At 39.0% G+C, this 72,089-nt stretch overlaps 2 pseudogenes; one reads left to right on the forward strand and one right to left on the reverse strand.

Moving 5' to 3' along the window:
* The first annotated feature begins 1,484 nt into the window (after window positions 1-1,484).
* Window positions 1,485-1,653, forward strand: LOC127488238 (U2 spliceosomal RNA; annotated as a pseudogene).
* A 14,596-nt stretch (window positions 1,654-16,249) lies between these two features.
* On the reverse strand, window positions 16,250-48,992 carry LOC149127938 (N-alpha-acetyltransferase 50 pseudogene; annotated as a pseudogene).
* Window positions 48,993-72,089: the final 23,097 nt, after the last annotated feature.

Here is a 72,089-nt window from a genome sequence, read left to right on the forward strand (position 1 = left end):
ACCAGCACACTGGGTTCTAGTCCTGGTCGGGGCGCCGGATTCTGTCCCAGTTGCCCCTCTTCCAGGCCAGCTCTCTGCTATGGCCCAGGAGTGCAGTGGAGGATGGCCCAAGTGCTTGGGCCCTGCACCCCATGGGAGACCAGGAGAAGCACCTGGCTCCTGCCTTCGGATCAGCGTGGTGCGCCAGCCGTGGCAGCCATTGGAGGGTGAACCAACAGCAAAAGAAGACCTTTCTCTCTGTCTCTCTCTCTCTCACTGTCCACTCTGCCTGTCAAAAAAAATAATCATCTGTAGTTTTCTTTATTGTTGTTTCTTTGGTTTTTGTCTTTAATGTAAGTCCAACCTCATAGAGTAAGTTTAGAGTGGTTCACTCCCTATCTTCAGTAGTTTAAGATGAATTGGTGCAAGTTCGTCCTTAAAATTTGGTAGAATTCAACAGCAAAGCCACGAATTTCTGAGCTTCTCTTTGTAAGAAGACTCTATTGCTGACTCAATCCCAACCTTGCTTATTGGTCTACTCAGATTTACAATGTCTTCATACATCAATCTTGGTGTATATTTCATAGAGAACTGATAGAGTAGAGCTAATCTAAGTAAAAATGGTGGGGAGTTAGAGAAATTGATTGCTTGCTTTGATCAATTCACATTGTTTTTATGCATTGAAATATTTGGTTGTGTCCCATAAAGGTGTATAATTCAATACAAATTTTGATTAAAAAGATTTTTTTTTGTGATTTTTATGAGAAGCAATGAACATGCCAGGGTGAGTAGGGTATGGAGGCTTAGGATAGGCTTCTTTGAATAAGTTCCATGTAAGTCTAGAGTGTAGAGGCTAGATATCCCTGGTGTTCTTTCACCTAGATTTGTAGTGATTTAGCAGAGGAATGGTGGACTAAAACATGAAAGCCCCATACAGAAGGTAGTTTGTGCTGTGGGCTCTGAATTGTTGAGTTTGCCTAGAAAGCTGCACTCACAGGCTAGTCCTTTGCCATCTCAATGAATCAACTAATCCTGAAAACAGATCTTTCCTGGGCAGCAAGGTCTCAGATATTAACTTATGGCTTCAGTTCATCCATTTCATGTAAGGTGTCATCATTGCAGAAATGCATTCATCATATTACTTTATATTATTCATTTCCCCATCTGTAGGAATGTTATCTCTTTCACTTTCCAATATTGTTAAATTATGTCAATTATGTCTTTTCCTCATCAGTTTCACTGTGCTGTGATCTATTTATTGATCTTCTTAAGAGCAGATTTTCATATCATTAGTTTTCTACACCATTTTTCTGTTTTATATTTCATTAGTTTGCACAATGATACATAAGATTTCCTTTCTCCTAATTATATTGTGCTTGTTTTCCTCATTATAGTTTAAGATCGAAGAACATATTTTCAATTTTAAAACATTGATATTTTTCAAGGTAATTGAATTAAAAATTTGATCTTGAATGAAAAAAATCTTTCAGTGAAAGTTAATCATCATCGCTTCTCAGCCTTTTGGCTAAAATCAAGTGTAGTATCTGTTATTATCAGAAAGTTAATCAACAACATGCCCAGTTTAATTTTACATCACAGAAATTTACATCACAAAATTAAGTCTTGATGTTTTTGGTAGCTTTCATGTTGGGAATGGTTAACAGCCAATTATACCATTCTTATAATCCAATTCTGGCAATAATTTTTGTTCTGTTTCTAATTTTGGGTGATTATTTTTATTATTCTTGATGTATGAGAGATATAATTTGGCACAGCCACCTAATGTACAAGTTTCACTTAGAGAACTAAGTATACATTTTTAAAAATACCATTCTCCTGTTTGACTATGAAAAGTATCAATATGTTATATATTATGGAATATACTTGTGCTTCAGGAAAAATAATGTGTCTTATAGTAAAATTGAGTAAATTTGTTCTTGGCTCAAAGATTACATGTCACTCTGGATGAGTGTGTAGATATTCCCAATTTCTGTTTGTATTTTGACTTCATTCCCTTCATCCCCAGTGCCATATCGTCAGGTACTCTACATCTTGGTCTTCCAGAATGGCACCTGACTTCAATCAAAGGAATCAACTTGCTATATTTTAAGTACAACTATGAAGAGAAACAATTTGAGAAGGATGTACATTTGTATTTACAAAATTTGATTGGTATCTTTCATAATTCTATTCAGTGGTATGTTTTATCTTTGACCTATGCCTCTACAGTTTAGTGGAGTGTCTGTCCCTTTGGTGAATACCCAAAGGTGTGTGCTGGGTATGGCCAGGCAGCTCTGGTGAATGCTCAAGGGTGGGGCAAGAATCCAGGGTAAACCCAAATTGGGCCTGGTAAATCTCTATCGTCAGTAGGTAGAAGGGTATGATCATGCCTGTTGTCATAATTGCAACCTCACTGCCTCTCTTCCAAGTTTATCAATGCCCAGGATTAGCCCACAGTGGACACAAACCTCACATATGCTGGTGCATGAACTGCAAAAAGGATCTGTGAAATCCTCAGAGTGAGCATGGAACCCTCTGTAGTGACCTATCCCAGGAAGTCAGGGAGTTTTGAACCTCTGTTTGCAGATACAATGATTTCCCAAAGCCCCAACTAGGCCCTATGATCTATTTGCAGTCACTGGTTTCCCAAAGTCATGGGGTGCACAGGACCCCCCCTCTGCCCCACAAGCCTTCTCTGTCCATGGAAAGAACAGAGTCATTTTGAGAGTCAGCTGCTTGTGAGTGCTCTGCCCTGGCAGTTTGCATTTGGTCCAGGTTAACTGTTGCCCATGCTGTTACTTTGTTTTACTTTGCTAAGTACATAACAAATATAAAGGGCAAACCAGTCCTACTTAAGATGTTAAAGAGGTTGTTGGTGTATGATAAAACTAAATGAATACATTGAATATGCTTTGTGTTAAAATTCATAGGAGGCTGGCACCGCAGCTCAATAGGCTAATACTATAATGCCTGCAGCACCAGCACCCCGGGTTCTAGTCCCAGCCAGGGCACTGGATTCTGTCCCGGTTGCCCTTCTTCCAGGCAAGCTCTCTGCTGTGGCCAGGGAGTACAGTGGAGGATGGCCCAAGTGCTTGGGCCCTGCACCCGCATGGGAGACAAGAAGAAGCATCTGGCTCCTGGCTTTGGATCAGTGAGGTGTGCCAGTTGCACCACGCCGGCTGCAGCGGCCATTGTGGGGTGAACCAATGGAAAAGGAAGACATTTCTCTGTCTCTCTCTCTCACTGCCCACTCTGCCTGTCAAAAAAAAATTCATAGGAAACCAGTGCCTGAGCTTAGGTAAAGCTAAAAACTTGCCATGGGATTCCAAATCCCATTAAGTTGGCAGGTACTAATGCCACCTACTAGTTAAAGTGATCAATTTAAGTTCATAACTGATCATAAAGATAGGACTAACTGTCAAAAGAATCACATAAATAAGACCAGTGTCTGCTAATAATAATTGATAGAGTTAAAAAGGAGGGAATGATCCAACATGGGAAGCAAGATACACAGCAGAATCATAGAAAAGCAGATGCCCTAAACAGAATTCTGGCCTCAGAATCAGTCCTTAAGACATTCGGATCCAGCTAAACAGCCCATGAGAGTATTTCAGGCATGGAAAGCCAAGACACTGTGGCAAAAAATGACCTAAATGAAAGATCTGAAGGAGGTACCTTTCTCTGAAGGGAGGATAAAAATCCCATTTTGATTATGGCCTTGTCTAAATAAGGTTGGAGTTTGTGAACTCAAGAGGCTTCCATAGCCTTGGCAGCTCATGACAAGAGCCTTGGGTGATTACTGATGTCATAAATGAGAGTGTCAATTGTTAAATCAAAAACAGGAGTCACTGTGCACTTGCCTCCCCATGTAATATCTGTCCTCAATGTGTTGTAATATGAGGATTAATGGTAAAACTAGTCTGTAAACAGTACTTTATACTCTGTGTGTCTGTATGGGTGCAAACTGTTGAAATCTTTACTTAGTATATACTAAGTTGATCTTTTGTATATAAAGAGAATTAAAATGAAAATTAATGACGAATGGGATGGGAGAGGGAATAGGAGATGGGATGGTTTGCAGGTGGGAGAGTGGTTATGGGGGGAAGAACTACTATAATCTAAAAGTTGTACTTTTGAAATTTATATTTATTACATAAAAGTTTTCTATTAAAAAAAAGAAAAATTCCTAGAAAAGACTGTTTTTACAATGACCTATGGAAGTGAAAGTTTTATAATTCCCTCTAAACATTACAGGTGCACATACTTGTCCACTGGATTGGAAGAGGTGGGAAGGGAAAGGGCTCTAGATCAGAATGTTCTTATTGATAAGACACTATCAAATTAGAACCTGTTACATGTATGAGTTTTTTTGGGGGCTACCATGTGGATAGTTGGAAACTGAAGTCCTAACAGGAAGCACCTGGTCTCCCAGTGTTGAAAAGTATCACCTGTTTAAGTAGTTTTGTTATTTCATAGGAGTGGCTATATTTTGGGAATGACATTAAACTTGATGTCTTGGAGAGCATGCTGACATCACTTGTGGTGGACAGCAGCATCAGTGGTGGCCATGAGGAAGTGTACATAGAAGGGTTACCTTCCTGTTAGATTATTCAGAATGTTTACCCATTTTTATATAGATATATTTAAGTTAATATTGCTATGTATTAAAGATAAATAAGTCCCATGCCAGATGCTCCATTTCCAATCCAGCTCTCTGCTATGGCCTAGAAAAGCAGTAGAAGGTGGCCCAAATCCTTGGGCCCCTGCACCCACGTGGGATACATGGAGAAAGCTCCTGGCTTCTAGCTTCAGACCAGCCCAGCTCTGGCTGTTACAGCCATTGTGGAGTGAACCAGCAGATGGAAGACCTCTGTCTCTCCCTCTCTCTGCCTCTCTGTAACTCTGCCTTTCAAATAATATTTAAAGATAAATAATTCCTAATGCCAAAAATATGTTAAAAGTAGAGGTAGTAAGATAATCCCTATATAAATATCTTGTTTGATAGTTTTTGGGAGTGACCCTAGCTAGCTAGCCCTCTTGGAGGGAGATGTCACAGTCCTGGGCTTAGTCCCTGGAATGATGGAAGGGGAGGGTGAAAGGAGGGGCTCATTATTTGTATCTCTTTATCTAGAAGATGGTTTTAGATTAGACCAATAAGTATATATATGTGTGTGTGTGTGTGTGTGTGTGTGTGTGTGTGTTTTGGTAAATACCTTGTTCATTGTGGATAAAGTTCATTCTTTGGAACTTCTACACTTTATGGATGTCCTGGGGTGGCAGCATATAATAAAAAGTAGAGCTGGCGAGTAAGCCAATTTGCCCATATCTTTTTGTTATAATTGATAGAAAACATGCATCTTGGACCTGGAATCATTAAACCACCTCTGAGTAGTGTAGTGTGTATCAGGACTTCCTTACTGGACCAGCAGCAGAGGGGCAAAGGAAGTACAAAGGAGAGGTGTTCTATTTACCTTCTAAGATAGCCATTGGTGGATATGCACTTCTTTTGGCTGTGTTATAGGAGTACATTAAGAAAGTGAATGCAAACTTGCTTTCTTGCTAATATTTCAATAATACCAATCTGATCATGAATTCTCTTAAAAACAGAATACTTAGTATGTACCATTGCTATGTGTGTCACTGTAAACTGGGCAGTAAGGGAATGTAGTGTCTTAATTGTAACTCACCAAAACTTGTATTTAGAGGCCTGTTGCTATTTTGTATTAGAAATTTTTGTTTCTAAGAAAATCAGATCAATTTTTTTTCCTGACAGATTGAGCTGATGTGTATTCTTGGATATTAAAATACTCACACAGCTTTGTGATTTTTAATTGGTAAATATTCAGAGTGTGGAAAAGCATGATCCATACATTCCATATGATCTCAATTATATAAAAGTGGATGTGTGTGCACACACAGGACCCAGAAGGACATGATGAATTCAACTGCTTATTATTGTGCATGACTTTGTCCTTTGTTTCTTGTGTTTTTAAGCACTTATTAGTGTGGGGAGCAACTGAGACTAGACTAAGTTACTGGAATTAAGACTTATTCTATGCATCTGCTCCCCCACAATATGGCACTGAGAGGGAGCAAACAACCTCTACGCAGCTGCCTCATCAGTTTGATAAGCTGCAGGAGCTGATCCTGCTCCTGATTGGAGGAGAGTGTCATGCTCATCGTGTGGGCAGCAGAGTTGGGATTGGTGGAAGAGGACTATAAAGGAGGAGAGAAACAACATGCACCAGGAACATCTGAGGAACATCTGAGCAGCCGCTGAGAGAGCCGGCCGGCGGTGTGCCGCTCCTCCGCGGGAGCGGGGAAAGCGGCGGGGGGTGCCGCCCCTCCGCGGAGGCGGGGGTGCCGGCAGCTAACCCGGGATGGCGTCGTTCCTCCGCTAGTGAGGGAACGAGCGGCAGCAAACCCGGGAAGAGCAGGACAAAGAGAACAGCGCAGCGTCCAGTGTCCTTCCTCTGCGAATGGGGGAGCAACAATTAGCTTTGAGAAAATAAAGGCTATTTTAATCCCCCAAAAGAGGAACCAAAATTTCAAGGATAACGATTTTTATAAATGTCTTTTTATTTATTTTTCCTAGAGAACTTTCTATACTTATATGTCTTTGGTTTAAAATATAGTGTCCTTTTACATGCACTGAGAAAAGCCCATCTGGGTTACCCACAAATAGAAGGGAGCCAAAATCTGTAGTATTCGAGCCATCATACGATGCTTTCCAAGTCAAATTAGCAAAAAAGTTTATCAAAATCAGAGTACCAAGACTTGAACCAGGCACTTCCATGTAGGATATGGGCATTTCTATGTAGGATATGTTGGCTTTAATCCTTGGTGCCACAATGTCTACCCCTTCATATTGTAAAATTGAAAAATAGAGAGTACTCAAGGTTTTTTTTTATTTTCAAGATGTTTTTGAATATTCAGATTCTAATGAAATTCTATATGGATTATAGTTTTGCTTTTTCTTACTTTCAAAATTTAGTTGGAATTTTGACAGCCACTTACATTGTACATTAAGTTAGGCAATATTGCTATTTTAACAACTATAATATTTCCCAATACATAGATGTGGAGTATCTTTCCATTTATGGATTATTGTTTAATTTCTTTCAACCTAGTTTTATAGTTTTGAGTGAACAAATCCTTCATCTCATTGGTTAAAATAATTTCCAGGTATCTTATAATTTTGGTATCACTTGAAATGGAATTATTTTATTCATTTTATTTTAAGGTTACACATTATTGTATAGAATTTGTCATGTTTATTTTTCATACTGAAGTTTTCTTAATGAATTTCTGAGATCTAACAGTCTTGTTATCAATGAACTGGGTTTTCCACATATAAAACCATGCCATCTGTAAAGACACTGATTTTTTTTTCTATATCAACATTTTTGTTTTACTTGCCCTGGCCATAATAGTGCAGTGTCAAAGACAAACAGGAAAAACAAATATCCTTTTATTGATTTTAATCTTGTGGGTAGCACTTCAGTATTTGCCATCAAGTATGATGTTAACTCCCTTAAGGCATTTGGATCTGGCTAAAAAGCCCAGGAGAGTTTCTCAGGCATGGAAAGCCAAGAGACTGTGGCAAAAAATGACCTAAATGAATGATCTCTGTGAGTGAAGTCCCAGTGGAAAGAACTGGCCATCTAAGAAGGAGGTACATTTCTCTGAAGGGAGGAGAGAACTTCCACTTTGATTATGGACTTTTCTAAATAAGGTCGGAGTTTGTGAATTCAAGAGGCTTCCATAGCCTTGGCAGCTCATGAGAAGAGCCTCGGGTGATTACTGACATCATAAATAAGAGTGTCAATTATTAAATCAACAACAGGAGTCACTGTGCACTTACTCCTCATGTAGGATCTCTGTCCTTAATGTGTTATACTATGAGAATTAATGGTAAAACTAGTATTCAAACAGTACTTTATGTGTCTGTGTGGGTGCAAACTGTTGAAATCTTAGTATATACTAAGTTTATCTTCTGTATATAAAGAAAATTAAAAATGAATTTTAATGAAGAGTGGGATGGGAGAGGGAGTAGGAGATGGGATGTTTTGCAGGTGGGAGGGTGGTTATGGGGGGAAGAACCACTATAATCCAAAAGTTGTACTTTGGAAATTTTTGCTTAAAAGTTTTTTAAAAAATAAAAATAAATAAAAAGCAAAAGAAAATAAAATAGCTCAACACCACTTGAAATTAACTAAGGCTGAAATTTGATGTTTACCTTATTTTAAAATGTTGTCTTAATTTGGAGACTTCTAAAGGGTTATTTCAAAATGTAAATCAAGGAAGGTTAAAAAGGAAAGAGTGTTCTTGGTAAGGAAGTTTAAGAAGGAAAGATTTTTTTTAATAAAAAAAGGAGGTGGTTTGTAAGAATTATTTATCCTGATGGCTAGTTTACTCTAGACTGTAATGGAAATGATAGGATATTTGGGTGTGTGGAAGTCACAGAAGGTTATGAAAGAAATTTTTGAACATACAAGCTATTAATCTATTTTTCTTTGACCTAGAATTAGAAATTGATTGTCTGTTAAAACAATGAGTTATTTGCAGTGCATGTATGTTAGTAAATATTCTGATAGTGTTAAAAATTTGTTTAAAATAATATCTCTTTTTAATAGTTTTATTTAATTGGTGACTCAGTTGTTTTTTAAACTGACTCCAGTAAGATATATTTTCTTCCCTCATTCTGACTCTGCTAAAATTGTTCCAGGTTATGGGATAATTCCGTGTGCTAACTAATTTAAGTTTTATTTAATTAATTCTTGGGATGACCAAAGACAGATTTTGTGTTCTGTTGAAGTTATCTATTGTATTCTCTTAATTTCTCTGAGTTTTTATTAAGAGCTGTGGGTTGTTTAAATATGTGCTTATTTAAAAGCATTTGAGTAATCATTTTGTATCAATGATCAAATTTGTTCCATATTATGTCATGATGTAAAGGGATCCTATTTCAACCAGGTATTTTGAGTCTTAGCTAATATGGCTGTTTGGATCATATTAAAGGTACTGTCAAGATGTGAAGCAGTGCTAAATTTTGTTATGATAATGTAGAATGATACTGATGCAAATGTCCAAAATTCTAATGAGCTTGTGTTGTTATCAGACATGATGATTATCTTAATGAAAAAGGCCCAGAGACCTAACAGTGTTAAATGCTTGATAAAATCTTACAGGAGCTTTCTAAAATACTGTGTGGAATAAGCAAGTGCCTATTCTTGTTGGTTAATGAGTTTATAATTTTAAACATGGCTATTTAAATCTTTGTCATCCAGAGTTTTATATTCTTCAAACCTTAAAAATCAAATTTACTGCTCATGAAGTTAAATCCTTCTTGGTTCTGTATTTAAATGTGCCCTTTTAGGTTCCAAAGGACCTCTTTTTCCCTGACATCTATTGTGTTCAATACTCCAGGACAGTTCTGTAAGCAGATAGAGCCAATAATATTCTACAGGTTCCAACTTATATTATGGTTAACTCAGATCACTAAGAGCAGAAAGTAATTCTAATTGGTAGATGGTAATAAGAAAACAGCTAAAAATCTTAGGAAACTGTTACTGAAGCCACTTTATTGTTCTATCATGTATGTTATATTACATGTATACACATGCTGTTTGCATGGGAAATTTATTAAGAGTTCTGTTTAATTGGCTTGTAGATAAAATATCACTCATAAATTCAAACTGCTAAGTTAATCAAAGATATCTTTTTGGTTCATGTGACCTAAACTTCTGTACCAGATATTATAAATTTGTTAATATGTTTGCACATGGGTTTGCTGGTCAAACAAGTTACACTTGTGTTAGATATTTAAGCAATGTTTCCAAATACGTCCACTATTGTCTTGAAATTTATAGAAGGCATTTGATCTTCAGGTAAATGTTTTCATAAGTTGTTACTAAACAGTTAAAATTGTTTGCTAGTTTTCATTTGATATTCTTATTGTCAGTAAGCAATATGGAAAGCCTAACTTGTTCCCTCATTTCTCTATTCTCTTAAAAATAGGAAGCTAATTCTATTCTGAAGAACTGTTTATAACGTACAATTTGATCTTTAGACATTATAAAAGGGATGGCTAACATTTTTCTGTAATAAAAGCATAGCCAAAATGAGAGCTTAAATTATGATTCTACAGTTAGATTTACTTTGCCATGGGCACAGTATGCAGGCAAAACCTCCCTTTTATAAAACCAAACAAAAAGAGAGAGCTTTACTAATGACTTAAAATTTAATAAATAAGGTGGTCATCATTTTTTTACATAGCTTTCCTCTTGGGAAAGCTCAAAGACGAACCACTATCAGAACATGCCTGTGACTACAAATTTCTAATTTAGGCCACCAAAGATTAGGGTCAGAACAACCCCTTGACTTGCATTCTCTTAAAGATTTATTCTGGTCTGTATTAACAAAAACCATGAGGAAGAGGAATCTGGGTTGCAGTAAGCAATACAAAGATAGGCGGCAAACCAATTAATGGCTGCTTTACACAGTGATCTGCCATCAAAGAGACCCAACTGGAAAGTCCACTGCATTGTTTTTCAATGTGGAAAGCCAGGGCTTCAGTAGAAGTCAGCTTATGACGAGCCCTGGCAACTATGCCAGCCAAGAGTTGGGTCACTAGAATGGACCTGCCCTGGAGTCGAAGGGTTCCAGGTCAGAGCCACAGGCCTTGTTCACTTTAAGCTGAAAAGCCAAGCCCTTCACTCGCCCCAGCTTCCAAAGTAACCACTACTGTTGAGGGGGTGGCCAACTAGGGTCAAAAACATTGCAGGCAGAACTGCATATTAACTAATAAAGGTTTTCCTTTTAAAAATGCCACCTACCTTCTCTTCAAGCCAGCTCTCCTCCTAGGCCACCTAGGTAATGGAAGTCAACAGGGTGCCTCCCTTATGATGTACCACATGTAAAGAGATATAGATAGGTCTCAGACTAATAATTGACAAGGCCTTAAGCCCACCTGATTATTTTCAAGCCCTTTCTGTCAGTTTGTATTTGCCTCTCCATGAAAAAAATTTGCTCATGGCTTAGACACTTTTCTTAGGGCCTCTAATAATGATTCTGTCCTTGGTTTTAGATCTTGTGATTTTAGATCCTGTGAGTTTAAATTGCTTGTTAGGTTTGTTTTCTATGGACTTAAAAAAGTAAAATTCTAGGTGGCCATGCACATGAAACCTCTTATGGAAGCAGTTTTTGCAAGCTGTCACCTCCTGCTACAACCCTGTCTTGACTGCCCTTCCCAAAGATGCCCTTTTTCAGCATGAAGCAGCCAGAGTGATCATTGCCCAGTTCCCCCTAACAGATGTTAGGGCTTCAATCTCCAGGAGGAAGAATGTGAGGCATCAGATGGGTTACTAGAAGCCAGGGGATCACAATGGAATTTGGGGTGTAAAATATTTGTTTTCTTCCCCAAAACTTTATCTTTAGCAAGAACAGGCTACCCTCCTTCCTTTGGAATCTCTAAATTTACCATGGAATAGCAAGGGAGCTCCTCCTGAGCTCCCACCCTTAGCAGGTCAGACAGGATGGAGAATTGTAAATGAGACCTTTTGATGTTTTTTTTTTGTCCACATCTGGTAACTGAATGACACTATAATCATCAAGGTTTTTTTTTCCTTCAAACTTGTACTTAAAAGTCCCCTTTGGGTTTTCCTCTCTGGGAAGCCCACTCCACTCTGGCTGGAGGTCCTTAATTCTAATAAATATTTTTAAATCTCAAAAAAATCTTTTCCACAATAATGCAAACATCAACACAATGAGGAAACAACCAACAGAAGGGAGAAAATATTTTGAAAGTGATGGAAAGGGAATATTTGCACATCACTGATAGGAATGTAAATTAGTACAGATGTAACAAAAATTATATGATTAAAATAAAAATTACAGATGTATAAAATTGTATGATTAAAATTAAATTGATTAAAATAGGACTATAATATTATTCAGCAGTTCCGATGAACACATAATCATGTATCTAAAGGATATGAAATGTGTGTGTGAAAGAAACATGTGCTTTCCTCATTTTCATTTCAGCCTTATACAAAAGTTCTAAGTGTGGAATTGATCTATCAGCAGATAAGTGGATAAAGCAACCTGACATATATAAATACACACACACACACAAAATGGAATATTGTTTAGTCTTAGCATTGAAGGAAATCCTATTAATTCTGACATGGATGAACTTGGAGCACATTCTGTTACAAGAAATACACCAAGTACAAGAAGAGAAATACCTTTGTTCTCACTCATGTGTACATTGTCCAATGTCAATCCTGCAGAAATAGATTTTGGTGGTTACCAACACTGGGAGAAGGGGAAGTCAGGAGATATTGATCACAAGGATCAAGATTGGGCAAGGCCAATGAGTTCAAGTGAACTATAAGACATCAGGAGAAACACAGTTTTGAGAACAGTAACATGTTGTTGAAAAGTGCTGAGACAGTAGGCTGTAAGTGTTGTCAGTATAGGAAATGATAAAGATGTGATGTAAATCACATGGCAAATAATTGGACTGAACCAGTCTACAAGTGTACAAATATCAAATCATTCTTCTGTAACCATAAATCCATATAAAGTTAGCCATTTTGAAATGAAAATATACATTAAGAAAAGTTTATTGACAGGGCTGGCATTGTGGCAGAGAAGGTTTATGTTCTGGCCTGAAGTGCAGCATCCCATATGTGTGCTCATTTAAGACCCGGCTGCTCCACTTCTGATCCAGCTCTCTGCTATGGCCTGAGAAAGCAGTACAAGATGGCCCAAATCCATGCACCCCTGCACCCACATGGGAGACCTGGAAGAAACTCCTGGCTTCAGATTGGCACAGCTCCAGTCATTGCAGCCATCTGGGGAGTGAACCAGCGGATGGAAGACTTCTCTCTTTCTCTCTCTCTGACTCTCCTCTGTCTATGTAACTTTTTCAAATAAATAAATAAATAAATCAAAAAATGTTTATTGAGACTGTTTTATCATAAAGAAGAAGGAGAAACTAGATATGACAACAAGAAATAAGTTATTGGAAAATAATATATTTCCTTTCAGTTGCTATATAATATCCATTAATGAGAGCTTGGTGGTTCCAGAATTCTGTATGGGGAAAGCTTCTGGCTGATGGATTGGTAGATATGGGGAATGAGCTTCTACCTCTCTGTGCAATGTAGCCCACTTGCTTATAAATCATGAAGCCCATTTTTCTAGCAGGATGTTGCTACCCTATTAGACACAGCAATGACGACATTTTCTGCGCTACACCTAGGGTCATCTGTGACTGATGTGACCATTCATCTTCTTGCTGAACCATCACGTGGAATGATGCATTACTGGGTGTTTTGCTTATTCCAATATCAATTCTTTCTAACTCTGCCAAATCCCTCAAACCCATCTATTGGCAAAACAGTATTTGGCCCTTTGTTCACATAGTGTAACATAGATGCTCTCCTAGGATACAGTGAATCCCAAGGGCTTGTTAGACCATGATGAAATCATAAAAGCCAGAGGGTTTGAGCAGTCAAAAACATGTTTTTCCTAAGGGTTTTCCCCATAATGAAGAGTTACAGGTGCAGAGCCTCAGACAGGTGATCTTGAATTAATGGGGGAGTTGAAAGGAAACAATAAATACATCAAGCCAGAGCAGTTCTGATCAGAGGGACATTAAGAGCAAGGTCACAGCCATGTATCTTTCTTATAAATGTCTCCATTCTGCTTCTAGCTGCTGTTCCCTTGTCTACATCATGAGACTGATACACATTTTGTATATGTTGAGGGCATATAGCAATGCTGAGAATTAGCTATGCCCTACAAAGAGATTAATTCTCTCTGCTCCATGATGAATTTTTGTAACTGGTCCATCCCTATGTTCTCCTCATTTCAGCTGAAACTCCAGGCTTTGGGTATGGCTTGGGAAGACATTGACATGTCATTGTCTCTGATTTTCCTCTTTCTACTCCTATACCCTTTACACACTTCACAGGCCATCACTGATAGAAGCTGCCGCACATACCTGAAGCCAAGTGTCTACAGAAATGGAGACCTTGTGCTGGGTGTGTTTTTCCCCCTTTACTACATGGAAGTGGAAAGAGACATGACCCGGTTATCTTTTTTATTGAAGCCTGACTATAAAGTGGCTGCATCTTGGTAAATTCAAGGGTGTGTGTAAGTGTAAAGTGTGGTTATGCCTTCACGTGCATCTATGATTGTACCTGTGTATTTTCAATCCCTCTTGAGAATTCTGAAAAGTGTGGAAAGAGTAGAGAAATGTAGATGATGCAGGTGAATGAAGGTCATCCACCTTCTTTCTCCATACATGACTTTTTTATTTTCTATTTGTTCTCCAATCCTTTAGAGGCAGATGAGAGTAATCAGTATTTTTGTGCTTGTGCATTGACAAGATATCTCTGATCAAACATTGTGTTCTTATAATGAGTGAGAGTGTTGGAACCACAGGATCCCTACTGCTAGCACTCATGGAAGGGGTACATAGGAACCCTGAAACACAGAGAACCTTAGTTGAGCTCGATGTTAGGAACAAGGGGCTCACTCTGTTGTCTCTGCTGACACAGCCATTGTTCTAATGTGCCTGATACAGAAGCCATGGATGTCTGAGATTTCCCACCCTAAAACACCCTGTCCCGCCACTGATCAATAATTGGGTCTTACTGAAGCCATTTGAGTCCTTGATCCTGAAAATAAGAAGAAAGGGAATCATCTTCCAAAAGTAGTTGCTGGCTGTCTCTGGGTTCCTACTGATTTATTTCTCCAAGAACAACAGAGAAACTGCATTCATTCTGAGCTTCACACCTGTGTAGAATGTGCTGTTGGTAACTGGGTTACTGCAATTATGCTTGATGAGTGGGTTAGCAGCAGACAATCTGTCTCTGCATACCTTATTTGTTACAACAGTAGAGTGTGATTCTCAAATGTTCAATAAAACTACCTGCTCATGTGTCTGGGAGACTGGGGGGCAATATACCATCTGTTTAAATATGTTGGTATTTTCTTGTCAGTTTCTTTTGGAATTTGACACTTGTCACCACCAGGTTGCCTTACACTGGAAGGAACTGATAGTGTGGATTTTAATTTTTGAGGAATAATTGCAGTCTTGTAGTCATTCCTAACCTGTGCCTTCACATTACCTGGCACGTCTTGCTATATCATTTTAAGTTTTCTCAGCCCTTTTTATTTTCTCTATTAACCAAAATATAAAATAGAACATTTTATGTAAAACATGCATTTTAATTCTCTAGATATGTGGTAGCTACTGATTGTTTGTATTCAGTCAGAGATATGGAGACAGGATATGATGATCTGAAGGTGAAGGGATATCTAATGTGAGGTACTCTGGGGAAAGTAAGGACCAGCCTCATTCAGGAGCACAGGGTGAAAGCCTTAATATATACCACAAATTTAGAGGACAAATTTTTTACCCTGCCTCTCGTCTTCCAGCCCAAGATATATCTGGCCATCCTCATTCTATACAGAAGTGGGACAGTCACCATGTGTTTCTCACATCCTAGAATATTCTAAGCCTATACCTAGGAAAATCCTGATGTGTACTCAGACTCAATTCTTCCTCAAAAGGCTTCCATACCTGACAGTATATCACAAAAATATTTTCTTACAACTTATGGATGTTATTGTTATTGTTTCCATGCCTACTAAGTCTCATTTTCTGTACATAAGCCATGTTTGTTTACCCAGTTTTGGGTATTTGGGATGCTGCTAATGTTTCTGTGATGTCAAGTAATATACAAATGCTAATTTTTATTTAATAGTTTGCATATTTCTCATATAATTAGGGAAAATTCTAGGATCATGGGGTATGCTTCTTCATTGAGTTTTTGGTACTACTTATCAAATACTTGCTGATAAATCAGATTTCCATTTTTACATAAAAAGATGTGTGAGACAAGAAACATGTGACTGGGTTTTTGAAAAAAGATTAATTTATTGATTTATTTACTTATTTAGTTGAAAAACAGAATGAGAGATGGAGAGATAGAGAGAGAGAGAGAGGTTGTATCCACTGGCTTACTGCCCAAGTGGCCATAGTGATAAGGGCAGGGCCAGGTTGAAGCCAGGAGACTAGAACTCCAACCTGGTCTCCCACATAGGAGCCCAAGTACTGGGCCATCCTGAACTGTTTGTCCAGGTTCATTAGCAGGGAGTGGGAATGGAAGTGCAGCAGCCAAGACTTGAACCAGTACTTCAACATGGGATAGTGGTGTTGCAGGAAAAGTAAAGTTCATTTGTAATTTGTTCAATTGTCTGCTTTTTGCACATCTACATCAGAGTTAGAAAGAAGGGACTTGAGGTTTTTCTGTAGCATGTGATCATTTTCTGGCTCTATCCTCTTATGATAATTCTGCTTTGCCTTAGTAACCTCAAAGCCAAATTTCCTGTCAAGTGAATTGACTCATTGTTGATCTGGACATACAGTTCAATGCTGTAAAACACTATCTTTTTTACAGATGTTTAAGCCATGATTTAACATTTTTCCCTATTACTAGCCTTTGGTGAGGTGTCAGACATCCAAATGTCATGATGTAAAGCCTCTTCTGATTCTGGGAACGACCCGCCCTATAGCATACCACATCTACAGCAATATCATTGAAATGGGCAAATTTTGATAGCTCTCCAACCTCCATAAAATCCTTGTAGATCTTGTCATTGTAGCTGGCTGAAAATATGACTTCATTCAATCTCTCCAACTGTTTAATATTGTGTGGTGTAGGGGCCTGCACTGTGGTGCAGTGGGTTAAGCTGCTACCTGCAATGCCAGCATCCCAATATGAGTGCTGGTTCAAGACATGGCTGCTCCGCTTCTGATCCAGTTCTCTGTTATTGTGCCTGGGAAGACAGCGGAAGATGGTCCAAGTGCTTGGGCTCCTGCACCCATGAGGAGATCCAGAAGAATTGCTCCTGGATCCTGCTATCTGCCTGGCCTATCCCTTACCAGTCTGGCCTTTTGAGGAATGAACCAGCAGATGAAACATATCGCACTCTCTCCATCTCTCTCCCTCTCTCTATCTCTCTCTCACTCTCAATCCCTTTGTAACTCTGTAGGTCAAATTAATAAATCCTTAAAATGATGATGATGATGATGATGATGATATGTGGTATCATATCTCCAAACTCGATCTGGCCTCTCGTCTTCCTTGCCTGCTGTGACTGTTGTTACCGCCTCTATCAATGCCATCGTAACTGCTTTCCAGAGCTCTCAGCACCCTAGGATAAGGCCATTCAACCCCACAACCTGACTTAGTCACTTACAGAAGGGAGATGAGTCAGTGATAGAGACCAGGAGAACTGAGGAGGGCTGTTAGCCTCTAAAAGGGGTAGGAGGTGCTTCTTGCTACCATGAGAGTGCCTGCACGCCTCCACACATGCAGTCAGGGCCCAGACTTTCTTACTTTGTTACTTTACAGATGTTTTTTCCATTGTGTTCAGAGAAGATACATGGTATGATTTCAATTTTTTTAATTTGTTGATCTTTGTTTTATGGCCAAGCATATGGTTTATCCTAGAGAATGTTCTATGCATTGATGAAAAGAATGTGTATTTTGAAGCTGTGAGATAAAATGTTCTGTAGAAATCAATTAGATTCATTTGTTCAATAGTGTAGACTAGCTCTGTTTTTTCTTTGTTGATTTTTGTCCAGGTAATCTGTCCATTGTTGAAAGTGGGGAGTTGAAGTCTTCCAACATTACTGTATTAATTATATCTCACTTTAGACCCATTAATATTTGTTTTGAATAGCTGGGTGCTTTAGAATTTGGTGCATAGCCATTTACTATACTCACATCTTCCTGTTGAAATGATCCCTTAATCATTATATAATGACTTTTGTCTCTTTTAACAGTTACTTTCTTAAAATTTACTTTGCTATTATGGCAGTCATTGCTGCTTTTTTTTTAATTGCCATTTTCATGGAATATCTTGTTTCTGTCTTTGCATTTTCAGTTTGTGTGTATGTGTGTTTTGTGATGTGGATTTCTTGTAGGCAGCATAGATGGGTCATATTTTTTAATCCATTTTGCCAGTCTGTTTTATTTAATTGGAAAATTTAGTCCTTTTGTGTTCAAGGTTATTACTCACAAGTAATTATTTCATATGACTATTTTTGTAAATACCCCGATTATTTGTATGGAACTTCTTTGTACTTCTGCTAGGAGGTTTTCTGCCTTCACATGCTTTCATGCTGCTGACTATGCATCTCTGTTTATGTGTGTAGAACAGCCTTAAGTACAATTTGTAAGACTGATGAGGTGGTGATAAATTCTTCCAATTTTAGTTGTCTTAGAAGGTTTTATATCACCTTCATTTATAAATAAGAACTTTGCTGGCTACAGTATTCTGGTTTGACAGTTATTTCTTTTAGGACTCAGCCAATAGCATTCTTCATGAGAACTCTTCTGTCAATCTAATTGGAGATCCTATAAAGTTCATCTGAAATTTTTCTCATGCACATTTTATGATAGTTTCTTTTTATTTTACTCTTGAACATTTGACCATAATGTGTTATGGTGAAGATTTTTTCTGATTATGTATATTTGGGATTCTATGTGCTCCTTGTACTTGGATGTCCACATCTTTCTCCAAATTAAAGAAATTTTTTGGCTATCATTCCATTCAATAATTTTTAAACTATTATTTTTTCCATTCTTTCAGGAACTTGCAATGCACTTATCATTTGTTGGTGTACCAGAGATGCAAAAAACTGTTTTTAGGCTTTCTAATTTTTTTCCTTTTGTCTGAGATATTTTGAAAGTTTTTTCTTCTAGTTCAGATATTCTTTTTCCTCCTCATTGTGTCTATTTTTAAAGTTTTACACTGTATTTTTAATTCACATACTATATTCTACATTTCTAATATTTTGATTTAATTTTTCCTTAATATTTCTATCTCCCTGAAGAACTTCTCCTTCATTTCATACACAAAACTCTGTAATTCACATAATTCTCCATATTTTTGAGTAATTTTATAATCATTCTCTTGAAATCCTTTCAATGATTTCATCAATCTCCTGGTCTTCACAGTCTAACATAAAGTATCATTGTGCTCCTTTGGGGGAGTCATATTTTCTTCTTTGTTTAACTTTCTTGTACTTCTACATTTATTTTTGATGTGTCTGGGGAAATCTTCATTGGTAACTCCTCTGAGGGCTTTGTTCTTGTAAATGTACCTCTGTGGCTCAAAGGAATTCCTGCTCCTTCAGTGGATATACATAGGTGTGAGCTGGGTGGGGTCTAGGTACTCTGGCTAGAATTTTTGGGTGGGACAAGAGTCCAGAGTGACACTCAAGTTAGGTATTAAATTTCCTCTGTCACTGGCAGGGAAAAGGGGTGATCATGCTGCTGGTGTGTTCACAATCCTCTTCTACATCCTCTCAATCCTTCTCTACATCAAAGTGAAGCAACTGCTGAGGGTGAGCTAACTATGCTTGTGACATGACCCATGCATGTACCCAAATTGCACAAAGGATCTATGTTTTCTTTAGTGTGATTTCTGTGCCTTCCAGGAGTTCCCACCCAAGGACTCAGGGAGTTCTGGGCTTCTAGAATCAGATAGGGTGACTGCCCATGGACTCAGCCACATTCCACACACATTTTTTTTTAACTTTTATTTAATGAATATAAATTTCCAAAGTACGACTTATGGATTACAATGGCTTCCCCCCAATACCGTCCCTCCCACCCACAACCCTCCTCTTTCCCACTCCCTCTCCCCTTCCATTCACATCAAGATTCATTTTCGATTATCTTAATATACAGAAGATCAGCTTAGTATACCTTAAGTAAGGATTTCAACAGTTTGCTCCCACACAGAAACATAAAGTGAAAAATAATACATGATTTTTTTTAAATGATGATGAAATCAGATCAGACCTATTGTCGTGTTTAATCCCAGTGAGAGTCAAGTTGGGAATTGATAATTGCTTTTTTTTTTTTTTACAGAAGATCAGTTTGGTATGCATTAAGTAAAGATTTCAACAGTTTGCACCCCCATAGAAACACAAAGTGAAATATATTGTTTGAGTACTCGTTATAGCATTAAATCTCAATGTACAGCACATTAAGGACAGAGATCCTACATGAGGAGTAAGTGCACAGTGATTCCTGTTGTTGACTTTACCAATTGACACTCCTGTCTATGGCATCAGTAATCTCCCTATGCTCCAGTCATGAGTTTCCAAGGCTATGGAAGCCCTCTGAGTTCGCCGACTCTTATCTTGTTTAGACAAGCTCATAGTCAAAGTGGAGGTTCTCTCCTCCCTTCAGAGAAAGGTACCTCCTTCTTTGAAGACCTGTTCTTTCCACTGGGATCTCACTCACAGAGAACTTTTGCCAGCGTGTCTTGGCTTTCCATGCCTGAAATACTCTCATGGGCTTTTCAGCCAGATCCGAATGCCTTTAGGGCTGATTCTGAGGCCAGAGTGCTATTTAGGACATCTGCCATTCTATGAGTCTGCTGAGTATCTCACTTCCCATGTTGGATCAGTCTCCCCTTTATTTATTCTATCGGTTAGTGTTAGCAGGTACTAGACTTGTTTATGTGATCCCTTTGACTCTTAGTCCTTTCATTATGATCAATTGTGAACTGAAATTGATCACTTGGAATAGTGAGATGGCATTGGTACATGCCACCTTGATGAGATTGAATTGGAATCCCCTGGTATGTTTCTAACTCTACCATTTGGGGCAAGTCAGCTTGAGCATGTCCCAAATTATACATCTCTTCCCTCTCTTATTCCCACTCTTATGTTTAACAGGGATCACATTTCAGTTAATTTTCAACACTTAAGAATAACTGTGTATTAATTACAAAATTAAACCAGTCATATTAAATAGAACAGATAAAAAAACTACTAAGAGGGATAATGTATTAAGTTGTTCATTAACAGTCAGGGCTATGCTGATCAAGTCACCGTTTCCCATAGTGTCCATTTCACTTCAACAGGTTTCCTTTTTGGTGTTCAGTCAGTTGTCACCGATCAGGGAGAACATATGGTATTTGTCCCTTTGGGACTGGCTTATTTCACTCAGCATGATGTGTTCCAGATTCCTCCATTTTGTTGCAAATGACTGGATTTCGTTGTTTCTTACTGCGGTATAGTATTCTACAGAGTACATATCCCATAATTTCTTTATCCAGTCTACCGTTGATGGGCATTTAGGTTGGTTCCAGGTCTTAGCTATTGTGAATTGAGCTGCAATAAACATTAGGGTGCAGGCCGCTTTTTTGTTTGCCAAGCTAAATTCCTTTGGGTAAATTCCAAGGAGTGGGATGGCTGGGTCGAATGGTAGGGTTATCTTCAGGTTTCTGAGGGATCTCCAGACTGACTTCCATAGTGGCTTGACCAGTTTGCATTCCCACCAACAGTGGGTTAGTGTCCCTTTTTCCCCACATCCTCGCCAGCATCTGTTGTTGGTAGATTTCTGAATGTGAGCCATTCTAACCGGGGTGAGGTGAAACCTCATTGTGGTTTTGATTTGCATTTCCCTGATTGCTAATGACCTTGAACATTTTTTCATGTGCCTGTTGGCCATTTGGATTTCCTCTTTTGCAAAATGTCTATAGAGGTCCTTGGCCCATCTCTTAAGTGGGTTGTTGGTTTTGTTTTAGTGGAGTTTCTTGATCTCTTTGTAGATTCTGGTTATTAACCCTTTATCTGTTGCATAGTTTGCAAATATTTTTTCCCATTCTGTCGGTTGTCTCTTCACTCTCCTGTTTCTTTTGCAGTACAGAAACTTCTCAATTTGATGCAATCCCAATAGTTGATTTTGGCTTTGACTGCCTGTGCCTCCCGGGTCTTTTCCAGAAACTCTTTGCCTGTGCCAATATCTTGAAGGGTTTTTCCAATGTTCTCTAGTAACTTGATGGTGTCAGGTCGTAGATTTAGGTCTTTAATCCATGTTGAGTGGATTTTTGTGTAAGGTGTAAGGTCGGGGTCTTGCTTCATGATTCTGCACTTGGAAATCCAGTTTTCCCAGCACCATTTATTGAATAGACTGTCCTTGCTCCAGGAATTAGTTTTAGATCCTTGATCAAATATAAGTTGGCTGTAGATGTTTGGGTTGATTTCTGGTGTTTCAATTCTGTTCCATTGGTCTATCCATCTGTTTCTGTACCAGTACCATGCTGTTTTGATTACAACTGCCCTGTAGTATGTCCTGAAATCTGGTATTGTGATGCCTCTGGCTTTGTTTTTGTTGTACAAGATTGCTTTAGCTATTCGAGGTCTCTTGTGCCTCCATATGAATTTCAGCACCATTTTTTCCAGATCTGAGAAGAAGGTCTTCGGTATCTTGATTGGTATTGCATTGAATCTATAAATTGCTTTTGGGAGAATGGACATTTTGATATTGATTCTTCCAATCCATGAGCATGGAAGATTGTTCCAATTTTTGGTATCCTCTTCTATTTCTTTCTTTAAGGTTTTGTAATTTTCATCGTAGAGATCTTTAACGTCCTTGGTTAAGTTTATTCCAAGGTATTTGATTGTTTTTGTAGCTATTGTGAATGGGATTGATCTTAGAAATTCTTCCTCAGCCATGGCATTGTCTGTGTATACAAAGGCTGTTGATTTTTGTGCATTGATTTTATACCCTGCTACTTTGCCAAACTCTTCTATGAGTTCCAATAGTCTCTTAGTAGAGTTCTTTGGGTCCCCTAAATACAGAATCATGTCATCTGCAAAGAGGGATAGTTTGAGTTCTTCCTTCCCAATTTGTATCCCTTTAATTTCTTTTTCTTGCCTAATACCTCTGGCTAGAACCTCCAGAACTATATTGAATAGCAGTGGTGAGAGTGGGCATCCCTGTCTGGTACCAGATCTCAATGGAAATGCTTCCAACTTTTCCCCATTCAATAGGATGTTGGCTGTGGGTTTTTCATAGATTGCTTTGATTGTATTGAGGAATGTTCCTTCCAAACCCAGTTTGCTTAGAGTTTTCACCATGAACGGGTGTTGTATTTTATCAAATGCTTTCTCGGCATCTATTGAGATAATCATATGGTTTTTCTTCTGCAGTCTGTTAATGTGGTGTAACACATTGATTGTCTTGCGCACATTAAACCATCCCTGCATACCAGGGATAAATCCCACTTGGTCTGGGTGGATGATCTTTCTGATGTGTTGTTGCATTCTATTGGCGAGAATTTTATTGAGGATTTTTGCATCTATGTTCATCAGGGATATTGGTCTGTAATTCTCTTTCAGTGCTGCATCTTTTTCCGGCTTAGGAATTAAGGTGATACTGGTTTCATAGAAAGAATTTGGGAGGATTCCCTCTTTTTCGATTGTTCTGAATAGTTTGAGAAGAATTGGAGTTAGTTCCTCTTTAAATGTCTGGTAGAATTCAGCAGTGAATCCATCTGGTCCTGGGCTTTTCTTTGTTGGGAGGGCCTTTATTACTGTTTCAATTTCTGTCTCAGTTATGGGTCTGTTTAGGTTTTCGATGTCTTCTTGGTTCAATTTAGGTAGGTTGCATGTGTCCAGGAATCTATCCATTTCTGATAGGTTTCCCTGTTTGCTGGCATACAAGTCCTTGTAGTAATTTCTGATGATTCTTTTTATTTCTGTGGTGTCTGTTGTTACATTTCCTTTTTCATCTCTGATTTTATTGATTTGGGTCTTTTCTCTTCTTTTTTTAGTTAGTTGAGCCAATGGGCTGTAAATTTTGTTTATTTTTTCAAAAAACCAGCTCCTCCTTTGGCTGATTTTTTGTAATTTTTTTTGGATTCAATCCTGTTGATTTCTTCTCTGATTTTTTTTTTTTTTTTGACAGGCAGAGTGGACAGTGAGAGAGAGACAGAGAGAAAGGTCTTCCTTTGCCGTTGGTTCACCCTCCAATGGCCGCCGCGGCCGGCGTGCTGCGGCCGGCGCACCGCGCTGATCCGGTGGCAGGAGCCAGGAGCCAGGTGCTTTTCCTGGTCTCCCATGGGGTGCAGGGCCCAAGCACCTGGGCCATCCTCCACTGCACTCCCTGGCCACAGCAGAGAGCTGGCCTGGAAGAGGGGCAACCGGGACAGAATCCGGCGCCCCGACCGGGACTAGAACCCGGTGTGCCGGCGCCGCTAGGAGGAGGATTAGCCTAGTGAGCTGCGGCGCCGGCCTCTTCTCTGATTTTAATTATTTCTCTTCTCCTACTAGATTTGGGTCTGGTTTGCTGTAGGTTTACTAGATCCTTGAGGTGAATTGAAAGCTCATCTATTTGGTGCCTTTCCAATTTCTTGATGTAGGCACCTATTGATATAAACTTTCCTCTTAACACTGCTTTTGCTGCGTCCCATAAGATTTGGTATGTTGTGCTGTTATCCTCATTTTCTTCCAGAAAGTTTTTTATTTCTCTTTTGATTTCTTCTATGACCCATTGTTCATTGAGGAGCATGTTTTTCAATCTCCATGTGTTTGCGTATGCTCTAGGGATTCCTGAGTTGCTAATTTCCAACTTCATTCCTTTATGGTCTGAGAAGCTGCATGGTATGATTCTAATTCTTTTGAATTTGCTGAGACTTGCTTTATGGCCTAGTATGTGGTCAATCCTAGAGAAGGTTCCATGTACTGCTGAGAAGAATGTAAAATCTTTAGCTGTAGGATTGAAAGTTTTGTATATATCTGTTAGATCCATTTGGGCTATAGTGTCGTTTAAATCTACTGTATCCTTGTTGATCTTCTGTCCTATTGATCTGTCTATTTCTGAGAGTGGAGTATTGAAGTCCCCCAGTACTATTGTATTGGGGTCTAAGTCTCCCTTTAAGTCCGTTAATAAATCTTTTAGATAAACTGGTGCCCTGTAGTTAGGTGCATATACATTGATAATTGTTATATCTTCTTGTTGTATTGATCCCTTAATCATGATATAGTGTCCCTCTTTGTCTCTCTTAACAGTTTTTGTGGTAAAGTTTATGTTGTCTGATATTGAGATGGCTACACCCTCTCTTTTTTCATTTCTGTTGGCATGGTATATCTTTTTCCAGCCTTTCACTTTCAGTCTGTATGGATCTTTGTTGGAAAGATGTGTTTCTTGTAAGCAGCAAATAGATGAGTTTTGTTCCTTAACCCAATCAGCCAATTGGTGTCTTTTAACTGGATAGTTCAGGCCATTGACGTTCAATGTGACTAATGATAAGTGGTAACTTTGCCCTGCCATTTGCCAAAGATAAGTTCTAATATATGCTTGGAATTCCCTGTGATCTTTTGCTGTGAGCTTTCCTTCCTTGGTTTCCTTCCTTTACCTTCTTTCATATTGATGACTGTGTTTCTGTGTTTCTGTGTGTAACACATCTTTAAGCATCTTTTGCAGGGCTGGACGAGTGGCAACAAATTCTTTCAATTTCTGTTTGCAATGAAAAGTCTTTATTTCACCTTCATTCACAAATGAGAGCTTTGCAGGATATAATATTCTGGTCTGGCAGTTTTTCTCTCTTAGTACCTGGGCTATATCTCGCCATTCCCTCCTAGCTTGTAGAGTTTCTGAAGAGAAGTCAGCTGTGAGTCTGATTGGAGATCCTCTGAGAGTAATCTGACGTTTCTCTCTTGCACATTTTAGGATCTTTTCTTTATGTTGCACTGTGGAGAGTTTAATTACAACGTGTCGTGGTGAGGATCTCTTTTGGTTGTGTTTATTAGGGGTTCTGTGAGCTTCCTGTACTAGGATTTCTCTGTCCTTCTCCAAACCTGGGAAATTTTCTGCTAATATCTCACTAAAAAGGCCTTCTAATCCTTTCTCCCTCTCCATGCCTTCAGGAACTCCTAGCACCCGAATGTTGGGTTTTTTAATAGTATCCTGTAGATTCCCGACAATATGTTTTAGATTTCTAATTTCCTCTTCTTTTCTTTGGTCTGACTGTATCCTTTCCTGTTCTCTGTCTTCTAAGTCCGATATTCTCTCTTCTGCTTCACCCATTCTGTTTGTAAGGCTCTCTATTGTGTTTTTAATTTGATCTATTGAATTCTTCACTTCAGTCACTATCACAGTTTCCTGTTGTACTAGTTGTTTCATTTCATTTTGATTCCTCCTTAATATTTCATTTTCACGAGAGAGATTTTCTATCTTGTCCATTAAGGATTTCTGTAGTTCAAGAATTTGTTTTTGAGAACTTCTTAATGTTCTTATCAATTTTTTGAGATCTGCTTCTTGCATTTCTTCTATGTCATCATCTTCATAATCTTGAATTGGGGTGTCTTTTTCATTTGGGGGCGTCATGGTGACTTCCTTGTTTTTATTATCTCGGTTTTTGCGTTTGTTATTTGGCATATTGGAGATATTTGGTTTCTTCACTGTGGTGGTTTTTCTTGTTATACTATGACTCTAGATTAAGTGGACTATCTGTTTTTGATGGAGCCTTAGGGCTTGAGATGGTGTAGCCTGAGAGCTCTGTTTGGTGTGCCAAAGGTGACACTTCCAGGTTAGGCATGGTAAATCTCTCTCTCTCTCTTTCTTTCTTTTTTTTTTTTTTTGATTCAAAAGGGAAGTAATTCCGCACAGCTGAATGAAGTTGAAGGTAGTTAGCAGGCAAATGATATACCCACAGGAGCCAGAGATTGGAAGCTCTTTCCCAAGGACCACACAGGGAATCTGTTCGGCCCTCAGAGTGGGCTCAAATTCTCCTTCAGTCTCCCACTGGGTTGCCAAAGTTACGGAATTGTAGCGTCTCTGGAGAGTACTCACGTGAATTCCGTGAGTTCTCTCCCCCACCGTCTCTTTTTTCACAGTCTCAGTTCAGTAGCACCACAAATTTACGAGGTCCTAATCTCCTGTTAATTCACCCCGCCCCGAGTCAGGTTTTTCTGCTAGGCTCAGGGCCGGTGCAGCCCTGAGGTCACTCTGCTTATGACATATGTCCAAGATGGCGCCTGCTCTTTGTCTTGCTCGCCCTTGAGAGGTGAGCGGAGAGAGAGAAACCCGTGTCCGTACCAGTCACCTTTTTTTTTTCTCTCTCTCTTCCAGTTAGCCTGGTGAACTTCCCCCCCCACCGGGGACGTTCCCTCTAGTCTCCTCTCTCCGCTTGCCTGCCGGTGTCTCAGGCTATTGAGGTTTGGCTCACCTCGCGTTCCAGTGCTGGTGTGTTGAGTCTGCCGCTGGTGTCCCGAACTGTGGGCTCCCACGCTCTCCACGCAGGTCCGCTGTGAATCACGCGTTCCGGAAGAGTTTCTTCTGCTGTTTCCTCCCCTACTCTTCCTGCAGTATCTCCACTTTTATTAAACTATCTCTCCCCGGACTATCAGTGTGCTCCCTTCCTATTCCGCCATCTTGCCTCCTCCCCCCATTCCACACACTTTTGAGTTTCCTAGCCTATGCAGAACTCACACAATAAAAGGATTCCCACAGTCACAGGGTGCAGGACTCCCATAGTCACAGCATTCAGGAGATCTTCTCTCTTCTCTGCAATCCTCCCCATTTATGAAGCAAGCCACCCAATTCCCAGAGCCAGCTGCCTGCCCAACAGAGGTCAGTTGTTTCTCAACCTTGGCTAGATGAGTCCAGTGCTTTGGTGGGGGTCAGAGAGGGAAGCAACACATCCTCCATTCATGCAGTTAATTGTGCACCCTGTCCCCCATCAGCTCTCCATCCCAGACTCAAAGTTCGGGAAGACCACAAAGTTCTTCCTCAGACAAAATTCATCAGTGGTACACAGGGCAACTGCAGCATCCAGTCACCTTATTCTGGGAAGCAATCCTTTCATTTCTAATGTAGGACTGCCTTCAGGATTTCCTCTAGGTCTGGTCTGGAGGTTATGAATTCTCTTTACTTTTGCTTGTCTTGTAAAAGTCTTATTTCTGCTTCACTTTTAAAAGATAGTTTTGCCAGATGTAATATTGTAAGTTCTTTTCTTCCATGATCTTGAATATATCATTCCATTCTTTTCACACCTGTAGAGTTGCTGAGAATTCTGCTGTTAGACTATTAGATTTTCCCTGATAGATAACTGACAATTTTGTCTCATGCCTTTAGGGATCTTTCACTAACCTTGACTTTTGCCAGTGTGTCTATGCCTTGTAGAAAGTTTCTATTTGTTGATTCTGGATAGGGTCTTTTGAGCTTCCTATATTTGGTTGTTGATATTTCCTTCAAAACTTAGGAAGTTTTCAACAATTATTTCATTCGGTAGTGTCTCAACATCATTTTCCTTCTATTCTCCTTTAGGTATCACTTTAATAGGAATATTTGTTCACTTAGTGAAATTATGCATATTCCACAGGTTTTCTTTATCTAAGATACTTTCTTTTTATTTTTGCCCACTTTATTTCAAATTTCAAGTTCTCAGGATCAGAAATTCTTTCATTGACTTGGCCTATTTTGTTGGTAAATTTCTCAATTGTGTGTTTTTTTTTTTAATTTGGATGACAGAACCTTTTATCTCCAAAATTTCTGATTGACTCTTTAATAATTTTTTTCTCTATTTCATATTTCTAATTTGTATCATGCACAGTTTTCCTTGTTTCTCTGAGTTGACTATCTGTATTTACTTTTATCTCATGTGATTCATTAGGATCATTATTTTGAATCATTTTTTAGGTAATCATAGATTTCTTTCACATCAGAATCTACTTTTGGATAGCTATTGTGTTCTTTTGGAGGTTCCATGCTTCTTTGCCTCTTCACTTGCATTATGTTCCTACACAGGCATCTGTACATGTAATGGAATGGTTTCTAATTTATGGAATACCTTTTGTGGGACAACAGGGTTCCACTTGTGTAGTTTCTTTGACTTTATCTGTAGGTAACCCCAGAACTCTAACCTCCAAAGGATTTTTACAGGTCTAATCGATATCAGTAATTCTATGTGTCCCACAATGGTCCTGTCTCTTACAGTTCATTGAGGTAGTGGTTGTATTTTCTAATGGATGAGGGCTTCCAAAGATGTGTGTCTCCAGACCCCAGAGACTTGTATGTCATTTTCACTAGGGTTTGTGGTGATAGTAGCCACATTTCTAGTCTGTTATGCACAAGAAGGGCTGTCCTACTATGTCATCAGACAAGCCTGAGTGATGCATGTGCTTCTGGAACCGATAGTTGTAGACCTGCAATTAGTGATGTGGATGGGAAGTAATACTGAGTAGTAGTAACACTGGGACTTACAGCACCAAAATCCTCAGCCCCATCTCTTGTAAATATAAAAGGAGACATTGCTCAGTTCCTACAGAGTGAACACAGGTCATTGTGGGGATTGACAGGTGTGGGTCTGGAACTCTGAAGTGTAGACAAGATTTCCCCTGACTCTGAAGATTACATAGAAATGACTTTGAGGATTGTAATGCTAACAGTCACAACTCTGGATCTGCAAGACAGGATAGGTATCTTATCCATGAAGCAAAATAAAAACATAGATTATGCTGGGACTGTGTACTGGCAGCCGGGGTCTTGTAGCAGTGGAATGGAGACAGAGCCTTCATCAGACCCTGCATGAAAGGCATAGGTGTTTCCAAGACTTATAGAGCCAATAGTAGCAGTGAAAGAGCAGCAGGATACTGTAGAGACCTTACCCATATAAAGCTATGTATCAAGGAAAATCCAATAGTCTAACAGCAGAATTCTCAATAGAAACTCTACAGGTGATAAAAGAATAAAATGCTATATTCTAGATCTTGGAAGAAAATTTCTTATATTCTGAATTTCTGTTAAGATGAAATGAGGATCCTGGTAATTGGAGAAGTCCTCACTTTGTTAGATTACAGTTATATATAGTGGAAATAGTAGTAATGAATACTGGTAATGCAGCCTATATCAGGGCTTTAGTAGAATATGGAAAATAATTCTACACATCTCATTTTGAAGCTGATGATTCTTACAGATTTTCTATCGCATTTGTGCAGGATCTAAAGTTTAATACCTTGCATGCCTTTACTAGGGAAATAGAATTATGCTAATCTTCTTCCAGCTGAACGCAAGAGCTACAAATAGCGTAGAAGAGAATAAAATTTTTTCCTACAAAAAGAAAAATCATCACAATAAGAGAAAATGATGAAAAATAATGTTCTTTATTTCTCCTTCAATTAAATTAAATTAAATATTGGGTAGCTCTCACTAGTCTAATTTTTGCTCTGGATATACTTAGGGTATAACAAGATTGCAATAGGAACTAAAAATCTTTCTGGTTCAAGTATTTATATAAAGGCAACATTTCTTTAGGCAAAAGTATAAAAATTGGAATTCCATAAGTAAAAATTATATACACAAGATTTTTTTACAATAGAAACACTAATTTTTCCTAAATATAAAATTCTGCCATTTGGGAACTGTATAAAAATGTTTCATAAAAATTTAATATAAATTTCATCACATACTATTATTAATCCCAACATCAAAATATAAGAATCAATGCAGATGAAGTAAAGTATGATTGGATAAATATGTATAGCATGACAAAATTTATTAAGAAGAGTTTTTATAAGATTCAAATTATAGATGGAATATAAAAAATAGAAAATACTCAGACCAATTATAAGGAAAATACAAAAGAATCATTCTGAGAATGATAGGACATCCATAATCTTGGACACATAGAGTGTGATTACTCTTATTAAATTCCAAAACGAGCTCATGATTTTGGTGAAGATACCTAGAAAAATTCAGAGAACTTTCAAGCATAAAATGTGAGTTGATGAGGATAATTCAGTGCAGAGAAAAAACTGTAAACTAAATAAATGTCATGAATTCTCTAACAATGAATTAGAAGTCCTGAATCAAATGTTCATTTTCAAGGTAAATGTAATTTAGCAAATCTGCAGTCCTCAGTTGATATATTACAATATAAAATTATAGGTTGTAACCCTGAAAAATGATTCAGTATGGTTACAGAGGATATCACTTCCCAGTGTTTGAACAAGTAGCAATGTAGGTATCATATAAACTATTCAAGAACTAAAAGAGAATAAAAATGCTTTCATATTAGTTTCTGACTTCAAGGAGAGATGGGTTCCCATATTTTGATAAATAAAGATTTTTCTAAAGAGTTAATGAAGATGAGTGTATGCATGACACACTTTGTTTCTCAGGAATCAAAATCCCATTTCAAGATCTTCCAGAGAACTTGGAACCTAAGTCCTGCCATCTCAATGTGCAGTGCTGGAGGATCACTGAATGGAAGCCTGAGTATGCCATTGCAACTTCAGGGCTTGGTTGGGGGTCTTCCCTGAAGTCCATGATCTGACCCTTCTCTGTAATGCTGCCCCTCTACCTAGGTGGTTGTGGAAGAACTACCAGTATGTGCTGACCTTTCACTTTGCCATACAGGAAATTAATAAAGACAGACACCTACTCCCCAATTTGTCTTTAGGCTTCCAGTTCTACAATGCTTTTTCCAGTGATCAGTTCACCTGTGGAGCACTCTGAGTTGGCTTTCTGGAGACCATATACTTCTCCCTAATTACACTTGCCAGACACAAGAAAAATCAGTTGCAATTATTGCTGGAAGTACAGCAGCATTTTCTGCTGAAATTGGAATGCTGTTGGAGCTCTACAAAATCCCACAGGTAAATGTGCTGTGAACTCTGTAGAGAGATATTTGAATCTCTCTCATTACCATTTTCTCACCTCTGATGAATGAGAAATGTGGAAGCCAACTATACATATCACACCATGGTTTAAAAGAGATACCCAGGAATCTCCAGCATTGTGAAATTATTAACAGGTGAAAGGAGAGTAAGAAAGGGAGTGAGGAGTGGTTATGGAGATCTTTCACTCAGATTACCAGAAATATTGACTGTAGAACACTCAGAGCTCTGTGCCTCAAAAGAGCTACCCATATCATAGAGGAATATTCTATCCTAGGATAGGGCTATCTACAGAGGTATGTACAACCATTTCTGGTTTCCCTTGAAGGCAACATTGAAAATCGGATCTCCTCAAAGATACTAACGAGTGACTGAGGTTAAGTAGTTATTTAGAGTAGTGTTCATTGACTGTCTATCCAAATCTGACTTACATCTACCCAAGCAGATTTCTTCACAAGTGTAACAGCAAATGTTTCATTTGCAACTCTTCATATCACAAATTGTTTTTATTTGAGAAGTAGAAAACAAAGACAGCCAGAGACACTGAAATAGTTGGTTTACTCACTAAATATTCACCATAATGCTTATTTAGCTATATATTGCAGACTGAAATCTAGGAAGTCAATCTAGGTCTCCTATTTTAGTATAAGGATCTTTTTATTTTATTTTTACTTTATTGACAGGCAGAGTTAGACAGTGAGAGAGAGAGAGACAGAGAGAAAGGTCTTCCTTCCGTTGGTTCACACCCCCCCCCATGACTGCTACGGCTGGTGCGCTGTGCTCATCCGAAGCCAGGAGCCAAGTGCTTCCTCCTGGTCTCCCATGCAGGTGCAGGGCCCAAAGACCTGGGCCATCCTCCACTGACTTCCTGGGCCACAGCAGAGAACTTGACTGGAAGAGGAGCAACCGGGACAGAATCCGGCGCCCCAACTGGGACTAGAACCTGGGGTACCGGCGCCACAGGTGGAGGATTAGCCTAGTGAGCCACAAGCGTTGGTATAAGGATCTTAATTTAATCAAGCCACCACTACTGCCTTCCAGGTTCTGTATTCCTGCCAAACACAGATCACAGTAGCATAGGAGAATGTGGGGCTTTAAAACTATTTTACCAAAAATCAAATATGGCAATTTATTGTGTTCTTCATGATAAATTATATTACATTTTAAAACTAAGTTAACTCCAAATTTTTTTTTTTGACAGGCAGAGTGGACAGTGAGAGAGAGAGAGAAAGGGCTTCCTTTGCCATTGGTTCACCCTCCAATGGCCGCCACAGCCGGCGCGCTGCGGCTGGCGCACCGCGCTGATCCGATGGCAAGAACCAGGAGCCAGGTGCTTTTCCTGGTCTCCCATGGGGTGCAGGGCCCAAGCACCTGGGCCATCCTCCACTGCACTCCCTGGCCACAGCAGAAGGCTGGCCTGGAAGAGGGGCAACCTTGACAGAATCCGGCGCCCCGACCGGGACTAGAACCCGGTGTGCCGGCGCCGCTAGGCAGAGGATTAGCCTAGTGAGCCGCGGCGCCGGCCCAGTTAACTCCAAATTATTAAGAGAATAATGTACTAAAGATTTATTTCTCTGTTGGAGTTTATGTCCCATACTAGTTGCTGGGGGAGTAGGCTCTGGTCCACAAGTCTTACAGGGTGAGGATAAGGAAAAAACAGCTACCTTAGTGATACTGCATCCAAAGTTCAGGCATTCCCAGTGCAAGACACTAAGAACACATAGGAATCTCATCCATTTTAAATGCTATGAATAAAGAATCCATTTCTTCTAAAAGTGGTTGACTTTGGGAATGTTTTTTTCTGTGTGTAGAATGAGAGAACTGAATTATCTCCACAGCAGTCACCCTGTACTCAATAATTTTCTGCTCACATACTTCTCTTTAATGAATATCTTTCACCCTCCCCAACAGAGATAATTCCATATGCCACTGAAATGATAGTCATGATAATTATTTTTTTTATTTCAGCTAACATATGGCCCATTTGATCCCATGCTAAATGACAAAGACCAGTTTCCATCTCTCTACCAGATGGCTATCAATGATAGTTCTCTAGTTTATGGAATGATCTCCTTATTGCTGAATTTTGGCTGGATGTGGTTGGCACTCTGTATCTGATGATATGAAAGGAGAGTGGTTTCTTCAAGATCTCAAAGCAGAGATGGTAAAAAAAGGTCTCTGTGTGGCTTTTGAAGTGAAACTTCCTGCTACTAAGAGAATGTTTGCATAAACTGATATCAGTTTCTTGACTAGGCTCAGAAGTTCATCTGCAAATGTCCATATACTATATGGAGAAGTAAGGAGCCTCATCAATGTGGACATTGCAGGACCGTACTTTTTAACCACAGGGAAGGTGTGGGTCATGGCAGCAAAGTGGGATATTGTCATACATGAGACATACCACATGCTACATTCTTTGCATGGGGGCTTCTCATTTTCTCCCCACATGGGAAAAATTCCTGGCTTCAAACATTTCCTAAAGACAGTGAGCCCTTCCCAATACCCAGAAGACTTCTACCTGAGTAAACTGTGGCTCCACATTTTTGACTGTTTACCTGCGGGGTCACTTTGTGGAAAAATTGGAGTGTGCCCACCAAATGCTTCCATTGAGTTTTTCCCTGGAGACATTGACATGATGACCATATCTGACTCCAGTTATTTGGTCTACAATGCTGTGTATGCAGTTGCCCATGTCCTCCATATTATGCTTTTGGAGAAAGCAGAAACAGGATCCCCGGGAGATACAGCCCAGCCTATGCTTCTTCCCTGCTGGGTAAATATACCTCAGAACAGGACATGTATTGAGCACCTGATGGCATCAGATTGGTTTTATGTCAAGATCATTAAGATCCAGAATAATAGAAAATATTGTTTCACATCACCCTAGTTATTGATATCACTGTAATTATTATTTGTATTTGAAGAATTCTGACAATGGGCTAGGAATTCAAATTCTGTAATGACATTATCACAAGGATTTTAAAGATTTATGTTTTACTTATTTGAAAGACAGAGTTACAGAGAGAAGAAGAGAGACAGATCAAGGGGGTGGGCAGAGAATCTTCCATCTGCTGATTCACTCCCCAAATGGCCCCAGTGGCTGGGGCTATGCCAGGCAAAAGCCAGGAGCTGGAGCTTCTTCTGGGTCTTCAATATGGATTCAGGGACCCAAGCACTAGTGCCATCTTCTGTTGTTTTCCCAGGCACATTAACAGGGCATTGGATCAGAACTGGAAAAGCCAGGTTTCAAACTGATGCCCATAGGGGATGCCAGCATCAAAGGTGGAAGCTTAATCTGCTATGCCCCTATAACAATATTTTCTATTGTAGGATGATATGCTGTAAAATATTCTAATACAACTAGTGACAAAGCATAAGAAGAAAAACTTGATTAAAACTATTCATTGGAATGCAGGCAAAACCAGACAATATGGCCTGTGTACCATATCTTACAGCAACAACTTCATTTATATGTATATGTATGTGTGTATATACATACATATATACATACACACTGTGAACTATTCCCTCTATGAGAAATTTGGGGGGAAAATATAGCTGGATTCTAGATAATACCTATATTGATTTTGAGAAATCCAATGATGTTAGGCATGACTACATTTAGAAAATCTGCAACCATCAGGGATAAAAGACTGACACCCCATTGTTAAATGTAAGAATTCTGAGGATATACCTAAGCACAAGGTATGCCCCTTGGGTTAAAAATTAACTAGTCTGGATTTTAGTCCTGTATATTTTAATCCATTACCTACTTATAAAATATATTTAGAATTTCCTGCCTGAACATAGAAGGGAAAAATAAATTTATCAAATTTGTTGAACCAAATGAATTTAAAGCCTGTATAAAAGAAAATAGGCATATGTAAAAATTCACATCATGAGCAGTACTTCTCCATATAATTTCTATGCTTACATATAATAATAATCTTTCATATACCATTTGTACTTTGCTTGTATATTACTTAGAAAAGTAAGTGATTTTGTCAAGTGGTCTTTCAAAGATAAAGTATAGATTATTTGGGATTCATCTACTCCAATTCAATGAAGATATAATAATAGATATTTAAAGAAGAAGACATTAATTTTATCCCATAGCATATGTCATGAGACCCAGAAGGTAAAAGAAAACACACATTAATAACATCCTATCATCAACAGATTTGAAATTTTGTTTTTGATCATACAATGTACTCTGTAACAACAAAAGATATGCCTATTTTCTACAAAAAGCAATTCAAGGGTAGAGAGAGAGAAAAAAAACTCTGTTCATTATATTCAAGCTAAATAGATGTATAAAAATTATAACATACGGACATATATATCATAGAATTTTATAAGTCTGGACCTACTTAAACTATCAGCAATATCCAGTTTTTAGAAAATATTTATTATGAAAATCTTTTTATGGATTTTCAACTCATCTATCTGAAAGACACTAATATTTAATTCAATTATATTACATTTCAAATAGTATACACATATGCATATACCTGTTATACCACCACCATAATGAAGGTATTTAATATATAAATCCATGTTGTGTCCAAATGGAAGAATTAGGGTTAGTTTCCACAAAGTCTCAACTAAAGTTCCATGAGGGAGTTTTCAAAGATCCCAAAAGTCACTCTCTAGGCCACACTCTACAATTTTTCTGATTGGAATAAATACTCTCTATTGGGTTTGTGAAGTAAAAACCATCTACGAATTGAACCCATGTGATGGTGACAAACCAAACAAAATGTAAGCCTCTATAAAAATCTAAAAACTGTTAGGGAGGAGGAAAATGATTCCTTAGTACATATGCACTCCCTGCTACTCCTTTGAATTATCTCCCTCTTTCCAATTATGTTTGTCCTTCACCTTCATCCATTTTTAAAGAAAATAAAATTTACTAACAGTGCTGGGTATGACATATCCTTCCATGAATCAAGAGACCATATGGCACAGTATGATGTCCAGAACATTGGAAATTTTCCTGGTGGTCTTCAATTGTTGGTTAAAATTGGAGTTTTCCTCCAAAAGTCCACATGAGCAAGTCTTGGTCATCAGTGAAGAGATGATAGAATGGCCTCTTGCGTTCAAAGAGGTAAGATTCTGTATCAATGTTGAGCATATATTGGATGATCTGAATAGATTACTGAGACAAGATTAAATGTGACACTTTTAAACTAGGATATACTTCCCATTTCACATCTCAGCTTCAAAATATATGGTATTATACATATTCTGAGCTAACATGTATAGAAAGTGTAATTATATATATGCTACTGGTTTTTTTTTTTTTTTTTGGTTGGGTCGTACATATTCATACAACAACTGAGCAAAAGGAATACACAAAATTAATGAGTAGAGATCAAAATATAGACCTAAAGATATTAAGTATGTTCTCCTTATATTCTGAAATCCTTAATCATATATGATGTAGGTACTCATTATTTTAATATACTATGAACACAATTGAATTGAGTTGATGTTATTACCTCTGTATATATTATTCCAATTTTGATTTTTAATTGTGCATGCCATTCACTCTTCAATATATGTTGTACATAAATCTCAAAGCTTTGAGCATTTCTGTCATCTTTTCACAACTGGACTATTCCAGACAATATTTTGTGTGATTTATATAATATCATTTTTTGCATCTCAAATGACTTAGTAGTTTCCAGAATCTATGCTCTATCTAAACTAAGAAGCCCAGAAGTAAAACAAAATCAATCACAATTTTGCATATGTTGAAGACCTTCCAATGTAAAAGTCAAGCAACACACTGATAGGTTTAGTCATAGGCTGGCCTTCTATTAGGTTTCTGATCATATACACAGGTGATAAGAATAAATTCAAAGAGGGAGGCCAGCGCTGTGGCACAGCGGGTTAAAGCCCTGGCTTGAAGTGCCAGAATACCATATGGGTGCAGCTTATGGTCCTGGCTGCTCCTCTTTTGATCCAGATCTCTGCTGTGGCCTGGGAAAGCAGTAAAAGATGGTCCAAGATGGGAGACCCGGAAGAAGCTGCTGGCTCTTAACTTTGGATCAGTGCAGCTCTGGCTGCTGCAGCCATCTGGGAGTGAAAATAAAGGAAAAATGATGGATGGAAGATCTCTCTTCTTTGTCTCTACCACTCTCCGTAACTCTGTCTTTCAAATAAATAAAAATAAATCTTTAAAAAAAATTCAAAGAGGGGATGGCATTTTGCCATAGTGAATTGAGCCACTTCCTGTAACACCAGCATTCCATTTGGTGTTGGTTCATGACCCAGCTGCTCCAGTTCTAATTCAGCTCCTTATTAATAGCCTGGGAAAGCAGTTGAATATGTCACAAGTACTTGTGCCTTTACCACCCATATCCAAGACCCTAAAAATCACCTGGCTCCTGGCTTTGGCCTGCTCCAACTTGAGCTCCAGCTATTGTGGCCATTGGAGGAGTGAACCAAAAGTTAGAAAAAAAATTTTTTTTAAATATTTATTTATTTAATTTGTAAGTCAGAGTCACACAGTGAGGGAAGGAGAAGCAGACAGAGAGGTGCTCCATTTGTTGGTTCATTCCACAATTGGTCACAATGGCCAGGACTGTGCTGATCCAAAGCCAGGAGCCAGGAGCTTCCTCTAGGTCTCCCATGCAGGTGCAGGGGCCAAGGACTTGGGGCATCTCCCACTGCTTTCCCAGGCCATAGCAGAGAGCTGGATCAGAAGTGGAGCAGCCGGGATTTGAACCTCTGCCCATATGGGATGCCAGAACTGCACGAGGCGTCTTTATCCACTTTGCCACAGCACCAGCCCCAGAAAATCTTAATCTTGTCCCTCTCTCTCTGTAACACTCAAATAAAAAAGAAAAGAAAAAAGAATAAACTGAAAAAAAAATTTTCAAAAGAGGTATACCAGTTATAATAAAAATTATACTTTCCTTACTGTGAATATAATTCAGCTACTTGATAATGACAATAATAATGTGACAAGCACATATAAGAGATTCTTGTGAATTTTTAGTCCATTACTTTTACGTTAAAAAGAAAATAAGAGCAAATTAAGGAATAGAAATAGACTGAAGATCATTCAACCAACCAGAAGAATTTTAAAGCAGATGGTTGTATCTAGAGCTACACCTTCAAAATTTATATATACATAAACATATACTAATATATATTACCTATATACTTATATATTACTTATCATCAGGAAAATATAGTTTAGAGTTTCCTAATAATCCAGTTCCTGATTATGAGTTTGTGGAGTGAAGCACTAGATTGTGACTCACATTGTCTGTCCCTCTGGGTTTCCATACCTATTTTTTAAAATTAAATTAAAAAAATAATTCTAGGATCAAAAATAATTTCAAGATCCTGCCACTTACTCACATAATTACTAGAACATGTACAGTATCTAGACACACAGTGGAAAACTTGAATAATCAACAAAATTGAAGAAACAATGATTCAGAGTTTTATAAAAATCCAGTAATGCATATATATAACTTTACATATATTATATTTACATATGTATGCATATATTACCTTGAGGAGAGAGAATGATTAACCTTGGCTAGCATAGCGCTAAGACACTATGTACATAGGTTTCCAGGACACCTATAGAATGTTGTGGGTGATGATCTCACAATGAAAATTTAAATCATCATGGCCATCAGTTCATAGAGCTGGGAATGGTCTAGAATAGATGATTAGTGAAAAAAGTGAGCTCCATTAATTCAAAGATGAAACAAAAAAATTAAATTTCCCAAGGGAAACAATATCAAGTTCCCTAAAAGTTCTTAAAATCTAAAACAAAACAAAACTAAAAGTCGCTGCTAATGAGAGAGATGGACCTGACCCAAGATTATACTCAGATACTGTGAATTAAAATTTGCTTGGACAAGTTCCAGATTTTAGAATATTTATTTCCAAACACTGATAAAGCAAATGGAGTCTTCTTGAAGTTTTTGGTGCTAGAACTGGCATAAATTAGGTTATTGATTTTTTTGATGGTTATAATACATTCAAATGCAACATGAAAAATATAAAAAATGTGTCCCTTCCCATATACATTGTATTTTGACTATTGGCTGTACCAATGGCAAATCTGGTAGATGCAGAAATAGCAGCACAAGGAGGTATAATAGAGATTAAAATAGTAATAAAATTATGTTTTAAAATATGGAAAAATATAAGGAAATCTTATGCAGTTTAATAATCTTAAAGCTTAGACAGCACTGTCAATAAAATGAATGGAAATTTTAAGGTGAATGATCAATTTTGAGTCTCTAAAAAGAATGAAGCTGTAAATCAAATGTGTCCTCAGTAATGTGTGAACTGTCTAAAATTTTTAATAGACCACAAAAAGGGAGGTTGTTAGGACAATGTGTAAAATTTTGAGTGAATTCATGACATTATAATGTAAATATCCAAAAGAATGACCATAAGTTTACAATGCTAAGATTGGCTTCCACATGGATATTGATGATACACACAGTTGGAAGTAATAAAATGAAAGACAAAACAAAAAATAGAAATCTGGCACACATAGCAGGTAAAATCATGCTTGAGGGGCTGGCACTGTGGTGCAGTGGGTTAAAGCCCTAGCCTGAGGGTCTGCACTGTGGTGTAGTGGGTAAAGCTGCTGCCTGCAATGCCAGCATACCATATGGTTGCCAATTCAAGTCCCGGCTGCTCCACTTCTGATCCAGGTCTCTGCTATGGCCTGGGAAAGCAATAGAAGATGGCCCAAGTCCTTGGTCACCTGCAACTGAACCGCATGGGAGACCCAGAAGAAGCTTCCTGGCTTTGGATCTGCCCAGCTCCGGTCATTGCGGCCAACTGGGGAATGAATCAGTGGATGGAAGACTTTCTCTCTCTCTCTCTCTCTCTCTCTCTCTCTCTCTGCCTCTGCATCTCACTCTGTGTAACTCTGACCTTCAAATAAATAAATAAATCTTTAAAAAAGAATTTAAAAAGCCCTGGCCGGAAGCACTGGCATCTCATTTGGGTGCTGGTTCTAGTTTCAGCTGCTCCTCTTCTGATCCAGCTCTCTGCTATGGCCTGGGATAGGACTAGAAGATGTCTTAAGTACTTGGGCCTCTGCACTCATGCAGGTGACCTGACGAAGTGCCTAGCTCCTGGCTTCAGATCGGCACAGCTCTGGCTGTTGTGCCCATCTTGGGAGTGAACCAGCAGATGGAAGACCTCTCTCTCTGTCTCTACCTCTCTCTGTAACTGTCTTTCAAATAAATAAAATAAATCTTTTAAAAAAAAATCCTGCTTAAATTGCTGTTAGAAAGAATGAGTATTTTAATGTGATCTGTAAGTAAAAGACAAATACATAGATTGTTATTTGGTGCAAAAGAGTCCATAATAAACTTGAAAAATTGCAGCATGACACAGAAATGGGCTTTAGAAAATTTCCAAGATCAGAAGTTAATTAACAGTTCCAGGAACATCAGAAAAATGAACCATATATCCCCTGCTGATGAGAATGAAGGTACTGTCCCTAAAATGTGCTGAAATCCATTAAACGTGACAGCATTAGGACAACTTTTACCATTTAGAGCAGATTGATGACCACTCAATGATAAATCAAACCATGGTACCCATAGTTTTTCTGTGTTATGATTGTAAAAATCTAGGTTATTAATTACATATTTAGGTGATAGTAATAAATTATAAGGCATTTAATTTTGATTATAGGGTGTGGAGATTAGTGATTTGGTAGAATCAATAATAGAGTCACAATCATGCAGAAAGGGTATATATGAATAAAATCTTAAAGTTACAGTTAAATCTAACAACAAAATTTCAGTAGCTTAAAGCAAGAAAAGATCATGCTGCCTAATATTTACTCTCTCGGCTAACATACAAAACCTTGACCCAGGAAATTTTTATAGATAATATTTAATTTTGAGTACTACAAAAAAGCAAGAAAATACAAAGATATTACACTAACATGAACCTGAAAGTGTCCACTTTAGTGACATAATTTCACAAAACAATGTACATGGAAGGAGTAACACAACTTGGAGAAATGTAAACAACTTTATGATTTCAAAATGAAAATGCTGGCTAGCATGAGCAAATGTTTTCAGGACTATCATGGCATGCATTTTGCTACTGGGAGAAGTGAAGCGATGTTAGTGACAAAACAGTATACAGGAATTATGTGGAAAATAGACCTTCACATATAAAGTTACACAAGATAATAAAGTCAACACAAGTTAAATCAAGAATATTTCAAGTACCTTGGCTGAATATATTTGAGAAATAACACTGATTTAAATAACTGACTTTTGAAAATTTCCAAAATCAAAGGTAAATATGGAGTTTCAAAAGAGTTCACAAAACAATAAAATATATGACCTGCCAAGGAGAATGATGACACTGATGCTAGATGATTCAATGTAATTTTTGGCATGAACATTATGAGAAGACTGTTATAATTTACATATATTTGATTACCTTAGAAAGAGAATGTAAACCAAGTGGAGCACAGGCAATGTGTGCTGAGACTGGCACAAGCCACACTGCCAATTGGAAAAAACCTAAGGTGACAGGAATAAAGTCAAAATTAGAATAAATATCATAGTAATGTGTACAGTTTATGATATGCATGACATTTTGATTGCTGGATATAGAAATGATCAATTTGTTAGTAAAAGAAAAAACTAAAATCACAAGTGTATTTATGTTCATAAAAATAGCCCCTATTTATCATTTAAAAGAATACAGAAAAATTGGAGGAACTTACCAGGAAACCTATAGTGTTTGATACAATACTCTTGACTCTAACATCCAAAGTGTCTCAATTTACTGTGCGGAAAATTCCAAAACCCAGTGGTTACATTAAAGTCTTATAAAAACCAAGAAATTAGAAAAATATGTGACATTGAAATCACAAAACTGTCCAGTGTCCCAGCACAGTTCTGAGAAACCATGGTTCTGAAGACCATGTACATGGATGTTACTAGGGTATATTACTGAAGTTTGAGCAATTTCATGATGTCATAATGAAAATGCTGGCCAGAATGGTGGTATGCTTGTAGGGCTGGAATTAACTCACACTTTGATACTGAGGATATAAACAACTGAGAGGAATAAAATGAAAGAAAATAAATGGTCAAATGGGATGCATACAGCAATGAAAAATCCCTTGAATAAGAGAGTTATATTATAGGACCAGTATTTGAGTGAGAAAATACTAGCATAGAGATATGGTATAGAGAATTATAATTGGATAATTTTAAAATACTAACAAAATATTTCAATTCTGTGCAAATCAGGAAAACATATACATTATATACAATACATAATATGTATATAATGTTTAATATGATATTTAATATTATATATATATATCATCTGGAAATGAGCATTATGATAGTAGGGCCTAGTAGCTTCTGAAAAGTTGTGAATGGGAAAGTTGCAGGGACAACTTCCAGAATAAACAAGTAGTTGATGACTTCAAAATGAAAGCACAAGCTAGAATGGGCCCAAGCTCCCTGTGCTAGAGATGGCATAAGACAAGTTATTGATGCTATTCACAGAATATAACTCAAACAAAACTAAAATATAAAGAATAATTCAAATACAATGTTATATATTATATTTGGATTGCTGAGAGAAGCATTGGGAAAAGTGCATGGAAAAGTCATAGAACTTCAAGCAGATAATGGAATTATTTTGGAAAAACATCACAAAAATTTCATTTATGAAATAAAAAGTAGGAACATAAATCGAAAACAATTCTTATTACTTAATAAAACAATTAAAAGTAAATATACAAGTATTTCAATCTAGCTTATTGAAAACTTCAATGTCAATTTTCAATTTTGTGTCTCAAAAAAAAAAACCATAAAAAATATGTTCTTAAAAGTATGAATAAATCTGGTATCCAAAGTGAACCAATATCCATCCAGAGATGATTAGTAAAAGGAGGCAGGAGACTGGGTGAAAATAGAGGGATATCTTAATCCAAAAAAATGTTCAAAACCCTCACTCCCCTGTTAGGAGAAGTTTGGACTACTAACACAGCCTCTGAGAAGAGGGGAGAATGTTAAGTGGGATTAAAGATTATGTCCATCAGCTGACATTGGCAGTTATAGTTCATGTTAAATTTTACCATTCTATAAAATAATCAGCTCAGCCCAAAAATTTTACTCTATGATTTTGTAACTCTGGTCAGTCATCCACACTTAACTGACATTTATCTTTAATCAAAGTGAATTGTACTAAAATATTAGAGAATTTCAGAACTTACATTGTTTCTAGTAAAAGAGCAATATAAACTTTCCCATTCTCTAATTAGAAAGTTGTTTTAAATCAAAAATAATTTTTATGATTATAAAATAAACTGAAAATATGTTATTGTAAAAATTAAAGGAAAGAGGCCAGAGCTGAGGCTCACTAGGTTAATCCTCCACCTGCGGCGCTGGCACACCTGGGTTCTAGTCCCAGTTGGGTTGCCGGATTCTGTCCTGTTGCCCCTCTTCCAGGCCAGCTGTCTGCTTTGGCCCGGGAGTGCAGGGGAGGATGGCCCAAGTGCTTGGGCCCTGCACCCGCATGGGAGACCAGGAGAAGCACCTGGCTCCTGGCTTTGGATCGGCGCAGCATGCTGGCCAAAACACACCGGCCGTAGCGGCCACTTGGGGGTGAACCAATGGAAAAAGGAAGACCTTTCTCTCTCTCTCTCACTGTCTAACTCTGCCTGTCAAAATAAAAATTAAAAGAAAGATTAAGAAAGGTAGGAGGAGGGAGGGTGGGACTATAAGTGGTAGGGAGGATAGAGTAGGAAGTATCACTATGATGTTGGGTCTGTATATATAAAATACATGAAATGTGTTCACCTTATGTAAATAAAAATTTATATAAAAAAAGCAGCAGTCACAAATAATGGAGCAAGGACATAAACATTAGAGTCTTAGCTCCATGCTAAATGACTGAAAGCACATCCAGACCCCGAGGGACTTCCAAGCCCCTTGTATTCCTGCTCAAACCAGCTCAACCCCTCCTCAGTCACTTAGTCTACAAAAAAATTAAAAGATCAATTGTCTCTCTCTCTCTCTCTCTTTTTTTTTTTTTGACAGGCAGAGTGGATAGTGAGAGAGAGAGAGACAGAGAGAAAGGTCTTCCTTTGCCGTTGGTTCACCCTCCAATGGCCGCCATGGCCAGCGTGATGAGGCTGGCACACCATGCTGATCCATAGCCAGGAGCCAGGTGCTTCTTCTGGTCTCCCATGGGGTGTACGGCCAAGCACTTGGCCATCCTCCACTGCACTCCCTGGCCACAGCAGAGAGCTGGCCTGGAAGAAGGGCAACCAGGACAGAATCCGGTGCACCGACTGGGACTAGAACCTGGTGTGCCGGTGCCACAGGTGGAGGATTAGTCTATTGAGCCACGGCACTGGCCATCAATTGTCTTTAAACATAAAAGGACATTATGTAAGTGCCATACATTTTATATGTTAAGGAAAATATAAATAGCGATATCATTGTTGTTGATGCCCCGTCCTTGTTGATTATTTGTAGTGTTTATTTGGTCATTTGGAATTTTTAGATGTTTTCAGATGTTTGTATTCTTTAGGAATCCCTGATTTTTAACATGTTAAACATATAGGAGTTTTAGTGGCACCCAAATAAGTTCTTCCCTTTCAGCCCACATTCCTGAACACAGCTGTCTGGAAATAAGTTCTATCAGCTATTCCAGTGTTACTCCAAACAAGTAAAATCTCTATGCATTTCAAGGAAATCAATTAATGCTGCTTCCCACCCAGTTTATCTCTATTTTCTATCAAGAAATTCTAGAGCACAGCTGCTAAGCATTTTTTAACTTAAATTCCACAGATGCAGTCCTTTTTTTTTTTTTTTTGACAGGCAGAGTGGACAGTGAGAGAGAGACAGAGAAAAAGGTCTTCCTTTTGCCATTGGTTCACCCTCCAGTGGCCACTGCGGCTGGCGCACTGCGGCCGGCGTACCACGCTGATCTGATGGCAGGAGCCAGGTGCTTCTCCTGGACTCCCGTGGGGTGCAGGGCCCAAGCACTTGGGCCATCCTCCACTGCACTCCCTGGCCACAGCAGAGAGCTGGCCTGGAAGAAGGGCAACCGGGACAGAATCCAGCGCCCTGACCGGGACTAGAACCCAGTGTGCCGGCACCGCAAGGCGGAGGATTAGCCTGGTGAGCCACGGCACCGGCTTGCAGTCCTTTTAAAGATTAAAAATATTTGTTCTCCTCACATTCTATATGCCATGGATATCCTTTTCCAGAAAGATTTAATTTCAGTTGAAAAATCTGTCAAGTCTTTTCACAATTACACTTCTTCACACAACTTCAGTTTTCAAAATCTTTAACTGTTAACTTCTTCACCAATATTCCAGCTTCCTCTTAAGTTAATTTTCAGCTAATGAACATATAAACTGGGCTCTGTTTCATGAACTACGTACAATATATTTTTCATTTTATCAATTACATGTTCTCTTCATTTGCACTTCCTTGTCAATTGCAGGAGCACATTTCAGAGAATGTACCAGTCATCTTTTCTTGTCACTTCCTTTTTGTTGCTATATTCACCTGTGCTTCCACTGCAAGTATAACACTTTCATAAGTAGGACCTCGATTATGCATTCCTTGTTGCTTAACTGACAGTGGTTTTTAAAATTAGAACAGTATAAAAAAACATAAATACAGCAACCATTTTGTGAATTAACAAGCAACATAATGTACTGAGAATTTCATTGGTAATGTAAATATTTGATTACATACATAATTTTATACTGTTTAAATTTTATAAGGTTAATTTTGTACATATAGGTTTTTTCATAGTCACAGTTTTACATAAGGGATATCTTCAGCAGCTCTGTGGGAAAATCTTTACCCCTAAGAAGTTTATAATTGGGATTCATTTCCAATTACTCAAAATAAAACTAAAATAAAATATGTTAATTTTATTTTAATAAACTCTGGAAGATTAGAAATACGTACTCTTTGTGAAATAGCACTGTTGCTCTCATTTCAGTTACTTTGTTAATCAAATCTTGAATTATTGGGTACAATGTGCTTGAACAGTGCTGCAAGTAAAGCAAGAGCCATCCATGCAAGTACTCCTTGACGTAGAAACTTTAATAACCTTTATATGTAAAGAATAATCAGTCATGTCATTACACATCTGATTCAGAGACCTATAGTTCCCTTACAGGTTTATAGTTCATTGTTTCATGATTTTAAAACAAATTAAAGCATCTGTTGCTCTTGAAAAAGTGTCACTTTTGTCCTGTTTGTGTGACAGTAGAAGTACAAATCAGATTTGGTGATGTCTTCTACAGTCTTTGACTCCAACATCTGTTATCTTAGTAATGGTGTCTTAGATATATGGTACAACCATATAGATTTACAGATGGATTGCTCTACTGTCTCATTCTGACTGTGGCATATATGTGGTCTTGTGATAGAACTTTTAACAACTTCAGTTTTCAAAATCTTTAACTGTTAACTTCTTCACCAATATACCAGATTTCTCTTAAGTAAATTTTCAGCTAATGAACATATAAACTTGGTTGTTTCATGAACTACATACAATATATTTTTCATTTTGTCAATTACATGTTCTCATCATTTTCACTTCCTTGTCAATTGCATAAGGTAAAAATAGATAAGAATAAGATAATTGCATCTATAAGAATACATAAGAATAGATAATTGTGATAAATAAGAATAGAAAACATTTTTATAAGAGTTTCCCGTCAATGGGCTCACTAAAGAACAGATGAGGATGGGATGACCTAGTGCTCCCAAGCAGACAGGTCCATGGATCAAAGTCAAACACTTTATCTAGGAATCTCTATGGGATTAAAGTTACAAAAGCTGCTTTTAACAGGAAGGTAACTAGCTTCTAGTAAAGAATATAGGTATGAATGGCTACCCTAAAAGGCATTTAATTTCTTCCTTTAATAATGAGGATCTTGGGGCTGGCATTGCGGTGTAGTGGGTAAACAGCTTCCTGAGATACAGGCATCACATATGGGCACTGGTTCATGTCCTAGCTGCCCCATTTCCAATCCAGCTCCCTTCTAATGGCCTCAGAAAAGCAGCACAAGATGGCTCAAGTACTTGGGCCCCTGCCACCCATGTGGGAAACCCAGAAAAAGTTCCTGGATTCTGGCTTTAGCCTAGCCCAGCCCTGGCCATTGCAGCTATCTGGTGAGTGAAACAGCAGGTACAAGATCTCTCTCTCTTTCTCTGTCTAACTCCAACTCCAACTCCAACTCCAACTCCAACTCCAACTCCAACTTTAACTCTAACTTTCAAATGAATTGTTTTAAATGAGGCTCTCTTTCAGCCATATCTATGGATCAGAGAAGGAGCTAAGAGTAAAGTGACAGATCTGTGCATGATGCCTAGAAGATATGGGACTTGTGCAGGCGTACACCTTCCGGATAGGTTAACGCCGGCGAGACCTCGGAGACACCAGACGCGTTTATCGGCTTTTCAGCTTTCACTTTATTTTTCAGCAGACTCGCGTTACATGTCGCGAATGCCCGCCCTGTTACCGGCATTCATTCACAACTCCTTCATTCACCACTCCCGCTTACTACTTGCGTTCATTCACAGCTCCCGCCTGTTACCGGCGTTCATTCATAACTCCCGCCTGTTTCCGGCGTTCATTCATTACTCCGTCTTTTACTAGCGTTCATTCATTCCTCCGTCTTTTACCAGCGTTCATTCATTCCTCCGTCTTTTACCAGCGTTCATTCATTCACCCGTCTTTTACCAGCGTTCATTCACTCTCCGTCTTTTACCAGCGTTCATTCATCCACACCCGCCCACCGTCCACCTATTTATATATATATCATTCACGGAAAACATGTTACCAACTAAGTGTGGGAAACATGCAATAACAGGATGCTTAAAGTCAAAACAGGATCTTGCAATTAGCTACGGGCAGGGTGGAAAAAGCCCAGCACTAAACTTCTTGTCGGGAGCGGCACAGCTGGCCAGGCTGTCCCGTTCCCCGACATCTCCCCCTTATTTCTTTGCAAAATGGAGTGGTACTGTGCCTGTCTTAGGTGACCAAGAGCATCTATCAGGCTTACCCGTCATTGGCACATGAACATGAGGTGTGGAGGGAGCGTTCATGCCCTGTCTTAGGTTGCCTTGAAGACCTCTCAGAACTTACCCGTCTTTGACTACCATTCCAGCAGATTCAGCCACACCTGAATCTGTCCATTTTGCATGGGGTACTGGTTATTGAATGTTAGCTGGCTTGTTTAACCACCATTTGCGTATTAACAGCCCTTGCAAGATCCGAACAATAATTGATCCTGTTATTAACATGCTACCCAAAAGACGGGAACACAAACTGCAGTAGATCCAGTAACACAGGGTATGCTAACCAGGCCTAATCTTGCAATAAATCCGTTCATTAACAGCTGAATAGCATCAAGTGCCTGGGCGGTAGATCTTGTGATGCTATCAAGTATGGACAATGTGGAGGTTTGGCTCATGGCCATGCCAATAGCGGCCTAACAAGCTGATAACGCCGCAATTACTGCAACAACGACCACGGTGACTCCAAAGTCTCTCCTGTGTTGAACAGCCATAGAGAAGTCCTTCTCAGGCAAATACACAACTGGAGAGGGAGAGGTAGGGCTCTCAAGAGACCCCAATACTCATCCAGATTGGCCATCGTCGGTGACAGTGGCGTCATTATTAGTAGGAGTAGGATCACGATCATCTTGCCACTCTATTGTTCTTGTCCGTCTTTCTGGAGTCCAGATTGGATTTTTTTCTTCCTTCTTTCCGCGTCGCAGCGATCCGAGTCACGGCACCAGTTGCAGGCGTACACCTTCCGGATAGGTTAACGCCGGCGAGACCTCGGAGACACCAGACGCGTTTATCGGCTTTTCAGCTTTCACTTTATTTTTCAGCAGACTCGCGTTACATGTCGCGAATGCCCGCCCTGTTACCGGCATTCATTCACAACTCCTTCATTCACCACTCCCGCTTACTACTTGCGTTCATTCACAGCTCCCGCCTGTTACCGGCGTTCATTCATAACTCCCGCCTGTTTCCGGCGTTCATTCATTACTCCGTCTTTTACTAGCGTTCATTCATTCCTCCGTCTTTTACCAGCGTTCATTCATTCCTCCGTCTTTTACCAGCGTTCATTCATTCACCCGTCTTTTACCAGCGTTCATTCACTCTCCGTCTTTTACCAGCGTTCATTCATCCACACCCGCCCACCGTCCACCTATTTATATATATATCATTCACGGAAAACATGTTACCAACTAAGTGTGGGAAACATGCAATAACAGGATGCTTAAAGTCAAAACAGGATCTTGCAATTAGCTACGGGCAGGGTGGAAAAAGCCCAGCACTAAACTTCTTGTCGGGAGCGGCACAGCTGGCCAGGCTGTCCCGTTCCCCGACAGACTTGCTTCTTTGAAACATGATAATAACACTATGTACAAGATGTTATTTTGTATTATTAGTCAATTAATGACACAACACTCAAGATATTCCATTTTCTCCTGCTGCCATGTTCAGCTCTTCTGTATTATCTGACTCTGTATCCTATTTAATCCTTCACTCCAGTGCTGATAAAAATCTCCATCTCTGTTGCATTTGGTTGGACTTTTTATTTTAAACATTGACTGATAGCTCCCTTGTAGTCTATCACTTCCTTAAATGTGTATATTTGTTTTATAAATTTATGTCATTATTTAAATTATTCTTATACTACTCAATTATCTTTGTTTATTTTTTCTTCAGTTTTTGCAGACATCAGAATATCATATTTTCACAACAAATGACCATCTCCTCTACTAGACTAGAAGTGTTGAAGACAAGATCTGTCTCTTATGTGTCTTTATTTGGCTGGCACTCAGCACAGTGTGGGCACACAACAGGATTCAGGATTTGCCCAACAGTGATTGTCCATGTTAAAACCCAAACTCTGGGGAGGCACTGTGGCACAGTAGGTTAATCCTCTGCCTTCGGCACCAGCATCCCATATGGGTGCCGGTTCTAGTCCCAGCTGCTTGTCTTCCAATCCAGCTCTCTGCTGTGGCCTAGTAAAGCAGTAGAAGATGGCCTAAGTGCTTGAGCTCCTGCATCCACATGAGAGATAGAGAAGAAGCACCTGGCTCCTGGCTTCAGATTGGTGCAGCTCTGGCCATTGTGGGCATTTAGGGAGTGAAAAAATTGAAGAAGACCTTTCTGTCTCTCCCTCTCACTGTCTGTAACTCTACCTCTCAAATAAATAAATAAAATATTAAAGAAAAAACTCAAAAGAGATGATCTTAGGAATTAAGACTTTCAGAAATGATTAAGTTATGAGGGCAGAATCCTCATGAATAGCATTAGTGTTCTTAGAAAAGAGGCCCTAGAGCTTTTGTTCACCTTCTACCATGTAATGGCAAGAACGTGATCTATGAATCAGAAAGCAGGTCCCCAGCAGACACCGAATCTATAGGCATCTTAATCAGACCTTCACTGCTGTGACATAAATTTCCATGTTTAAGCTGCCCAGTCTGTGGTATTTTGTTTTGGCAGCCTGGACACACTAGATCACCAGCTCTAATCAAGCCTACGCTCCACCTCTGTGCCCTCTTGCACTAGTGACCGAAACATTTAAAACTCTGAAAATGATACTATTGAAACAGTTTATCTAATATCAGTTTAATTTTTTATCTAATACCAGTTTTATTTAAGACCTAACCAAAAATTACAAGTATTTTTCAAAAGAGTCAATGTCTTTTGGGCTGGCACTGTGGCACAGCCGGTTAAAGCCCTGGCCTGAAGCACTGGCATCCCATATGGGTGGTGGTTCTAGAAAAAGAATCTTTTATCCAACGGTTCACTACCCAAATGGCTACAATGACCAAGGCTGGACCAGGCTAAAGCCAGGAGTCAAGAGCTTCATCTGGGTCCCACACGAGTGGCAATGTCCAAGTACTTGGGAAATCTTCCAAGGCCCATTAGCAGGGAGCTGGATCACAAGTGGAGCATCCAGGATTTTACTTGGTATCCATATGGGATGCTGGTGTCACAGGCCACAGCTTAACACACTACAATGCTGGCTCTAGGCTTTTTGAATTTACAGTCCATCTGTCCCTGTCTATGGCAGTTCTTTTGCCAGAAACCATATGATTTTATTATTGTTTATAGTTCTTGATATGTTCCTATGGAATAGTGGTCTTTCTACTTTTTACTTGTTGAATATTATAGTTAGTAGTGCATGGAGCCTGTAGTGCATGGAGCCTGTAATTATAAAGTAAATTGAGAATGTTATTGCAAAAATTAAAGGAACAAAAGAAAGAATGGAAAGAGGAGGAATTGAGGGATGGAGGGAGGGAAGTATGATTCTATTCTAGAACTATACCTATGCAATACATTAATAAACATTAAAAATAGAGTTTGTCATCACCTTGGGTCTACCCAAGCCACAAGTCCCTGAGGTTAAAATAAGCTAGCATTAAAGCAACCAAAAACTTTCTCTGGCTCAATGTTCTGTCCCATGTTTGCATAATGCCTGATCTCTATTATTTTAAAGGATCTCTTTTAATAGAGAGAAAGAGGTCTTCCATTCTCTGGTTCACTCCCCAAATGGCCACAATGGCTGGAGTTGGGTCAATCTGAAGCCAGGAGCCAGGAGCTTCTTCTGGGTCTCCCACACAGGTACAAGGGCCCAAGAACCTCTCTACTGCTTTCCTAGGCCATAGCAGAGAGCAGGATTGATTCAGAGCCCATATAGGATGTCTGCATTGCTGTCAGCAGCTTTGCCCACTAAGCCACAGCACTGGCCCCTGAAATATCTTTTTGTAGGTGAGAGTTACACTTGTTAAAGGGCATGGGCTTTATCAATAATTGCTGTGCTGGCCTATCCTGGTAATAGGACTTCTACATAAATTATACTCTAAAATTTTCATTGCAATAATATGTACCTTTCATAATTCAGCAAGCAAAATGTAGATAAAGAGGGCTGTGGCAGATTAAGACATTGCTTGGGATGTCCACATCCTATACCAAAACATCAGTTCATGTCCTGGGTTCTATTCCTCCAATCTAGTTTTCTGCAAATATTCATGTGGGACAACACATGGTGGCCCAAGTACTTGGGTTGCTTGCCACCTATGTGGGAGACCCAGATGGAGTTCCTGGCTCACAGATTCAGCCTGTCTCAGTTCTGATTCTTCCTGGCATTGGGGATGAAAGATCTCTCTCATCCTCACCCTCACTCTCTATCCTTCTGTCTGTCTCTGTCACTCTACCTTTCAAATTAATTAATTAAAAATATTGTAGATAAAGAGAAAATTCAGTTTCTTTCATTTGGTCTCCCTCTTTTCTTCTGATTCCTCTCTAGTTTTCTTTCAAACACTGACAACTTCATTCAGAATTCAAAATGTTAAAAGTAGATCACAGTAAAAATTAAAAGAATAAAAAGAAGGAGGAGGAGGGAGGGTGGCAGCATGTGCAGGAGGGAGGGTAGGGTGGGACGTACCACTATGCACCTAAGTCTGTATATATTATGTACACTGAATTTGTTCAACTTGAAAATTAAGTAAATACATTAATTTTAAAAAAGAATGTCACAGTACACAGGTCTTGGAGATTTAAGATCAGGGAAAAGATAGCTATTTGTGAAGATAGTCTTTCTTCCTTTAGAATAAGTATCAAGAATATTTAGATACAAGTTTTAAAATGTTAATAAATCTTGTAAAAATTTATATTTTTCAAATTAATTAATTAAAAATGTCACTCCCCCTCTTCGCGGAGGAACAACACAAGACCCTGTGCTGTTCTTTTGTCTGCTCGGCCCTTCCCGGGTTTGCTGCTGGTCCTTCCTGGGTTGGCTGCTGAGCCTTCCACCTCCGTAGAAGGGCGGCTCCCCCTGCCACTTTCCCCACTTCCACAGGGGAGTGGCACACCGCCGGCCGGCTCTCTCGGGGGGGCTGCTCAGATGTTATCTGGATGTTCCCCTTAGATGTTCCTGGTGCATGTTGTCTCTCTCCTCCTTTATAGTCCTCTTCCACCAATCCCAACTCTGCTACCCACATGCCAAGCACGCTGCTCTCCTCCAATCAGGGGCAGGATCAGCTCCTGCAGGTTATTGGTCAAACTGGAGGCAGCTGTGTAGAAGTTGTTTACTCCTCTCCCAGCGCCATATTGTGGGAGAGCAGATGCATAGAATAAGTCTTAATTCCAGTAACTTAGTCTAGTCCGAGTTGCTCCCCACAAAAAATATTGCAATTTTTACAGTAATTCAAAAATCTGTAAGAATGTTGTTTCAAAACATATCTAGTCCACTTCCAGTCAAGATAATAGCAGGCACTGAATTTCTTCTACCTGAAAGAACTTCAGACAACATGCAGTAAACAACAGTTCTCAAATCATTGTACATTGACACTGAAGGAAAGTCATCCACAAGTGATGGGAAACAGATGATTCAAGGCATACAGTTGCCTCAATTCCAGAGTGAGGGGCCCAGACATACTCAAGTTGCCTCTCTGACTAGAAGGTAGAGTTAGGACTCAGGGGAGCTAAGTCAGCTAGAACTCACAACACAGAATGACAGAGGAAAAAGTGCAGACTGAATTCTGGAGATCAGCAAAAGGTGCCTGTCAAGGGTTAGCAGTCTGTGTGTTTCAGGAAACTAACATAGGCAGCGGTATATAGCACTGGAAATAGCAAGGTAGAGCAGTGGCCAAGGCTTGATAAGGTGAAAAATAATTCCTGTTGACAGGAACCAGAGTAGAAAACCAATAATTCAAGGGGCTTTGATTAGCATAGTTAGAAGGTCTCTCTACTAGAAAGGGAAAATAGTTCCAAAATACTGATTTAGCATCACTGAACAAGTCTTAAAAGCAAGATCTGAAAGGATCAAATTAATTCTAAGTATCCCAAATACACTATGAAATAGAAGAACCACAAGAACATTTATAAGTATGGTAAAATCTGTAGCACAGAAAAAATAATTTCCCAGGGCCAGTGTGTGGTACAGTGGGCTAAGCCACTGCCTGTGATGCTGATGTTCCACTTCCAATCCAGATCCCTGCTAATGCACCTGGTAAGGCAACAAAAGATGACTCAAATGTGTGGGCCCCTGCACCCATGTAGGAGACCCAGAAGAAGATCCTGGCCTCTAGCTTCTGGCTTCAGCCTGAATCAGTCCTGACTGTTGTGGCCATCTGGGGAGTAAGCAAGTAGATGGAAGATTTCTCTTTCTGTCTCTCCTCCTCTCTATATATAACTGTTTTCAAACAAATAAAATAAATATTTTTAAAAAACAACAAATAATGTTCCAAATAATTTGTAACCAATAAAAATTATATAAAGATGCAAATATAGTCAAAAATAAGGAGACAAATCAATTCTTTGAAAATCACTCAGAAATTACAAAGACAATAATGTAATAATTTACTCCAATCATTCAAGGAGATAAGCAGAACCTCTTAAATGGCAGTAGGGAAATTAGAAACAAGGCATGATATAATTTTCTAGAGATGAAAACTATGTCTGAAAAGAAATATACAATGTGTATTAATAAAGACAGATTAGATGTTGCAAAAGAAATTATTAGTGAACTTGAAGACAGTAATAGAAAATATCCAAATGAATCACAGACAAAAATAATGAAAAAAAGAAGAGTATTATGAGCTAAAACAGGCTTCATTTGTTTGTAATTCAAGTTTCTGAGCAGGAAATGAATAATAGATATATAAAAGAATTGAAAAAATGATTGAAAAATTCTTTTGTTGGTAAAAAGCTATAAGCCAACAGGTTTTAACATGATAATAAAACTCAAGTAAACATAAAAAACACACATAATTATGATGCAATTGCATCACAGTGATTTTTTATGACATCACAATGATTGTACCATCACAATAGTGAACAACATCACAAATGTTGGTTTATATCACATTGCTTTGCGACATTACAGTGGTGAATGAAAATATAATTGTAGGTATCATAAGCATTGGTTTATGAAATCAGAAGATGAATGATATCACACATTTTTTGACATAATAATGGTTTGACCTCAACATGAAAATGGTAAATCATGCCACAAAACTGTTTATGACATCACAATGGTTGGTTTTTCTGTTACCATGGTGAATGGTATCACAATACTTTATGAAATCACAAAAGTTGGTTGTTGATACCACAGTGGTTGGTTTGTGACATCGCAATGATTAAGGACAATATAATTAGAGAGAATTCAATATGGCTGAATAGGGAACACATGTGATATGCTGATTTTTATTTATTTGTTTATTTTCTATAGAGTAAATATAAATTTCCAAAGTACAGTTTATGATTTACAATGGCTCCCCCTCCATAATTTCCCTCCCATTCACACCCCTCCCATCTCCTGCTCCCTCTCCCATTCCATTCACATCAAGATTCATCATTTTCAATTATCTTTTTTTTTTTTTTGACAGGCAGAGTAGACAGAGAGAGAGACAGAGAGAAAGGTCTTCCTTTGCTGTTGGTTCACCCTCCAATGGCTGCCGCGGCCGGCGTGCTGTGGCCAGCACACCGCGCTGATCCGATGGCAGCAGCCAGGTACTTATCCTGGTCTCCCATGGGGTGCAGGGCTCAAGGACATGGGCCATCCTCCACTGCACTCCTGGGCCACAGCAGAGAGCTGGCCTGGAAGACAGGCAACCGGGACAGAATTCGGCGCACAGACCGAGACTAGAACCTGGTGTGCAGGCACCACAAGGCGGAGGATTAGCCTAGTGAGCCATGGCGCCGGCCTCAATTATCTTTATATACAAAAGATTGATTTAGTATATATTAAGTAAAGATTTCAGCAGTTTGCACCCACACAGAAACACAAAGTGTAAAATACTGTTTCAGTACTAGTTATAGCATTACTTCACATTGGACAACACACTAAGGACAGATCCCACATGAGAAGTAAGTACACAGTGACTCCTGTTGTTGACTTAACAATTTGACACTCTTGTTTATGGCATCAGTAATCTCCCTAGGCTCTAGGCATGAGTTCCCAAGGCTATGGAAGCCTTTTGAGTTCGCCAACTTCAATCTTATTCTGACAGGATCATAGTCAAAGTGGAAGTTCTCTCCTCCATTCAGAGAAAGGTACCTCCTTCTTTGATGGCCCCATTCTTTCCACTGGGATCTCAATTGCAGAGATATTTTATTTAGGTCTTTTTTTTTTTCCAGAGTGTCTTGGCTTTCCATGACTAAAATACTCTCATGGGCTCTTCAGCCATATCCAAATGCCTTATTAAGGGCTGATTCTGAGGCCAGAGTGCTATTTAAGACATCTGCCATACTATCAGTCTGCTGTGTATCCCACTTCCCATGAGGGATTGTTCTCTCCCTTTTTGATTCTATCAGTTAGTATTAGCAGACACTAGTCATGTTTGTGTGATCCCTTTGACTCTTAGACCTATCAGTGTGATCAACTGTGAACTGAAATTCATCACTTGGACTAGTGAGATGGCATTGGTATATGCCACCTTAATGGGATTGTATTGGAATCCCCTGGCACATTTCTAACTCCACTATTTGGGGCAAGTCTGATTGAGCATGTCCCAAATTGTACATCTCCTCCCTCTCTTATTCCCACTGTTATATTTAACAGGGATCACTTTTCAGTTAAAATTTAAACACCTAAGAATAATTGTGTGTTAATTACAGAGTTCAACCAACGGTACTAGAACAAAACAAAGAAAAAATACTAAAATGGATAAAGTATTACATTGTATGTCAACAGTCAGGACAAGAGCTGATCAAGTCACTGTTTCTTATAGTGTCCATTTCACTTCAACAGGTTTCCCCCTTGGTGCTCAGTTAGTTGTTGCTGATCAGGGAGAACATATGATATTTGTCCCTTTGGGACTGGCTTAATTCACTCAGCATGATGTTTTCCATATTCCTCCATCTTGAAGCAAATGACCGGGTTTCATTGTTTTTGACTGCTGTATAGTATTCTATAGAGTACATGTCCCATAAGTTCTTTATCCATTCTTCTGTTGATGGGCATTTGGGTTGGTTCCAGGTCTTAGCTATTGTGAATTGAAGTGCAATAAACATTAATGTGCAGACAGCTTGTTTGTTTGCCAGTTTAATTTCCTTTGGGTAAACTACAAGGAGTGGGATGGCTGGGTCGAATGGTAGGGTTATCTTCAGGTTTCTGAGGAATCTCCAGACTGACTTCCATAGTGGCTTGACCAGTTTGCATTCCCACCAACAGTGGGTTAGTGTCCCTTTTTCCCCACATCCTCTTCAGCATCTATTGTTGGTAGATTTCTGAATGTGAGCCATTCTAACCGGGGTGAGGTGAAACCTCATTATGGTTTTGATTTCCATTTCCCTGATTGCTAGTGATCTTGAACATTTTTTCATGTGTCTGATGACCATTTGGATTTCCTCTTTTGTAAAATGTCTATTGAGGTCCTTGGCCTATCTCTTAAGTGGGTTGTTTATTTTGATGTTGTGGAGTTTCTTGATTTCTTTGTAGATTCTGGTTATCAACCCTTTATCTGTTGCATAGTTTGCAAATATGTTTTCCCATTCGGTCGGTTGCCTCTTCATTCATCTGATTTTTTTCTTTTGCAGTACAGAAACTTCTCAATTTCATGTAATCCCAAATGTTAATTTTGCCTTAGCTTGCTGTGCTTCTGGGGTGTTTTCCAAGAAGTCTTTGCTGGTACCTATATCTTGCAGTGTTTCTCCAATTCTCTCTAATAATTTGATGGTTTCAGGTCATAGATTTAAGTCTTTAATCCATGTTGAGTGGATTTTTGTGTAAGGTAAAAGGTAGGGGTCTTGCTTCATGATCCTGCATGTGGAAATCCAATTTTCCCAGCACCATTTATTGAATAGACTGTCCTTACTCCATGGATTGGTTTTAGATCCTTGATCAAATATAAGTTGGCTGTAGATGTTTGGATTGATTTCTGGTGTTTCTATTCTGTTCCATTGGTCTATCCGTCTGTTTCTGTACCAGTACCGTGCTGTTTTGATAACAACTGCCCTGTAGTATGTCCTGAAATCTGGTATTGTGATGCTTCCAGCTTTGTTTTTGTTGTACAAGATTGCTTTAGCTATCCGAGGTCTCCTGTGTCTCCATTTGAATTTCAGCACCATTTTTTCTAGATCTGAGAAGAAGGTCTTTGGTATTTTGATAGGTATTGCATTGAATCTATAAATTGCTTTTGGGAGAACGTACATTTTGATGATATTGATTGTTCCAATCTATGAGCATGGAAGATTTTTCCATTTCTTGGTATCCTCTTCTATTTCTTTCTTTAAGGTTCTATAATTTTCATCGTAGAGATCTTTAATATCTTTGGTTAAGTTTATTCCAAGGTATTTAATTGTTTTTGTAGCTATTGTGAATGCGATTGAACTTAGAATTTCTTCCTCAGCCATGTCATTGCCTGTGTATTTTGAAAGGCAGAGTGAGAGAAAAAGAGAGAGATCCTCCATCTGCTGATTGAATCACCAAATGGCTGCAATAGCCAGGGCTAGGCCATGCTAATTCCAGGAGCCAGGAGCCAGGAGCCAGGAGCTTCATCCAGCTCTCCCATGTGGGTGCAGGAGCCAAAGTACTTGGGTCATCTTATGCTGCTTTCCTAAGCATGTTTGACAACAGGAAGGTAAAAGAGGAATGGTGGAGTGGCAGCATTCCCAGGGGAGAGTTGGAGAGAAGCAAGCAGGTGAAATACTTCTGAAAGAGGAGAGACACCATGGAGCATGATGAAAGTGCAATCATGCAGCAGTGAGCTGACACACTACCAGTGATGCCCACAGCCAAGGGCTGAAAGAGATGTCATCTCCTTGAAGTGAGGTGAGATGAGACTGTGGCAATATGTACCACTGTTGACATTGCCTGAGGGAGAACACTGTAGAAAACACTGACTTTGAGTCTGGCCTGGAGTGCTAGTCGGCAGCAATGTGACCACATAACCAAGTGAAGGGAGAGCACGTTTCTTTTTCCCCCTTCTCCAAAAGGGCACCTGGCAATTTGTAGGGAGGAAATGTCATCTTAATAATATGAGTAGAGGGGCCAGTGCTGTGGAGCAGTGGGTTAAAGCCCTGGCCTGTTCTGGTCCCAGCTGCTGCACTTCCAAACCAGCACTCTGCTATGGCCTAGGACAGCAGCAGAAAATCACCCAAGTCCTTCAGCCCCTGTTCCCATGTGGGAGACCTGGAAGAAGCTCCTGGCTCCTAGCTTCGGAGCAGCGCAGCTCCTGCAGTTGCAGCCACATAGGGAGTGAACCAGTGGATGGAAGACCTCTCTCTCTGTCTCTACCTCTCTCTGTAACTCTCTTTCAAATAAATAAAAATAAATCTTAAAAAAATAAGTAAATTTAGGTTTTCTCTGTGAGTGAGATCCCAGTGGAAAGAACAGGTCTTCAAAGAAGGAGGTACCTTTCTCTGAAGGGAGGAGGGAACCTCCACTTTGACTATGACCTTGTCTAAACAAGATAAGAGTCAGAGAACTCAAGGGGCTTCCATAGCCTTGGAAACTCATGACTGGTGCATAGGGAGATTACTGATGCCATAAACAGGAGTGTCAATTTGTAAAGTCAGCAACAGGAGTCACTGTGCACTTACTCCTCATGTAGGATCTCTGTCCTTAATGTGCTGTGCATTGAGACTTAATGCTATAACGAGTACTCAAACAGTATATTTCACTTTGTGTTTCTATGGGGGTGCAAACTGTTGAAATCTTTACTTAATGCATACTAAACTGATCTTCTGTTAAAAAAAAGAAGAAATTAGCAATTCCCAACTTGACTTTCACTGGGATTAAACATGACAATAGGTCTGATCTGATTTCATCATCATTTAAAAAATCATCTATTATTTTTCACTTTATGTTTCTGTGTGGGAGCAAACTGTTGAAATCTTTACTTAATGTATGCTAAACTGATCTTCTGTATATAAAGAGAATCGATAATGAATCCTCATGTGAATGGAAGGGGAGAGGGAACGGAAAAGGGGAGGGTTGCGGATGGGAGGGACATTATGGGGGGGAAGCCATAGTAATCCATAAGCCGTACTTTGGAAATTTATATTCATTAAATAAAAGTTAAAAAAAAGAAAAAAAATAAGTAAAAAATATGAGTGGATGCTGTGATAACTTGTGCACAAGTATGAGATTTTATTGAAGGGATAAATCTATTCCCCACTGATTTTGACTTTGGCCTGGAGAGTTGGTGGGGGCAGAGCACCCACTTAGGACTGTGAGATGTTCGCCTTCCCACAACCTATCACAGGAGCCCAGATTCAAACTGCCAAGGCATAGCACCAACAGGAAGCTGGCTCTGGGAATGCCTCTGCTCTCTCCATGGATGGCCAGGCTTGCAGAGCTGACAGATCCCCTGCTCCCTGTGACTGTGGAAGCCCCACATACTGTAATTTTGGGAATGCTGTGGTTGTGTGACGTGTGTGGGGTGTAGCTACAAGTCTGAGCAGTTGATGTGTCTGGCTTCAGAGGCTCACAGTTCCTGGAGTGCCTGAGGTGGGTCTGTTTTCACACCAAGGACTGCAGAGATCTGCTATGTGGTCCATGTGCCTGTGTGCATGCAGGGTGCAGCCAGTGTGGGCTAGTCCTGGACACTGACCACCTTGGCAAAGAGAAGGTGAGGCTGTGATCATGCCAGCTGACATGATCATACACTGCCCCTGCTAACAGCAGAGATCTACCGCACCTGACTTGGGTGTCACCATCAACTCTTGACACCCTCAAGCACTGACTAGAGATCCTTGGCCCCACCAAGCGTATGACCCTGCATATTCACTGAAGCAACAGATCCTTCAATAAGCCACAGAGGCATATTTCAAAGATAAATGGCATCAGACAAGAAAACCTCATTTGTTCTCCACAATGCCTAAAAATAAATGCAGAAATATAAGAAACAAGAACAAGGAAGACAATGATTCTCTAAAAGAAATACAACCTTTCAATATTAGAATGTGAAGACTAAGGGATTGATGGAATGCCTGAAAATGATTTCAAAAAAATGATCATGGATTATTGAAAAACTCAGAACCAAATGCATGAAATAAAGTAATCCAAACACAACAGGGATGAAAAATGTGCCACAGATAGAGTTATTGAAAAGGAATCAGGGGGCCGGCGCTGCGGCATAGTGGATAAAGCCACCACCTACAGTCCCAGCATTCCATATGGGCGCCTGTTGGAGACCTGGCTGCTCCACTTCTGATCCAGCTCTCTGCTATGGCCTGGGAAAGCAGTGGAAGATGGCCCAAGCCCTTGGGGCCCTGCACCCACATGGGAGAAACCAAAAGAAGCTCCTGGCTCCTGGCTTTGGATCGGTGCAGCTCTGGTCATTGCAACCAATTGGGGAGTGATCCAGCTGATGGAAGATCTCTCTCTCTCTCTCTCTGCCTCTCCTCCTCTCTCTGTGTAACTTTGACTTTCAAATAAATAAATAAATATTAAAAAATAGAAAAGGAATCAGACTGAAATGTTAGATATGAAAAATTCAATAGATCAAACAGAAAATACAATGGAAAGCCTTAAAAAAGACTTTGTGAGGCAGAAGAAAGAGTATCAAAGCTAGAAAACAAATCCTTGGAAATAGATTCAAAAAAAGAAGAAAAAAATTAGAAAAATGGAACACAGATTTTGAGTTTTATGGGAGATTACTGAATAACAAAACATACATGTCTTAGGAGTTCCTGAAAGTATGGAAAGAGAATGAATTAGATCTATTCAGTGAAATGGTAGCACAAAATTCACCTCATGTGGAGAAAGACAGAGACACTCCAGTACAGGAAGCACATAAAATTCCTACTAGACATGCTCTGAAAGCATTTTCACCACAACATATTATAGTCAAACTTTCAACAGTAAAACATATAGAAAAGATTCTAAAATGTGTACAAGAGTAATGCCAGATTACTGTCAAAGATTACCCAATTAGACTAACAGCTCATTTCTCATCACAAACGCACAAACTAGGAGAGAACAGAGAGACATAGGTCATGTCCCAAAAGGAAAAAAAAAAAAGCTGTCAACCCAGAATACTGTACCGTAAAATGCTCTCATTTATAAATAAAGATGAGTTAAAGACCTTCCAAAACAAATAGAAGTAGAAAGAACTTGTCAAAACCTCACCAGCTTTACAAAAAATACTAAAGAATGTGCTAAACACGAAAATAGAGAATGACAGTCATCTTTATGAAAGAATGTGAAGACAAAAAATCTCCAAGCAAAAGTATAAAAGAAATCCAAAGAAAACAATCAGAATATTTATGGGAAAATGGCAGAAATGTCATTACTTATCAATAATAACTTTGAACATAGGTGCCTTAAATTCTCCAACTGAAAAATACAGAATGACTGAAAGGAATAAAAGAACAAGACCTGCCTATTTGCTGCCTACCAAAAAACAAACAAACAAACAAAAAAAACACACCTCATTGTTGAGATGGATTCGTTCTGAGAGGAGGAACATGGTGGGGGCCAGAGGTGCAGAGTCACCACACAGACCCCGGGAGTCAGGTGAAAGCAGTCCAGAGGCAAGCAGCCTCATTTATTTCAGGTCGTACAGCAGCTTATATAGCCAAGGCAGCCAATCCGGTCAAGGGGCAGTGTATGCCCTAACCAATCAAAGCCTATTGCCAGGCAGTTTCCAAAGCCATCCAATCACAGCCCGTTGCCAGTCAGGATCTGTTGTCATGTGGTTTTCAAAGCCATCCAATCACAGCCTGTTGCAAGGCAGTTTCTGTTGCCAGTGGCCATTTTGGCATGGCCTTCTCATTCTACCATTACTCATCAACAAAAATACACACAAACTGAAAGAGAAAGGATGGAACAAGATATTCCATGTTACTGGAAAGCAAAAATGAGCATGTGTAGCCATCTTAATGTCAGAAAAAATACACATGAACACAAAAACTCCCAACAGAGACAAAGAAGGACAATTTATAATGATTAAGGGAATATGTGACTATAGTAAATGTATATTTACCCAATACCAGGGCACCTTGCTATTCAAAAGCAATGTTAATAGATAAAAAGAGAGACAGAGTTCAATGCAATGATATTGGAGGACTTCAACACCCTACTTTCTTCACTGGACAGATCAACTAGAAAAATAATAAACAAAGATACAGAGATAATCTAAACTATGGACCAAAAGGACCTGATTAATATCTACAGAACATTTCATACTTCAGCTGCAAAATACACATTCTTTTCAGCAGTGCATAGAACTTTCTCTAAGATAGACTATATGATAGGACATAAAATGTCTCAAAAAATTCAAAAATAATTGAAATTGTAGCACTATTTTTTCTAACCACAATGGAATGAAGCTGGAAATTAACAACCTAAGAAACTCTAAAAAATATACAGCAACAGGAAGACTGAAGAACATACTCCTGAATGAACATGAGATCATTGAAGAAATCAAAAGGAAAATCAAATAAAATCATAGAAATAAATGAAGACAATGACACTATGTCAATCTTATGGGATACAGCAAAAGCAGTGTTAAGAGAGAAATTTATAGAAATAAGTGCCCACATCAAGAAATTAGAAAGCCATCAAATGATCTAACAATGCATCTTTTTTTTTTTTTCACAGGCAGAGTGGACAGTGAGAGAGAGACAGAGAGAAAGGGCTTCCTTTGCCGTTGGTTCACCCTCCAATGGCCGTCACGGCCGGCGCGCTGCGGCTGGCGCACCGCGCTGATCCAAAGGCAGGAGCCAGGTGCTTCTGGTCTCCCATGGGGTGCAGGGCCAAGCACTTGGGCCACCCTCCACTGCACTCCTGGGCCATAGCAGAGAGTTGGCCTGGAAGAGGGGCAACTGGGACAGAATCCGGTGCCCCAACTGGGACTAGAACCCAGTGTACTGGTGCCGCAAGGCAGAGGATTAGCCTATTGAGCCACGGCACCAGCCTAACAATGCATCTTAATAACCTAGAAAAAATAACAACAAACCAAATCCAAAATTAGTTGGATGAAAGAATTAATTAAAATTAGAAAGTAAATAAATAAATTAGAAAGTAATTAAATAATATTAAATAAATAAATAAAATAATAAAAAATAAATAATAAATAAATTAGAAAGTAAATAAATAAAATTTAAAAAATATCGGTGAAATGAAGAACCAATTTTGAAAAAAAAAAAAAAAATGGGGGGGAGGAGGCAAGATGGCGGAATAGGAAGGGAGCACACTGATAGTCCGGGGAGAGATAGTTTAATAAAAGTGGAGATACTGTAGGTTCAAGGAAGAGTAGGGGAAGAAACAGCAGAAGAAACTCTTCCGGAATGAGTGATTCACAGTGGACCTATGTGGAGAGTGTGGGAGCCCACAGTTCGGGATACCAGCGGCAGACTAAACACACCAGCGCTAGAACGCGAAGTGATCTGAACCTCAATAGCCCGAGACACCGGCAGGCAAGCGGAAAGAGGAGACTAGAGGGAACAACTCCGGGGGGAAAAGTTCACCAGACTAACTACAAGAGAGAGAGAGAGAGAAAAAAAGTGACTGATATGGCCATGGGTTTCTCTCTCTTTGCTCACCTCTCAAAGGCGAGCAAGACAAAGAGCAGGCGCATCTTGGACATACGTCATAAGCAGAGTGACCTCAGGTCTGCACTGGCCTTGAGCATAGCAGAGAAACCTGACTCTGGGTGGGGCGAATTAACAGGAGATTAGGACCTAGTAAATTTGTGGTGCTACTGAACTGAGACTGTGAAAAAAGAGATGGTGGGGGAGAGAACTCACGGAATTCACGTGAGTACTCTCCAGAGATGCTACAATTCCGTAACTTTGGCAACCCAGTGGGAGACTGAAGGAGAATTTGAGCCCACTCTGAGGGCCGAACAGATTCCCTGTGTGGTCCTTGGGAAAGAGCTTCCGATTTCTGGCTCCTGTGGGTATATCATTTGCCTGCTAACTACCTCCAACTTCGTTCAGCTGTGCAGAATTACTTCCCTTTTGAATCAAAAAAAAGAAAGAAAGAGAGAGAGATCTACCACGCCTAACCTGGAAGTGTCACCTTTGGCACACCAAACAGAGCTCTCAGGCCACACCCATCTCAAGCCTCTAAGGCTCCATCAAAAACAGACAGTCCACTTAATCTAGAGTCATAGTATAACAAGAAAAAGCACCACAGTGAAGAAACTAAATATCTCCAATAGCCAAATAACAAACGCAAAAACCGAGGTAATAAAAACAAGGAAGTCACTATGACGCCCTCAAATGAAAAAGACACCCCAATTCAAGATTATGAAGATGATGACATAGAAGAAATGCAAGAAGCAGATCTCAAAAAATTGATAAGAACATTAAGAAGTTATCAAAAACAAATTCTTGAACTACAGAAATCCTTAATGGACAAGATAGAACATCTCTCTCGTGAAAATGAAATATTAAGGAGGAATCAAAATGAAATGAAACAACTAGTACAACAGGAAACTGTGATAGTGATGAGAAATAATAATGAAGTGAAGAATTCAATAGATCAAATGAAAAACACATTAGAGAGCCTTACAAACAGAATGGATGAAGCAGAAGAGAGAATATCAGACTTAGAAGACAGAGAACAGGAAAGGATACGGTCAGACCAAAGAAAAGAAGAGGAAATTAGAAATCTAAAACATATTGTCGGGAATCTTCAGGATACTATTAAAAAAACCAACATTCGGGTGCTAGGAGTTCCTGAAGGCATGGAGAGGGAGAAAGGATTAGAAGGCCTTTTTTTTTTTTTTTTTTTGACAGGCAGAGTGGACAGTGAGAGAGAGAGACAGAGAGAGAAAGGTCTTCCTTTGCCGTTGGATCACCCTCCAATGGCCGCCACTGCAGCCGGCACTTACAAGAAACACATCTTTCCAACAAAGATCCATACAGACTGAAAGTGAAAGGCTGGAAAAAGATATACCATACCAACAGAAATGAAAAAAAGAGTGGGCGTAGCCATCTCAATATCGGACAACATAAACTTTACCACAAAAACTGTTAAGAGAGACAAAGAGGGACACTATATCATGATTAAGGGATCAATTCAACAGGAAGATATAACGATTATCAATGTATATGCACCTAACTACAGGGCACCAGTTTATCTAAAAGATTTGTTAAGGGACTTAAAGGGAGACTTAGACCCCAATACAATAGTACTTGGGGACTTCAATACTCCACTCTCAGAAATAGACAGATCAATAGGACAGAAGATCAACAAGGATACAGTAGATTTATATCACACTATAGCCCAAATGGATCTAACAGATATATACAGAACTTTCAATCCTACAGCTAAAGATTTTACATTCTTCTCAGCAGTACATGGAACCTTCTCTAGGATTGACCACATACTAGGCCATAAAGCAAGTCTCAGCAAATTCAAAAGAATTAGAATCATACCATGCAGCTTCTCAGACCATAAAGGAATGAAGTTGGAAATTAGCAACTCAGGAATCCCTAGAGCATACGCAAACACATGGAGATTGAACAATATGCTCCTGAATGAACAATGGGTCATAGAAGACATTAAAAGAGAAATCAAAAACTTTCTGGAAGAAAATGAGGATAACAGCACAACATACCAAAACTTATGGGACGCAGCAAAAGCAGTGTTAAGAGGAAAGTTTATATCAATAGGTGCCTACATCAAGAAATTGGAAAGGCAATGAGCTTTCAATTCACCTCAAGGATCTAGAAAACCTACAGCAAACCAGACCCAAATCTAGTAGGAGAAGAGAAATAATTAAAATCAGAGAAGAAATCAACAGGATTGAATCCAAAAAAAATTACAAAAAATCAGCCAAAGGAGGAGCTGGTTTTTTGAAAAAATAAACAAAATTGACAGCCCATTGGCCCAACTAACTAAAAAAAGAAGAGAAAAGACCCAAATCAATAAAATCAGAGATGAAAAAGGAAACGTAACAACAGACACCACAGAAATAAAAGGAATCATCAGAAATTACTACAAGGACTTGTATGCCAGCAAACAGGGAAACCTATCAGAAATAGATAGATTCCTGGAAACATGCAACCTACTTAAATTGAACCAGGAAGACATCAAAAACCTAAACAGACCCATAACTGAGACAGAAATTGAAACAGTAATAAAGGCCCTCCCAACAAAGAAAAGCCCAGGACCAGATGGATTCACTGCTGAATTCTACCAGACATTTAAAGAAGAACTGACTCCAATTCTTCTCAAACTTTTCAGAACAATCGAAAAAGAGGGAGTCCTCCCAAATTCTTTCTATGAAACCAGTATCACCTTAATTCCTAAGCCGGAAAAAGATGCAGCATTGAAAGAGAATTACAGACCAATATCCCTGATGAACATAGATGCAAAAATCCTCAATAAAATTCTCGCCAATAGAATGCAACAACACATCAGAAAGATCATCCACCCAGACCAAGTGGGATTTATCCCTGGTATGCAGGGATGGTTTAATGTGCGCAAAACAATCAATGTGATACACCACATTAACAGACTGCAGAAGAAAAACCATATGATTATCTCAATAGATGCCGAGAAAGCATCTGATAAAATACAACACCCTTTCATGATGAAAACTCTAAGCAAACTGTGTTTGGAAGGAACATTCCTCAATACAATCAAAGCAATCTATGAAAATCCCACAGCCAACATCTTATTGACTAGAGAAAAGTTGGAAGCATTTCCACTGAGATCTGGTACCAGACAGGGATGCCATCTCTCACCACTGATATTCAATATAGTTCTGGAAGTTCTTGCCAGAGCTATTAGGCAAGAAAAAGAAATTAAAGGGATACAAATTGGGAAGGAAGAACTCAAACTATCCCTCTTTGCAGATGACATGATTCTTTATTTAGGGGACCCAAAGAACTCTACCAAGAGACTATTGGAACTCATAGAAGAGTTTGGCAAAGTAGCAGGGAATAAAATCAATGCACAAAAATCAACAGCCTTTGTATACACAGGCAATGCCATGGCTGAGGAAGAAGTTCTAAGATCAATCCCATTTACAAAAGCTACAAAAACAATCAAATACCTTGGAATAAACTTAATCAAGGACGTTAAAGATCTCTATGATGAAAATTACAAAACCTTAAAGAAAGAAATAGAAGAGGATACCAAGAAATGGAAACATCTTCCATGCTCATAGATTGGAACAATCAATATCATCAAAATGTCCATTCTCCCAAAAGCAATTTATAGATTCAATGCAATACCAATCAAGATACCAAAAACCTTCTTCTCAGATCTGGAAAAAATGGTGCTGAAATTCATATGGAGACACTGGAGACCTCGGATAGCTAAAGCAATCTTGTACAACAAAAACAAAGCTGGAGGCATCACAATACCAGATTTCAGGACATACTACAGGGCAGTTATAATCAAAACAGCATGGTACTGGTACAGAAACAGACGGATAGACCAATGGAACAGAATAGAAACACCAGAAATCAATCCAAACATCTACAGCCAACTTATATTTGATCAAGGATCCAAAACCAATCCCTGGAGTAAGGACAGTCTATTCAATAAATGGTGCTGGGAAAACTGGATTTCCACATGCAGGATCATGAAGCAAGACCCCTACCTTTCACCTTACACAAAAATTCACTCAACATGGATTAAAGACTTAAATCTATGACCTGAAACCATCAAATTATTAGAGAGCTTTGGAAAAACCCTGCAAGATATAGGTACTGGCAATGACTTCTTGGAAAACACCCCAGAAGCACAGGCAATCAAAGCCAAAATTAACATTTGGGATTGCATCAAATTGAGAAGTTTCTGTACTGCAAAAGAAACAGTCAGGAAAGTGAAGAGACAACTGACAGAATGGGAAAATATATTTGCAAACTATGCAACAGATAAAGGGTTGATAACCAGAATCTACAAAGAAATCAAGAAACTCCACAACATCAAAATAAACAACCCACTTAAGAGATGGGCCAAGGACCTCAATAGATATTTTTCAAAAGAGGAAATCCAAATGGTCATCAGACACATGAAAAAATGTTCAAGATCACTAGCAATCAGGGAAATGGAAATCAAAACCACAATGAGGTTTCACCTCATCCCGGTTAGAATGGCTCACATTCAGAAATCTACCAACAATAGGTGCTGGAGAGGATGTGGGGAAAAAGGGACACTAACCCACTGTTGGTGGGAATGCAAATTGGTTATGCCACTATGGAAGTCAATTTGGAGATTCCTAAGGAACCTGAATATAACCCTACCATTCAACCCAGCCATCCCACTCCTTGGAATTTACCCAAAGGAAATTAAATTGGCAAACAAACAAGCTGTCTGCACATTAATGTTTATTGCACTTCAATTCACAATAGCTAAGACCTGGAACCAACCCAAATGCCCATCAGCAGTAGACTGGATAAAGAACTTATGGGACATGTACTCTATAGAATACTATACAGCAGTCAAAAACAACGAAACCCGGTCATTTGCATCAAGATGGAGGAATTTGGAAAACATCATGCTGAGTGAATTAAGCCAGTCCCAAAGGGACAAATATCATATGTTCTCCCTGATCAGCAACAACTAACTGAGCACCAACGGGGAAACTTGATTAAATGAAATGGACACTATAAGAAACAGTGACTTGATCAGCTCTTGTCCTGACTGTTGACGTACAATGTAATACTTTATCCATTTTAGTATTTTTTTTTTGTTCTAGTACCGTTGGTTGAACTCTGTAATTAACACACAATTATACTTAGGTGTTTATATTTTAACCAAAAAGTGATCCCTGTTAGGAATTTGGAAAACATTATGCTGAGTGAAATAAGCCAATCCTAAAGGGACAAATACCACTTGTTTTCCTTGATAGGTGACAACTAACTGAGCACCAAAAAGGAAACCTGTTAAAGTGAAATGAACACTATGAGAAACGGTGACTTGATCAGCCCTCACCCTGACTGTTGATGAGCAACTTGATATGTTATCCCTCTTAGTATTTTTTTTGTTTGTTCTACTTAATACTTTTGGTTGAATACTGTAATCAATAGACAATTTTTCTTAAGTGTTGAAACTTAACTGAAAAGTGATCACTGTTAAATATAAGAGTGGGAATAAGAGAGGGAAGAGATGTGCAATTTGGGACATGCTCAAGCTTACTTACCTCAAACGGTAGAGTTAGAAACATACCAGGGGATTCCAATTCAATCCCATCGAGGTGGCATGTACCTATGCCATCTCACTAGTCCCAGTGATCAATTTCTGTTCACAATTGATCATAATGATAGGACTAAGAACCAAAGGGATCACATAAACAAGACTAGTGTCTGCAAATACTAGCTGATAGAATCAAAAAGGGAGAGAATGATCCAACATGGGAAGTGAGATACACAGCAGACCCATAGTATGGCAGATGTCCTAAACAGCACTGTGGCCTCAGAATCAGCCCTTAAGGCATGCGGATCCAGCTGAAAAGCCCAAGAGAGTATTTCAGGCATGGAAAGCCAAGACACTCTGGAAAAAAAAAAAAACTAAATGAAAGATTTCTGTGAGTGAGATCCCAGTGGAAAGAATGGGTCATCAAAGAAGGAGGTACCTTTCTCTGAATGGAGGAAAGAACTTCCACTTTGACCATGGCCTTGTCTAAAAATTATCAGAGTCAGTGAACTTAGGGGCTTCCATAGCCTTGGCAGCTCATAACAAGAGCCTAGGTTGATTACTGATGCCATAAACAAGAGTGTCAATTTGTTAAGTCAACAACAGGAGTCACTGTGCACTTACTCCTCATGTAGGATCTTTGTCCTTAGTGTGCTGTACATTGAGATTTAATGCTATAACTAGTACTCAAACAGTATTTTTCACTTTATGTTTCTGTGTGGGAGCAAACTGTTGAAATCCTTACTTAATGTATGCTAAGCTGATCTTCTGTATATAAAGAGAATCGAAAATGAATCTTGATGTGAATGGAAGGGGGGAGGGAGTAGGAAAGGGGAGGGTTGCATGTGGGAGGGACATTATGGGGGGGGAAGCCATTGTAATCCATATTCTGTACTTTGGAAATTTATATTCATTAAATAAAAGTTTTAAAAAAAAAAAGAAAAAAAAATGATGTACCATTGGTCCAACTAACCAAAGAAATGAAGGTGTAAATTAATAAGAAATGAAAAAGGAGATGTTACAACAGATAACACAGAAATAAAGGAATAATCAGGAATTACTACAAACAGCTATATGCCAACAAATTGGAAAATCAGGAAGAAATGTATAGATTTCAGGGCACATAAAACCTACCAAAACTGACTCTTAAAGACACAGAAAACCTAGACAGACCAATGAAAAAGAAGGAGATTGAATCAATAATAAAAAATAGCTACCCATGTCATGATGCTCTGAAATATAAGTCCTTACACCAGGATGGTGCTCTCTGACCCTGAGTGGGTCTGAGCAGTAAAGGCAGGAATGTGGTAGAGGATTTCCTGAGGTGAAAGAGAAAAAAATCCTATCCTAGGAATGATCAGCATCTAATTGCAATGTAACTAGAAAAAACAATATTAGCAACCATGTATGCATGCACAGTATTGTATGTGACATTAGAATATCCAATGAAATATACTTGTGTAACTAAATATGGGAGAAAAAGAAACTAAAATGA

This window comes from Oryctolagus cuniculus, chromosome 2, assembly GCF_051225735.1.
Source record: "Oryctolagus cuniculus isolate XC-2025 breed Fujian yellow rabbit chromosome 2, ASM5122573v1, whole genome shotgun sequence".
In the NCBI taxonomy this organism is placed as follows: domain Eukaryota; kingdom Metazoa; phylum Chordata; class Mammalia; order Lagomorpha; family Leporidae; genus Oryctolagus; species Oryctolagus cuniculus.